The sequence below is a fragment of the Arachis hypogaea genome, chromosome 18 (genome assembly GCF_003086295.3).
Source record: "Arachis hypogaea cultivar Tifrunner chromosome 18, arahy.Tifrunner.gnm2.J5K5, whole genome shotgun sequence".
In the NCBI taxonomy this organism is placed as follows: Eukaryota; Viridiplantae; Streptophyta; class Magnoliopsida; order Fabales; family Fabaceae; genus Arachis; species Arachis hypogaea.
The window spans coordinates 27,982,705-28,054,793 of NC_092053.1; the positions used below are offsets into that span (position 1 = coordinate 27,982,705).

The following is a 72,089-nucleotide window of genomic DNA, read 5'->3' on the forward strand; positions in this document are numbered from 1 at the left end:
ATAATCATCAATGGTCTCACCATCTTCACGTTTCAAAGCCACTAAATCGGTAACTGCTACGTTCATTTCACCACGATAGAACTGAGCGTGAAAGGCAGTTTCTAACTGATTCCATGTTGTAATCAAATTTGGTCTAAGATTCGAGAACCAAGTAAATGCATTCTTCGTCAATGACGAAGGAAAAAATTTTATTTTTAAATTTTCATCATTAGCTAGATTCCCAATCTTGACCAAATAACGAGCAACATGTTCAGTAGTTGATTCTCCAACTTCACCAGCAAATTTTGTGGTTATTTTTGGATTTTTTTACCCCTCTTGGCACTTCTGTCATTTGAACCACTTGGGGAAAGGCGGAAACAAAATGTGGTTGGTTCATAAAACCAACATTCAATCCAACTCGATTCAGTACTTCCTCTACAATTCTGGTGACTTGATAACGTTCACCACCATGTAATCTGGCTAAAAAGTCATCAGCATTTTGACTTCGGGGAACCACGTGAGGTTTTCTCGATTCGGAATATGGTTTTTATTTTGAAAAATATTTTCCATTCCTTCGTTATTTCCCCGGGCATTATGCCTCTCACCTTCATCATAATCAACGATTCGAGCAATCCTCTCGACTTGTCTAGCAAGACGCTCAAATCTCGATTCATGATCAACCATCATGGGATTCAGAATTGTATTCATTTGCTGAGTCAATAAATTGACTAAGTCATGGTGACTTTCCTCCACTTGTTGTCGATATACTGTCATCGAATTCGTGGCATTCGAAGTGGAGCCCACATGATAATCACGAGAATACTTGGAGTATTGTGAGTTTTGAACATTATTCGCTCCATTTACATTCCCAAAACGGACAGGTGGCATAAAACCACCCACTAGTGGGGTATAACCAGGAGGAAGACCATAAGGGGGCTAACCAGCGGTTAATGGAGGTTGATATGGTAGCACAGAACCATGTGGACGAGTATTACGTCCAACATTTCCAGTTTGAATAGTCGTAACGACTGTACTTTCAATTCCAATTGCACCTTCCGAATGTGAAGACATGTCGGCTTGTTGTATGGACATTGGTATGCTATCATTGGTGGATGAACCACCATTCACATTTGATAATTCATCAGCCATGTGAATGATCTTCCCACTTCGTAATCGCATACACTAACAATTACTGGAAAAATATTTATTTGACACACTTCGATTTAAACTGTCCCACTGGGTGTGCCAATTTGTCTTTTCGATTTTTATCAAATCGATGGTGGTTCGATATCTAGTGATCTGGGAGTGAAACCTACTCCTCTGTGCGAGTACCAGTTTTCTAGAAGTGCATCAAAAGCGTCTTCGATTAGACCAAATTTAAAAATTAAAAATAAAGTAAATTTATAAATTAATAAATAGAACTTAGAAATTAAAGTTTTGAAAACCAAATAGATAACAAACGGAAAAGTTTGCGGTGAAATTAAAAGAAAGCAATAAAATGCCTTCGATTGGATCCAAGGACTTCAACATGAAAAGACTTAAAGGCAGAAGGATAAATTGATCAACGAAAGTAAAGAACACTTGATAAGTAAAATTAATTGAAATGATAAGTTTACAGAAAAATAAATTGAAAGAGAGAAGATGGAAGGAACCCTACAGAAAATGTAACTCGATTGCAAACTCAAGAATTCGTTGAGATGTGAGAGTGCTAGAGTGTTTTTTTTTTTTTTTGTGAGTAGAAATTCCAACTCTTATTCACTAATACTTCCTAATATTTATAGGCTAATCTTACATAACTGACAATTAATTTAAAATTAATTACAATTAAATATAACATTTCAATTTTGAAATGCAGTCTTCCTTTGGTAACCGTTCCCGCCGCATAATTATAGATATTTTCCATGATCTCCTCGTGCAATAAAAACCATTAACTTTCCACTTTTACAACTATTCGACCAGCTCTTTCGAAAGCCTCACTCAATTCCTCGAATCGAGTCTTCTACTCGATTTGGCTCACTCGATTCACCAAAACAATCGAAATCCAAATCAGTGTTGATTACCTCTAACTTCATATTTACGCGTGTGCCCTCTCAAAAAACCACACTTAACTCATTTCGATTCAACTCACTTTGATCAAAAATATTTTTCGACCAACACCTATTAACATTTATTATACTCAAAAACTACCAACACTTATTTACACTTGTAGATAAAATCTTAATATCTATAAAGAGAACTCGCCTTATTTTTTACGTTTTGTTTGGCAAATTATACAAGGTCCAAGTCCAACATATTTCTATCCATGCGTGGAATTGTGGAATAATAATATTATGGTACATTTTAGGTAAAGGACGAAGAAAACGAATAAAATAAGAGTTAATGCATAGACTTAAAGTTTGTTGGTGTGAGTGTAATGTATATAATAATTGAAATTGTTGTACCTTGTTGAAAACTCTCATGCTCTTCTTATTGTTTACTATGAATAACCCACGGAATTTGTAACAAATGGATCCGAAATTCATTCATTCATAAATCATGCATATATCCCACTAAAGGCAAGTGGGTAGACAATTCATGTGGCCAATGATAAACCTCACTCGAAAATGTGTACTTGGTTGAACAAAAACATAAAAGGTAGGTTGTGAAACTCGAATTGGTTATTGAACTGTTTTAATTTATTAATTTAAAGATTTAACTGATTTAATTGTGATTTAATTAAAAGAATAGAATTATAATAAAATATTATATAAAATTATAAATAAATACATAAAAATATAAATATATACTAATATAAATTTTAAAAATATATAAATTATAAATATAAAACCAATTAAAATTTTATAATTTCATATAAGTATAAAATAAGAGTCAAATAAAAAAATAGTTAAATTTCAAATTTTATATAATTCATGATATTATATATTTTATAGTATAAAATAATAAAAAATAATCAAGCAACAAAATTATTCATATAGGTATATCTTAATTTATAAATTTTTTTATTTGAAAAATAATTGTATTTAATGTCTTTTGATTTTACTATATATTTAATTTAAATTAAATATATTATGTTTTCGTTATTATTAAATGTAAATGTTATAATATTTAAAAAATAAAAATAATTTACTATATATAAAAAAGCATTTTTTTTCAAGACTTGAATAATCTATTAGAAAAAAAAATATAATTATAAAAAAGTTTTAAAATTCAATCGATTTTCAGTTCGGTTTGATCAAATGGTTCCTAATCGATTTAGTGGTTCGCTGTCATAAAACCACTCTTTTTCAATCAAGAATCTCTTTTGGGTTTGGTTGAGTTTTGTATAGGGTTTTTTTTCTCATTTTATTTGCCTTATACTATTTTTTTTATTTTTGGGATTCACCAATGATCGAACTTAAGACCTTTCAAATATAGAGTTCTGATATCATGTCATGATATCACTAATCTCAAAAGTTTAAACTGATAAAAGGAGGCAACATGAATAGTTTTTTTTATTTGAATTTGAAAGTTGAGTTAAAATTATTGAGACATTTAATTTGTTTTATGTTTGAGTTTGAAAAAGAATGAATCTCTACATTCAAGCAAAATATTTAATCAAGTCTAACCAAGTTGTTATAACTGTTTTTCAAATCACGCACCTTCTTCTCCGTTTCCTTCTCCTTCTCCTTCTCTTTCTCCTTCTCCTTCTCCGTTTTCTCCTCTTCCTCCTCCTCCTTCTCCTCCTCCTCCTTCTTTCAAATTCGTCACGTAGGTTCTTCTTCTTCTTCTTTTTCGTTATCGTTATCATCAACAATACTAATATTTTACTAACATCTTTATTGTTTTGATTTTCTCTGGTATCATCATTAAATAATTTTGGTTCATTTTTTAGTTTATTTTGGTTCATTTGTGTGTTAATTGAGGTTCACTTGATACTGCTGATAAGTATTGACCAAATTTTTTATTTCTTAAGTAATTTTGGTTCATTTCTTAGTTTAATTGAGGTTCATTTGGATCCAGAAATGAATTCGATGTATGCTTTGTTGATAACTGAATTTTTTTATGACTTGTTCAAAACTGAACTAATTTCAGTTCATTTGTGTGTTAATTGAGGTCCACTTGATGATATTGATAAGTATTAACCAAATTTTTTAGCAAAAAAGAATGAAATTATTCATTATCACTTTATTCAATTGCATTATATTCCACTCTATTCTATCCAATTAGTTCAGTTTTGAACAAGCAGTCAAAAAGACTCAATCATCAACAAAAACACATCAAATTTATTTCTGAAACTAAATAAACCTCAAATAAACTAAGAAATGAACTGAAATTACTCAAGAAATAAAAATTGGTCAATACTCAATAGCAATATCAAGTGAACCTCAATTAACACACAAATAAAGCGAAATTAGTTCAATTTTGAACAAGTAGTCAAAAATATTCAATCATCAACAAAAACACATCCAATCCATTTATAAATCCAAATGAATCTCAATTAAACTAAGAAACGAAGCGAAATTACTTAAGGAATAAAAAGCTTGGTAATTAACATACAAATGAACCAAAATTAGTTCAAATTTTGAACAAGTAGTAAAAAAAATTCAATCATCAATAAAAACACATTCAATCTATTTTTGGATCTAAATGAACCTCAATTAAACTAAGAAATGAACCGAAATTACTTAAGGAATAAAAAATTTGGTCAATACTTATCAGCAGTATCAGGTGAACCTCAATTAATACACAAATAAACCGAAATTAGTTCACTTTTGAACAAGCAATAAAAAAGACTTAATAATCAACAAAAACACATCGAATTCATTTCTAAAACTAAATAAACCTCAAATAAGCTAAGAAATGAACTGAAATTACTCAAGAAATAAAAATTGGTCAATACTCAACAGCAGTATCAAGTGAACCTCAATTAACACACAAATAAAGCGAAATTAGTTCAATTTTGAACAAGTAGTCAAAAAAATTCAATCATCAACAAAAACACATCCAATCCATTTATAAATCCAAATAAATCTCAATTAAACTAAGAAATGAAGCGAAATTACTTCAGGAATAAAAAACTTGTTAATTAACACACAAATGAACCAAAATTAGTTCAATTTTGAACAAGTAGTAAAAAAAACTCAATCATCAATAAAAACACATTCAATCTATTTCTGGATCCAAATGAACCTCAATTAAACTAAAAAATGAACCGAAATTACTTAAGGAATAAAAAATTTGGTCAATACTTATCAGCAGCATCAGGTGAACCTCAATTAACACACAAATGAATCGAAATTAGTTCACTTTTGAACAAGCAATAAAAAAGACTCAATAATCAACAAAAACACATCGAATTCATTTCTGAATCTATATGAATCTCAATTAAACTAAGGAGAAAATGAAAAAATGCAGCAACAATATCAGTAATAAAAAAATAATGATCGAGAGAAAATACGTGAAGAAGAAGAAGGAAATGCAACGAAGAAGAAAGATGAATGCGAAGAAGAAGAACGCAAAGAAGAAGAAGGAATGTGAAAACGAGGAAGGAAGAATACGAAGAAGAAGAAAGAATAACGCGAAGACGAAGAAAGATATATTTATGTTAGTGAAGCATGTAAACACGTGTGTACACACTGGTGTAATAAAAGTGGTTTTTGTTGAGTTTGGATCAACTTAATTAGACTTAATTGGCAAAAAAACTTGGATGTATAGCTAAGCTGTTTTAAAAAACTCTAAAACATTTTGAAGAAACACTACTACTTGAGCGTATATTATGGCTACACATCCAAGAGATCTAAGCTATAGAGGGAGAGAAAAAGTGAAAACACATATAAGTTAAAGTACTAGTCATTCATAAATTTCTCTTATGATCACTTAATAATAGATGATAATTGGCATGTCTTGATTTGAAGGGTCACTGGTGTAATGGCTACACCTCAATGAATGGAAGCCTGTCTATGTAAGGGCAACTAAGCGATAGTGCTAATTCCCCTATATATGGGTATGGGTAAGTGATATGCATTAGCAATCATGTCAATGTAACTTAGATATATAAAATATCTAAAAAAATATCGAATAAGATTGAGGTATTCAAAAATTGACGATCTACTTCATCATGTTACTTATTTATTCCAAAATGCTGAACAACTTGATGATTTATGGTTAAGGGTTTGCATATGATATATATATATATATATATATATTTGAAATTAATGCGCCCAACACTTAATCGTATTATTATATTTTTTTGAAAAAGGACAAACTGAAATTGAAAATCTGATGATAGTAGTGGCTTTGTAGTTTGTATAGGGCCCTCAATGCAACACAAGCGCTTATCCCTTACTCTGAGTTCTCAAGCACTGAACTTATTGTACAGCATTAAAGTCAGAACCTTTCACAAATTAAAGTGAGCATGGTCAAATAATTATATAATGCGAGTTTATGCAAAATAAAAAAGTGTTCTCAAACTCGTGCGCTAATTTATAAATTCGTACGAGTTACGAATATATGAATTTAGGTAGTAGAATAAGTTGACTTGGACATTGATATGACTAGTACACGTCGATTACATGATTATAGTTCGCCAATGTAATCGAAGATTTAAACATAGAATCATAACTGACCTTTGTTCCGTATGTTATTATTTGGCTAAAACGGTTATCCCATTTTTTAGACTGACAGACCAGAAAGGTCTTCGAGGTATGTGTAATCTTCTTAAAACTTAACTTCCCTAAAATATTCGTTTACTTGGCGTCGAAGTGCTTTTTGCAGGTTCTCACCCCGCCATTCTGTTTATCACCGACGTATATCGCATGCAGGCTAAGGAGCTCGACGACTTCCATCAGGAGACGAGTTATACATCGGAACATCCAGGCAAGAACATTTGGCGCCCACCGGGGGCCGAAGGTTTTTGAACAACCCTTTTTTAAACGGCCCTAAACACCCCAACGTCTCTCCATGGCGGATGTGTCTCCCCTACTCCATCCGAACTTCTTCGGATGGTAACCGAGTTGCAGCAGGCAAATCAGCGCATGGCAAAGGCAAATCAACGAATGGCTGAAGAAAACCAAAGGATGCAAAATCAAATTGCAGAACTAGTTAATGCCTGGCTAGAACACAATAATGATCGTCAAGAGCATCAGGAGAATGAAGAGCGTCGGTCAGAACCAACGCACGTCTCCGAAACTTCTCGCAATGACGACAATAGAGGACCAAAAAATGAGGAGGATGAACCTGACAATTCTGTTGGACCCTTCACGGCCGATATCATGAACTATCAAATGCCTAAGCAGTTTACCCTGCCGACGACCCTTACCCCTTACGATGGGTTAGGAGATCCAAAGCAACACCTCAAAAAATTCCGATCTATCATGATAGTAAATGGTGCATCTGACCCTATCTTGTGTCGTTGTTTTTCTTCTTTTTTAGATGATCCTGCACTTGATTGGTTTTGCTCTTTGCCTGCAGATTCTATCTCACGATTTCAGGAGTTGGCCAAGCAGTTCGAGGACCACTTCGCAGCATCGGCAATATACTTGCATGATTTCGACTACCTGAATACCATCAAACAAGGCCAATAGGAGAGTCTGAAGGATTATATCACCCGTTTTACCAAGATCGCTATGCGCATTCCAACCTTCATCCCGAGGTACATTTGCATGTTATTAAAAGTGGGCTATGCCCAGGCAAGTTTCAAGAAGCCATCGCCGTGGCAAAGCCAAAAACTTTGGCCGAGTTTCGAGAAAAAGCCAAAGGTCAGATAGATATCGAAGAACTTCACCAGGCGCGAAAAGCAGAAAAAACATCAAACGCCAAAGACGATGATAAACCTCGAGATAACAAAAAGACTTTCAAGCCGGTCCCTCGTTACAACTCATACACCCAGTTTAATACAAAGCGGAACGACATTATAAAAGAAATTCTCAGTGCAAAGCTGATCAAGCCGCCTCGGAAGGCAGGCAACTATCCAAAACCAAAGAACATCGAGAAGTCCAAGTATTGCACCTTCCACCAAAAACATGGACATACAACCGACAAATGTGTCATCACCAAGGATCTTTTAGAGCGGTTGGCAAGACAAGGGCATCTAGACAAGTACATTGCTGGCCATATGCAGAAAAGAGCCGTACCAAGCAACGATACATCCCTGGTAGGCACATCATCCCGTGAGAAAGATAAAGCCCCTGTACCACCACGAGGTGTGATTAATTGCATCTCCGGTGGATACGTCGGTGGAGACCATACAAGCTCGGCCCGAAAATGCACGTATCGGACCATGTTAACAGCCAGACATATCACTAACGAGCAACCAAGGACTGCAACCATACCAGAGATGACTTTTCATCCCTCGAACTTCAATAGCAATTACATCAACTTGGATGACCCAGTTGTCATCTCAATCCAGTTAGGAGATTTGATTGTTCGAAAGGTCCTTCTAAACCCTGGAAACAGCTCTGATGTCTTATTCTTTTCAACGTTCGAGAAAATGAAATTAAGCAACAACATCCTCCAGCCATCCGTAGGAGATTTGGTCGGCTTCTCAGGAGAACAGGTGCCGGTTTTGGGCTCAGTGTGGTTACACACCACACTCGGTGAGCACCCACTATCTAAAACACAAGATATTCAATATCTCGTGGTGGATAACTTGGTGGCCACAATTCATGGCGATCATCGGGAAGTTCGGCTGTGCTACAACACAAGCTTTAAGCCACCAAGAAGCAGAAGAGAAGAAACACAAGTTAATGTTGTTCAGAGCAAACAACCAATCTTATACTGACGATCCAACAAAATTTACTTTTGTAGGTAGATCCGCGAAAGATGAAGAAAGGGAAAAACTAATCATCTTCCTACGCCAAAATACTTATCTCTTCGCCTGGACTCTAGGTGGCATGCCGGGAATTGATCTGTCCATAATTACTCATCGACTCTCAGAAGAAACGCAATCTCGGCACTGAGAAGTGCTTAGCCTCGATGGAGGAAGCTAAGAAGCTCATTGACGCCAACTTCATCCGAGAAATCAAATTTACAACATGGTTGGCCAACGTAGTTATGGTAAAGAAAAGCAACGGTAAATGGCGCATGTGCGTCGATTTTACCGACCTAAATAAAGCTTGCCCCAAAGATGCATACCCCTTACCTTGAATTGACACTTTGGTTGATAACTCTTGTGGTTATGGTACCTTGAGTTTTATGGATGCATATTCTGGTTATAACCAGATCCTTATGCATCCATTAGACCAAGAAAAAACAGCTTTTATAACTGCATATGGTAATTATTGTTATAACGTCATGCCTTTTGGTCTTAAGAATGCAGGGGCCACTTATCAGAGATTAATGAACAGGATCTTTGACAAACAAATAGGTCAGAATATCAAAGTATACGTTGATGATATGGTTGCCAAAACATAGATTGGAAGTTCTCACGTTACCGACCTTAAGGAAATTTTTGCACCGATCCGATCATACAATATGAGATTAAACCCTGAAAAGTGCGCCTTTGGCGTTCGCCGGGGGGGAGTTCCTTGGGTTCATCCTGACCAGCCGAGGTATTGAAGCAAATTCAGAAAAGTGTCAAGTGATACTGGACATGCAAAGCCCGAGGATGATAAAAGAGGTCCAGCGTCTGACTGGGAGACTGGCAGCCTTATCCAGATTTTTACCCTGTTTGGCATCTAAGTCTTCTCATTTTTTTCGATGTTTACGAAAAAATATGAATTTTCAATGGGATGAAAACTGTGAAACTGCATTTACTAGTTTGAAACAAATCCTTTCAACACCACCGGTGTTACAAAAACCTAAGCTCGGCGAGCCACTTTACTTAGACTTATCTATCACTGACTCAACTCTTGGTTCTATTCTTGTTACAGAAAATGACAAAATTCAGCAACCTGTTTATTTTGTAAGCAAGTCACTGCAGAATGTCGAGCTTGGTTATCCAAAACTGGAGAAGCTTGCGTTCGCTTTGGTCTTCTCAGCAAGATGGCTCCGACCCATTTTTCAGAGTCATGTTATTAATGTCCGAACAGGGCAGCCACTTAGGCAGGTGCTCGCCAAACCAGAGCTAGCAGGAAGGTTGATCAAGTGGTCGATTGGACTTTTCGAGTTTGATATTCAATATCAACCTCGGGGATCTATCAAATCACAGTATTTGGCAGATTTTGTTGCCGAACTTACTGCTCAAACGCTAGACGAAGGGAGCTTCGAATGGGTCTTATTCGTCGATGGTGCTTTCAACCCTCATGGATCAGGAGCGGGCATCATCCTTGAAAATCAGGACGGCATAGTACTGGAGCATTCTGTTCGTTTCTCATTCAAAACAAGTAATAATCAGGCCGAATACGAGGCCCTCATTGCTGGGCTCAGGTTAGCCACTGATTTACAGATTAATGCTATAAAGGTTTATTGTGATTTACTATTGGTTGTTCAACAAGTTAATCAATGTTTTCAAACAAAGGATCCCATTTTGTTAAAATATATGGATGTGGTTAAAAACCTTCAAACTAGTTTTTCCAAAATCGAGATTAATCATATCCCTAAGGATTAAAACCACCGCGCAGATATTTTATCAAAACTAGCCACCACACAACCAAATGCTGCAACTCTTTTACAATCAATGTTAGATAAACCGAGCATTGATACAACCACCATTTTCAATATCAATGATGGAAATAGTTGGCAAAAGCCTTATATATAATATCTCCAAGATGGGGTTATTCCAAATGACGTAACCGATCAAAAAAAATTCAAGCGACAGGCCTCTTTCTTTACACTACTAAACAATACTCATATAGGCGAGGATACTGTCGACCTCTTTTAAAATGTTTAGACAGATCGGAATCCGACCTTATTTTAGCTGAGGCTCATGAGGGCATCTACAGGATTCACACTGGAGCCAGAAGCCTGGCGCAAAAGATACTCCGCAAGATTTTACTGGCCTACGTTACGGGATGACTACCGACAAAAAGTGAAAGCTTGCGATAGTTGCTAGAAACATGCTCCAGTCATCAACATACCAGTAGAAAACCTCCACCACTCAGAGGTAAGCTGGCCATTCAATCAGTGGGGGCTTGACATTCTCGGACCTTTCCCCACTATGCCAGGACAGGTAAAATTTTTGGTTGTGGAAATTGATTATTTCTCTAAATAGGTAGAGATCCAGCCTTTAGCAAAAATAACATCCTCTCAAATGATATCATTTGTATAGAAACATATAATTTGTAGATTTGGTATACCTCGTCATATCATCACTGACAATGGTCGCTAGTTTACCGACCATAAATTTAAGACCTTTTTTGCAGAATTTACAAATCAAGCAACACTTTTCATCGGTCGAACACCCACAATCAAATGGTTTAGCTGAAGCTGCCAACAAGGTCCTTTTACAGGCTTTGAGGAAAAAGCTCGACAATGCTAAAGGCCTCTAGGCCGAGCTTATTCCTGAAATCCTCTGGGTAATATAACACCACAATGCATTCAACAACTAAGGAAACACCATTTTGTCTAGTGTACGAATCCGAGGCTATGATACCTATTGAGATTTCACAACACTCCCTGAGGACACAGGCCGGGGATTCTAACCAAGCCTGACTCGCCGAGCTTAACTTGATCGAAGAAATACGAGACACGGCTTCTGTACGCCACAAAGCATTACAACAGCAAATAGCCCGCAGACACAACAAGAAAGTACATTTTCGATCTTTTGATGTGGGGGATTTGGTGTTAAGAAAAACTGAAGACGCCAGAAAATATCCCCTCTTATGGTAAGCTCGCTGCAAGATGGGAAGGGCCTTACAGAGTATATGAGGTTGTCGGTCGAGGAGCTTATCGACTAGAGGCATTGGATGGCACCAAAATGCCTAGCACCTGGAATATTAGTTCTCTAAAGCGCTACTACAGTTAACAACAAGAACATGCTAGTACTCTTTTTCCTACCCCGAGATTTTTTCCTAAAGGGTTTTGCTCGAGGAGGTTTTAACGATGCTAGCTCATCTGAGACCTTTTTTGTAAAGGTACTATAATAAATAAATAAATTTACTATTTTCTTGCATATTATTGCTTACAGTTACTTACGCACAATAGTTATCCTTTAAAAACAACTTATTCAACTAAATCTATGGCTATCAATTACCGACAATTCTTCTTACATAAAACATTATCATTCAGACTATGGTTCATCTTCTATAAAATTATATTAAGCTAACTATTGCTTATAATGATCAGTATATATCCTCAGATCCTCATTAGTCAGGGAATCAATCATTCAATTAGGCATAGATAACGCCTAAATCGATCAAAATAATTGAACACAAAATGTTAAAACCTCTAGGCCACCGAGCTGAGGTACCCTGGGAGCTTGCGGATGAGAAGCCACCAGCCATCGACTGCAAGAAGATCATCCCACATGGCAGAAAGTTCACGGCTTTGGGCTACCGACCACCTTCTCTTCCTGCATCCGCTGATGCAGCCACATCTTCTGCTGCCCCTTCAGTACCTGCTGCACCACCCACATCCACAGCACCCTCACCTGCTTCCCAGCCCATCTACCACCTTGTGCACCACCTATTTGAGCGCCTAGACCAGATGGAGCACCACAACCAGCGGCGATATGAGCGGTCTGAGCGTCGCAGCAAGCAACGCTATGAGCATTTGAAGTTGATGATCCGGTCGGGCCACACTGACATCCCCTCCGAGCCTGACACACCATCAGAGCCATCTGAGGAGGAGGCGGATGAGCAGGAGGACGATGCATGGGCAGAGGATGAGCAGGCAGGACCCGAGCAGGCTGTGTCCCATCATGAGGAGCCCATCAGATACAGCCAGTAGATCCCCAGGTCCCTATATAGATAGAGCCTCTGCTTCAGCAGGCAGATCCTCAGACACCCACACAGACTGCAGCACCTCATGCAGCCACAGAGACACCAGCAGAGCACCCTTCCGGAGATGACGCTTCTTCACACCCAGCCTGATTGAGCATCGGGGACGATGCTATTATTTAAGTGTGGGGAGGTTGCCATCTCTGGCGAATCTTATTTTGGTGAACTACTTTCAGACTCTTTTTCATCCTATTTTATTTCTTTTTCTGTATTTTTATTTTATTTTATTTTATCTTATTTTTCTTCCCAGTACTTGCACATTTTCTTTTGCTGTATTTATGTTTATTTTTACTTTATTGCACTTTGGGTTGTATATATCTTAGATATTTAGCTTGATTTGCACTCTTAGCTTATTTAGTTATGATGTAGAAAATATGGATTATTTAGTTTAGTTTACCCTTTTAGCATATGACAAATTGGTTTAATTGAAAATAAAAGAGTAAACTAGAAATTATTAGTTTTTCATAATCACAACAATCCACTTAGTATGTATACATATAGCACTAAATGTTAGTAAATTGACAACATATTTCAAAGAATATACTTATTTTTATATGAGCCATTCAAAGATTCACATTGAGTTGAATGGAAACTCTTAATTCCTACTTGCATGATATACATAACTGATATATGGTTTTTGAGCCAAAGAACACACAACTCGTGAATTTTTTAGCTTAATTGCATGGTTACATTGTTTAACCATAAATATTTACTTTCTTATGTATTTTCTTCTCTATGCTTGCAGACTTTACTGTGTTCCACTCTATATGTCCAATATAGAATGTATTTACATACTTGCATATGATTGAGGCCATTATTTGTTATTGCTCACTTATCCCAAATAAGCCTACTTTTTTAAGTCACCATTGTTAGCCACCTTGAGCCTTTTACTCCCCATTTATTCTGTTCTATAACCACATCACTAGCCTTAAGCACAAAAATAAATTAAATATCCCAAATTAGATCCTTGGTTAGCTTAAGATAGAGATTGTGCATCCACTAAGTATGGGAAAACTGTGGGAATATGGGATGATAGGAAAGGCATTAAATTGATAAATTATTTGGAATTTGGGTACCTACTCACGTGAAAACAGAAAGATTAAAAATTCATGTGCATTGATAATGTTATGTTTACTTTTATTTTAATTAATAAAAAAATATAATATAATAAAATAAAAATTTTAAGTAAATAAATAAATAAGGGGACAAAATTACCCCAATAATGAGTTTAGTAAAAAAATCAATGCACATAGGATAAAATTAAAAATAATTTGATGCATGAGTATGTGATAAGAAAGTGAGAAAATTATGGGAAGTTAGGCATAATTTTAAAATTGTATAGAGTATGTATATGTTAGGTGAGATTTTAGACTAATCAAGGATTCAATTTATAGCTCACTTAGCCTTATATATATATACCCTCACCTTTACCTTAGCCCCATTACAACCTTGAAAAGACCTCATGATGTTTGCATGTATACATTAAATACTTGTTGATTGGTTAGACGAAGAACAAAGTTTTAGAAAGCATAACTAGAGAAGAGTAGAGTGATTAACCCCAAACACTGAGTGATTAGAGTGCATACACAAATTCAGTGAAGGTTCAATAGCTCAATTCCATATATCCATGCTTGATCATTGCTTGTCTTGCAAGTTTGTGAACTCTTTTAATATAACTCAATTGTGAATGTATTTTAATATGGTTCAACCTTGGTTATGCATATATGATTCCTTGAAAAATTTGACTCAATATAACCACATGTAATCTCTATGTGTATATAAGTGGATAGTAATTAGAATTGCATGATTCATTTAGGTAGCTTGCATTTAGATAGATTGCATTGCATAGATTCCACCATTCTACCTTCACTCTTTTTCAATTTCTCTTGAGCTAAGCATGAGGACATGCTAATGTTTAAGTGTGGGGAGGTTGATAAACCACTATTTTATGATTTATATTGTGCTCAATTGAGTGGTTTTTATCAAGTCTTTGCTCACTTATTCACATTATTTGCATGGTTTTACAAATCCTTCCTAATTCTGTAATATATGTGAAACATGTTTCCTAGGCCTTAAAACTGTTAGTCTTAATTATTCTTTATTACCATTTGATACCGTGATCCGTGTGTTGAGTATTTTCAGGCTTTATAGGGTAGGAATGGCTTAGAGGACAGAAAGCAAACATACAAAAGTGGAAGGAACGTGCGAAAATGGAGTTTTGAAGAAAATGGCAGCGACGCGCACGCATGGACGACGCGGTCGCGTGACTCGCACAGAACACAAGCGACGCATATGCGTAACTGACGCGTACGCGTGGGAAGAAAAATCGCCAAATGACGCCCACGCGTGACAGACGCCACGTGCAGGAAGTTGCAGGAAACGCCCTCGGCGATTTCTGGGCCCCTTTTCGGCCCAGATCCAAGCCCAGAAACACAGAATAGAGGCTGGAAAATGAGGGAATCAAATCATTCATTCATCATTCATTCAACATTCATTATACACAATTTTTTATTTTAGATGTAGTTTTCTAGAGAGAGAGGCTCTCTCCTCTCTCTTAGGTTTTAGAATTAGGATTTCTCTTAGCTTATGGTTATTTCTTCCTTCCAGGTTCAATGTTCCTTTACTTTATGTTCTCTTTTACTTTTATTTATTCTATTACTTTAGTTGATTACTTGATGTTGCCAATTTGGTTTATGGATTCCTATGTTTAATTTGATTTTCTATTTAATATAATTTGAGATATTTCAGATAATTAGATTGTTTTCTTCTATTTATGATATAAATAATTTGGATTTTTTCCCTTTTAGCTTTGGTTGAGTAATTGGTGATACTTGAGTTGTCAAACTCAGCTGTTGATTGAAAATTAGAATTTGCTGATTGATTTGGATCCCTCTAAAGCTAGTCTTTCCATAGGAGTTGACTAGGACTTGAGGAATCAAGTTGATTAGTCCACTTGACTTTCCTTTATTTAGTAAGGGTTAACTAAGTGGGAGCAATAAACAATTTTCATCATACCTGATAAGGATAACTAGGATGGGATTTCCAGTTCTCATACATTGCCAAGAGTTTTTCTAGTTATTAATTTACTTTCCTGCTATTTAATTTCCCTGTTCAACCTTTCAAAAACCCATAAATATACCTTTTTCCATAACCAATAATAAATCATACTGCCTTGCAATTCCTTGAGAAGACGACCCAAGATTTAAATACTTTGGTTATAAATTTTATTGTGTTTGCTTAAGTGACAACCAAAGTTTTTGTACGAAAGGATTCTCTGTTGGTTTAGAAAATATACTTACAACGGGAATTTTATTTGTGAATTTCTTTACTAGCAAGAATCTAATCGTCAAGCCTCATCTTCTTTCTTCCTCAAAGCTTCCACATCTTTCTCATGAATCCCTTTCATCAATTTCAACTCCTCTTCCACAGAGGACAGTTTCTTTTCTATTTCAGACAAAGCTGTTTCCTTTATTTCTAGTTGTCCCTTTAGGCCAATCTCTTCGGTCGTTTTCAACAATAGTTTTCTGTGCCTCTTCTCTTGACACCGGCCTATGCTGGCAAGACGAAAGCCTAAAACCTACAATTACATTCTCGTATAAATAGTGACTAATTTTGATCAATCATATTTCATGTATGGAAATAAATAAACTTACCTATAAAAACTGATCAACCCCTACATCCCCAACCTCTTCAATTCGTGACATATCCGATGCAGCTTGGACAACCTCATCAGCAACAACATTGAATGGAAATTTCTTGTCCCAGACTGACGACCGATCTTCCTCATCATCAAAACTATGCAATCTCTTCTACTTGCTAGTGAAACTCACCAGCTCCCCAAGCTAAATACCTTTTTCTTCTTCGTCTAGGTTAATCATATCTGATTTCCTCTTTTTGAAAACAATTCCCTTCTTCCTGGGTAGTGGTTAGTTAACCTCAGCTCCACCCTCCATCTTGTCAGGATTTGAGGACGATCCCTCAAAGTTTTTGGCTCTGAAACGCGCTCTTAGGCTTGATGCTGACACCCCTGGATATTTACCAGCTACAAATTATAAAACCATCCATCAGATACATAAAAATGACAATACTAACCTAGTTTATCATACAACCCTCTCACTAAAATATTCTAAGATAGACGACTTATCCTCCTCCCATGGTAACAACTCAGATACAGAAATCAGACCACCCTTATCAACCATCTCTGCCAGATATGCTATTATACATTCGTTCCGAGGAGTTATAAGCTCGAGACCTAATATATGCTGGGGCTGACAACACCAGTACATTGGAAACTTCTCTCCCAAGTTCTCATCCAGATAAAATGGAAAATCTTCGTCTACTGACTTCACCTTCAAGAACATCTCTTTAAAATCTTTAAAAGAAGATTTGTAGAGTTTAAAAACAGCAAATCCAAGAGTACTATTCAAGTTAACCCATAGATCTTTCCAGACCCGCTTGGCTTGAAAAAGTGAAAAGAAAAGCTCCAATTCAAGTTCAATTTTGAGAAATTGTGTTGAAACTTGAAAATATTTCAAAAGCACCCAACCATTAGGATGCAGCTGGGAGGGTGCACAGTTCAATTGTTTTAAAACATCACATTCAAAATCTGTGAATGGTAACCTCACATGGAGTTCTTCGAGTACACAACTATACATGAAAAACTTTCAAAATCCTTTTTTCTATGAAAAACACGATCAGACCGGTTGCATGGCAGTAGTTCCAGATGAAAACCAGGCCTCACCACCCTACTTATATTTACTTCACTAACACTCTCTTTATCAACAAAAAGGGAAGCCTGTATTTTCACATCACCATCAACCCAGTCATAGGAGTTATCATCATTGATCTTAGACAAAGTTTTCAACTTTTTCTCACCCATCTTTCAGAAAACTAAAGCACACAATGAAGGATAAAAAACTAAAAGAGTAGGGTATTCACTAACCTCTTTTACTCATTTTTTCATGAGTTTCCAGAACGACGCTAGTTAAAGCAGAAAGCGTGTTTCCAAGTTTTTCAAAATCCGCAATAAACTCTAGCCATTAATTTAAAAACTGTTCAGTTCCATTATTAATCGCAAACCATTCAATGCGCCATATCATCAACGGTTGGGAAACTGCTTTGGAACTTGCACCAATATTAAATTTTTTTTTCAATCTAATTTCAATCTTTAAGTCTTTTCAGGTGCCAACATAAAATAAATGTTGAGCCATATTGACCTGGGGGCTCCCATTGCTGAGCTATAACTCGGTCAAAAGTTTAAAAGCTTAACCTGCCTCATCGAGACTAGGCCAAGCTTGGGGGCTCTGATATGACCAGTACACGTTGGTTACACGATTATAGCTCGACAATGTAACCAAAGATTTAAACACAAAATCATAATTGACCTTTGTTCCATAGCACCGGATAAGCCATTAACTCCTCCTGTAGACGTTATTATTCGGCTAAAACGGTTATCCCCATTTTCCAGACTATAAAGGACAGACCGAAAAGGTCTCCGAGGTATGTATAATCTTCTTAAAACTTAACTTCACTAAAATACTCACTTACTTGGGCGTCGGAGTGCCTTTTATAGGTCCCCACCCCACCGTTCTGTTTATCACCGACGTATATCGCATCCAGGCTAAGGAGCTCGACGACTTCCATTAGGAGACGAGTTATACATCGGAACATCCAGGCAAGAATAGACATAAACTCAATTTTACTTAGTTACGAATTTAAGAATAAGTTGACTTGGACATAAATTCAATTTTGAGCAAAGGCTAAATTCAGGCAAATTCACGAGTCTATGATCGAGTTAGCGAATTTGCGGTCTCTTTTTTTTATCTAAAAGCGGCAGCGTTTTCTTCTGAGATTACAATTACACCACCAGAAAACACTCAAACTCACCCTTTTCTCACTTTTGGTGATTTCTCTCAAGTCTCACTCTCTCATTGTTCTGTGTTTCCCTCGGTAGCCGTCGTGCTGCTGTCATTCACCTGCTTCGCCTATCTTTGTTCTGCTTCGCACCATCGTCTTTGGGTTCTACCTCTATTGTTCCCTGGTTTGTTATTCTTCATGCCTCTACCGTCCGCAACTCAGCCATGTTGCCGCCATCGCCAGTTCGCCTTCTTCCCCCACGGACTCCTACCTTTGCTTTGGTTCGGGCCGTCGTCAACTTTCTAACTTTCTGGCTTCTACACGATGTCCTTGGATCTTCATTGTCAACTCTATTTCGTGCTGCGACTGCTATTATTCTCTGTCGCAACTTCTGTTTCATGCTGCTACTGTTGTCATTCTCCGTCGTAGCTAGTTGCCAGGTTGTCGTTTTCCTCACTTTTGGCACTGTATTCAGGTAATTTTATTTCTTGAACCTTTTCCAAATTAGAATTTAGTCATTTAGATTTTACTAATTACAATGTTAACTGGTTTGTTGGGATGTGCCAAAGTTGCTTTACCTGTCAAGTACTTAGGAATTTCTCTAGGTGCAAATCCTCGATTGGTAAAGACTTGGAAACTGATCATAGACAAGGTGGAAGATAAGCTTAGCTTATGGAAAGCGAAGTATCTCAACAAAACTGGTAAGCTGGTTCTCATAAAGTCTATTCTTAATAGCTTGCCGGTTTATTACTTAAGCTTGTATAATATACCGAATGCGGTTGCAGAAAAGATAATTAGGTTATAGAGAAGTTTTTGTGGAGTAAAGAAGATGGGAATAACGGTATACCCTTGTGAAATGGGAGATGGTGCAAGCTCCGAAGAAGCTAGGTGGTTTGGGGTGGGGGATGCATTGATCAGAAATGCGTCGCATCTATTCAAGTAGTGGTGGCACTTTTCGAATGAGGATTGCCCGTTGTGGAAGAAGGTTGTATGCTCTTGTAATCATTTGAACCCAACTGTAATGTTGTCAAAACAACCATTACCGTCAAGAGGTGGTCCATGGAAAGATATTTGCCAGCTTAATATTAAAGAGCAACAGGTAAGAAATATGATGATCGGTGATTTGTTTATGGAGGTGGGAAATGGCTGACGTATTCGATTTTGGAAGGATGATTGGTTACAAAGTGGCTCTTTGAAGGATAGTTTTTCGAGACTCTTATTTGTTTCAAATCAACAAGGATCTGTCATAAGGGACTGTGGGTTTTGGGATGTGTTAGAGTAGGTATGAAACTTTCAGTGGAGGAGAGAATTATTCCCATGGGAGTTAGATTTGCTCAATCAACTTCATGACCGGTTACGGCTAGTAAGATTAACGTCTGATAGAGAGGATACAATTATATGAAAATTTGACAGAACAAGTATTTTTTCTACTAATTCATTTGTGCAGGTGTTGCAGAAAGAGACTCTCTCAAAGGATATCACAAGCTACAGCATCATTAGTACCATATGGAGAGGATTGATTCCTCCAAGAGTTAAACTATTTGCATGGTTTGTCTCAGTAGGCAGGGTCAATACTAAAGAGAGACTGAGTAGGCTAGGAATTATTCATCATAGTGATAATATTTGTGTTTTGTGTAAAAAGAAAATAGAATTTGTGCATTATTTGTTTCTTGGCTGTGAGTTTACATGGTAGGTGTGGTGCGCTTGGTTGACATGTGATGATAGAATTTGGGCTATTCCAGGGACTGTCAAAGAGCTTTTTGAAAGTTAGATTGGAGTGCTTGGTTGTAACTCTGAGCAAAAGAAGTGTCTATAGGGTTTTTTGCGGTTTGGGACATTTGGTTGGAACAAAATAACAGTATTTTAGAGCTCAGAGACAGGTGTTGATGGAATCAAGAATATGTCGTTTTTTAGTTATAGGGAATGGTGTGGTGTTGATCCATTTGGTTGTTGATGACAATGCCGGAAATGACAATGGATTATACCCTATTTTACTGTGTTTATTGTCTTGTATTCGTAGTTGTATTTTTTTTAGTTCCTACCTACTCTACTTTAGTGTGTTGAGTTCTCTTTGTTCAAACAAATATTTATAATTTTGATTTTATAATTTATAGAATTATGATTAATGGTTATACACTTATTGGTAATTTGATTATTTGATATTGTTGACATAGGATAAAAATACAAAATATCCGATAATATTGATTCACAGGCAGGGTCATCAATTCCTAGTCTTCCTCCAATTTCTAGGAGAAAAAATACAAGTGGAAATAAAAGTGATATAGGATTGATGTCCAAGGGAATAATAAAAAAGTGAAGGATTTGAATTATGTGTGTTCTATGTTCGATGTACTAATTGCATAAGTATAATTGTGAAGAATTTAAATGTGTGTTTTAAACTCTAAGGTACTTATTATAATAATGTGTGCTATACTATTTTAGTTTATTATGTATATGTTAAAAAAATTCATAACAAATTTGTACGAGTCTATCAGTTAACTCATGAGTTGAGTCACAAATTTATTTAGACTTCTGAATTTGACAACCTTAATAAAATTATGGAAATTAATTAGAGATTAAGCACATAATTAACAATTAACTAGTTTTCCTTGTCCAAATTGAAATTTTAGTATTTTATTTGATTTTTCTGTAGATATTGATAAAATTCTTTTTATTTTTAATATACTTATGTCTTTTCTTCTTAAATTAATAGTATAATGTGCATATTCACTTTATTAATAGATCTCTAACCTATGTCATCTCAAATGATACTACAAAAATTACACGGTTCACGACAGTTTTAAACCGTCACCAGAAATAGATCTAAAAAGTCCTAAAGAAAAAAACTGTGCATATTCACTTGAAACTTCACTAATGCAGGCACCGACGTGGATGCCCCCCTTTTTCCCTTCTTTAATTTGCTACATGTCAATAATAACTAAAGAAAGAATAAAAAATATTAAATTAAATTAAATTAAATTAAACTAAACTTACCAGTTGTATATAGTAGTATTTCTATGACTATTTCTTCATCTTTGCTTCTTTGAATAAAATATTTATATTTAAATTGGTAATGAACATAAATATTTTTTTCATAAAGATATTATTTTCTTATTTTTTAAAATTTGTTTGGTAGTCAAAATTTTGAATGAGATCAAAGTTTCACTCTGTATCCTTTCCTCCCTAGTGTGGCACTAGCTGTAAGTTAGTTTTTGAAATGGTATGTAGCTTGGGATCGGATTATGGAGTCCATCATAGGAGAACATGACTGTTCGTCACTGGCATCTTTGTTTGTTCATCGACGTCTTTGTAAAGGAAACGGTCAGGAGTAGTGAAAGTGGAAGGGAGGATCCAAGTTGAAGGAACTTCTTCAACACGATGGAGAAGCAAGGGAAGGAGATAGAGAAACAAAATAGAGGAAATGACGATGAAGATGAAGATTGAATGAGGTTAGAGTTGAGTTGAGTTAGCAGAGATAATTTGAAAAATTTTAATAGTTTTTTAGGGTTTGGATAGTTTTCTCAAAAAAAAAAAAAAACCCCATTATTCATGAGTATAAGATTACACTATAAGAAAGGCTCTGAATACCGTCGGATTTAGCGGCAGTTTTATCAGCGGATTTATCGGGAATTTTAGTGTCGAATTCGTCAGGTCAAAGTATTACCAGCAGAGTTTCAATTCCGACAGTAAATTCGCCGGTAATAAATGGCAGGAAGATGAGAAAGATAGGCACAAATTTTAGCATCGAATTTTTTCGACAGTAAACACGCTTAGTGGAATGCTGCGTTTTGGTGACCTGCAACGCATTATCATTGGATTTATCTGCCAGTAAATTCAATAGTAATCGTGTCCTAAATTCAAACTGCGAACCTTCTTTCCTTTTATTTTGAATTTCTCTCTCTCTCTCTCTAACCTCTTGACTCCCGGTCTCTCTAACTCTCTCATCTCTTCTCGTCGTCAATATCTCACCGTCAGCCCCCTCCTCTCTAACAGCTCCCTCCGACGGCACCCTTTCACTGTTCTGCTACCGCTGTTGCTGCAAATGCTTCTACCGTTGCTTCTACTCTTCTTCTTCTCCTGCTACTCGTCTTCTTGGCGTCGGCGTGAGGAGGAAGGTCAGAAGCTCCTGCTCAGTCGTTCTCTTCCTCTGTAAAAGCTCATTTCAGGTAATGCTTCTGAACTTCTAAAATAAGATTAAGGTCTAAACTTACTTTTTATTATAAAATAGGATTTGTGATGATTATTGTTGATTTGTGTTAATTATTGTTAATTTGTGTTAATTATTCAGGTTACTTAGTGACGTTTTTATTATATATTTTTTATTATTGTTAATTCAATTTGTTCTTAATTTAAAATCAGTTAGAGAATTTATAAAAATTAGTTCAACATGATATTATGTTTCTTGAATTTAATTTTAATTTGTTTGGACTAGATTGATTGACATTTTGTTAAATTTCTGCAATGTGCTACTGATTGTTGTGCCATTGATGCTGATTTGTGTGAATTGATGTTGAAGGAATACTTGGTTGTACTATTTCTTATTGTTTGATGCTTTTGCACGCCAAGTGCTCGATTATATGCCTCTATATTTAATTTGTGTTATAGTTGATAATTAATATTATCCTCGACTTAGATTTAATTTTTTGTTTTAGCTAGAATATTTAAGTTGTTAAGATAGGTTAAAATTTAAAGTATTATGTTGTACTCATTTACTATGACAATGTAAGTACATTATTTTTAGGATTATTCTAATTTATATGTATAGTTATTGAAGAAATCATGTATTTTAAGGCAACAATTAACCATCTTCTTTTAAATCTTGGTAAAATTTAACTTAATTCTCTATATTTTTAAATAAATGTATAATGATTAACATTACATAGTGACATTCGTTGATATTTAAATATCAATATATATGATGCCTTTATAAATGTATACAATAATATAAACAAGTTAATATATTCTGCTAGAAATGTTGTGAATTTAATTGAATTTTGACTGATGTTGTAGATTAAGGATGGTTAGATTTGTGGGAACTGTAAAGATGAATATATATCAAATTTTAGGGGAGGTTATGTTAAATTTTTTTGAAATAATATAAATGTTGAAAGATTTGTGTTGTATATATGTTGATTAGTATTAATTGGTGTTCTCTTTCTAGACATGACGACAGGTAGCAGAGGTGTCATGAGTCGGTCTCGTGGTTGTGGTAGAGGGAGGGTTTCCACCGGTATCACAGGCTCTTCTCAGTCCTCGCCCTTTACCGTGACTACTTTGTCGACCCCTGTGATGTAACAGGCGGGTCCACCGGACCAGCAATTCATCATGGTCCTGAACCCTAACTAAGTCACTCCTTCTGCTATGCCCCCTTCGCCCTCTATAACTCCAGCGACAAATATCGCGGTGGGTGATTCCTCTAATGCGTCCCAACCAGATGCCCCTCCACCACTGCCCGTCATACGGATGAGAATTTGGCCTGATGGGCATGCAGGCGTGAGTATTATATTAACGTATTTTATCTGCAATCTATTTTAGATTTGTTAAGTTTTATGTGTTTTTATGTGTTTGCTAATCTTAAGTTTTTCATTGATAGGTTTACATCAAACAAAAATACATGTACACAGGAGATCTCCAATGTAATTAAGTCCATGTGTGACCATCCATGGCCGAGCTACATGAAGATCCCTGTTGAGACCAGAGAGCGATAGTTTCAAAAGCAGGCGGTAAGAACCCAATGTTGTTGAAGTAACTGTATTTTAACTGTACTTTATTTCGACTAACTAATATTGTTGAATTACTTTGTGCAGGAGAACTTTATATGGGATAGGGAACATGATATCTTTATCAGGAAGATCTACTACCACCGGATAGCTAGGCGACTTTAGCAGATGATGCAGGACATTCGTCGGGGGTACGACCACCTCACGATTTGGCTCCGTCCAGATATTAAGAAGGAATTGGACATCCATTTTAGTACTGATAAGGTGTTCAAGTATCGCCATCTGACGAACAGAACTAATTGGACTTTGCCGAGGTCGTCGAAGTATACTGATGGGTTGGCGACTTTCATGAAGACGAAGAGCAGGGTGGTATGTAGTTTGCTAATCTTTGTTAACTTTTACTTGAATTAATTGTTATTTGATTTATTTTATTAGTTAGTTTTAATATGTGTAGTCTAAGTCGTTAGAGCGTGAGGCGACATCGGCGGAGACCTTTAAGTATACCCATATGTTGAAGGCCAACAAGGAGAGATTTGCTGATGAGCGGTCTGCGGCTCATTATGTGAGTTTCAATTAATTCTAAGTTTGAAATGTATTCAGTTTAAAGTCAATTAATCATCATCCTAATTACAATGTGTGTTACACAGGAGGACTATACGTAGAGATTGGAGGCCGCGACCCAGCAATCTCAGCCTAGTAGGGACGACCTTGGCTCCAATGCCTCAATCGTTGATCCTGATTGGGTTTGTCGTGAGACTGCCTCTAAGCCCTACAAGAATCGCATCTACTGGTTGGGGTTGTTCTTCACCAGTGGCCTCCGCACCTCTACATTGGCAGCTTCATCTGCCTCTGCCTCTACCACTAGTCCTGCCGATCTCGAGGAAGTTGTCGATTTGAGGCAGAAGCTCACACAGGAGCTTCACCAACAAGCTTAGCAGTTTGAGGAGAGGTACAACGAGCTTCTTGCACGCATGGGAGACACCATTGCCATCAAGTCAGAGCTGATAGAGAAGCTGGAGTGGCTAGAGTGCTTGCGAGATCAGATGGCAGTGTATGAGATGCGTGCTGGAGGCAGCGACGCTGCTGGTAGGGCACCAACATCAGCTCCTAGTCCGCCGCCTCAGCAGGGAAAAGACGACGACAACAACGATTACCTGGATCTGTAGAGTTTAAGGATTTAATTTATTTTATGTCTATTTCATTATATTTTACTTTTTTTACTTTTTATTATATTCAGACCTTTGATATTTAATAAAATCATTAGTCGATTTCTGGTATTTAGAATTTATGTACTAATCTTGTAAAAAAATTAATTTGACTACTAATTGTGCGCTAATTGTGAAAAAAAAAAGAAAAACTGCATACCATTGAATTTATTGGCGTAATAATCCGACGGTAAATGGGCGCCACAAACTTAACATGGCGCCAAAATTACCGTCGAAAAAATCTGCCGGTAACCAACTGCTTATTTTCGTCATATTAATTGCAAAATCTGACGCAAAATTCGCCAGTAATTAACATCAGACGACATAATCCGTAGATAAATATTTTTCGACGCCGTTTATACCGTCAAATTCATTCTGATGATATTCAACAATTTTCTTATAATATTAGTTCTATTTTTTATGGATAAATTTATCAACATTTTAAACACTCATAGTAAAAATGATATTTATCCTTTTCAAATTCATCAACAAAACCTATATAAAGCCTTTCAACTATCTTCCTCTCAGTATAAAGTAAGAGATAATATTAAGAAATTCAATTTTTTTCTATCTTGTTTTTAATGATTTTTTCATAATAATGTTCATAGTTGAAATTTGAAAAATCTCATAATTGTAGTAATTGAAATAATGAGAGTCAATACCAAACAAATTAAACGATCAATAAAAAAATATAATACATATTTTCATATTTCCATTCATCCTTGGCATAACTCATTATTAGAAATAATCCATTCAATATATATAATTGGTTTTTTGTTGCAACACTTGACAAAAATCGTGACTAACTTCTAATATATTCTTGTTAAATATAAAATAAAGACAAATTCATAGAGTGTAATAGTATTAGAAATAATACTAATATTCCCGTGGATCCAGAAATTACTTTTTTTGTTTTTTAAGTATTTCACAAATAACGTCAAGCATACATAGCAAAATACATACAAAATTTAAATGATGACCCTATCTAGCTAGTGTCTCTGCCAGCTCTATGCAAAGTACATATCTGGTTAAGCCTTTCAATTTCATCATTAGCAATTAAGTTTGTAACATGAGTTTCTTGAACAACTCAAGCGATCGTGACCCTTAATTGAACAACTAATGTAAGTTTAGAAAAAATTGAGGAACACAACAAATTTCTGTAGCTGTTAAAACAAGTATTAACTGCACTCTCTGAGTAAATTAAACAACAAATACAATAGGCACAAACAATCCAATTTGTTCATAAATTAATATCACAAGCATTTTTTTTACACCTTTCTAACTTTATAAATAATTATGCAAAATTTAGAATTATCAATTTTTTTTCGAATAACTGCTCATAATTTTTAAGCAAAAATATACCATATATTTTTTTAACACTAAAAGAGGTATATTGAGCATTTTCTAGAACATTTTTAAGGACAAAATTGACATAAGCTAAAAACTCAATTAACTCGAAAATATTTTCTCTATTCAAAGGTTGAATACTTCATCACAACCTCTAAAGACACATACTTGAAATGTAAACCATCAAATGGATGTCTTCATCAGTAAACTGATATTTTCAATAGTTTGCTTTTTAAGTACTTTGTCTTTATGTATATGACAAGATTGAGCCATTAAATCATTATAATATTTCACACATACAACATGTGGGGAGGTAAGAACAAAGCTTTCATAAGATAGAAATGCGCACTTATCTCCACTATTATTAGCTTCTTCCATCTTGTAGACCTAACTATGAAAATGTACTTTTTCATTATTGCAAGCGCCATCATATTTGCTAAATAAGTAACAAGCCAAACGATAACCACTACAAAACGAGTAATTTTATCCAAAACGGTGCAATTTCTTATATAAGTGCTTTTAAAAAAAATTACGGCCGTCTAGAGCCATGGCAATTTAATGTGCTATAAAATTATATAATTTAATTCGAATGCATTGTTTATGTAAGTTAGTTTATACATACATCAAATTATATAATTTTATATTAATAAAAATAATTTTTTATATTAATTTTGTGATTTTAAAAAAATAAATGTAATTAAATAATTGAGTACTGTCACTGCAGTAAAATTGAATTCAAAAGAATAAAATTGTCTATATATGTATAATCAATTTCACTTGCTAGGATAAGTCTTAGTTGCATTGGTTATTATTACTATTATTTCTCCACTCTTCCACTTGTATTAAAGATAAGATTGTCATTTGATTTGATGTGATTACATTCTTATTTTTATTGGTTTTCTTTTCAGTTATAGTGTTATACAATACTTAAATGCGCTTTTTGATGATTGATCTTTTTATTTTGCATTTCATTTTCCCCATTATTTTCTTTTCATCAACTAATCTATGGATGCATGCATTGGGAAATTGCAATATAGGAGCCATGACGATGATGAGCATATCATTATATTATTGATGTTGCATCATCTATCATCTTCTGATTACCTACCTTGGCACCATTCGTTGATCTGCTAGAATATTATATAATAAGAAGAATTTTAGGTATTTCTGAAATATCAGTATTTTAATAGTTATTGTTATTGAATTTTTTTTTAAGTTAGAAGTGAAATTTGAATTTATGATCTGTTGTTAATTTTATTAATTATAAAAAATATATAATATATATTAATTAAAATTAACAATTCAAATTATTAAAACACTAATATTTTAAAATTTTAATCATATGTATAATCTTTTTTCATTCACATTTTTATGATATCCTTTTTTATTGTTTCATTCTCAAAAGAGTTAGCAATGCTTTTAAAATATATGATGCAACATGGAACGAAATATATATGATTAGTGATTCTCAATGCAATTATTTCTCAACATCACGAATCTCCATTCAATCTCGTGAAGCTCCAACTGATGAATAAATTGAAGTCATGCTTGGACTTATTTTTTTCGATCTGTGGTTACTGACTCGATTCCAAAGAGGAGAAAAAGCACACAATGCTTATAAGTCAACAAAAAACAATTGACAAACAAATTCATAAAAAATTATTAAAATAAACACGATAGACAACAAACTCACATAAGAATAAACACCCAATCTCAATATATTTTTTTTCGATAAATCAAACATCCTCAATCCCAATGGTAAGACAAAGATTCAAAAAATAAGAATTAACCAAAAGAGAGACGCAAGGAACTTGCAAATTTCACACTCGAGTTTTGTATGATGGGCTTCAAATTCATGGTTTTATTTCTCAAAAATATTTGTTCCCAACACACCACCTCTTTCCCTTTTAGCAAATTTACTATGCGAATGATTACCATGTGTTCATAACACGCAGCAGAAGAAAAGAAAATAATCCTAAATATCTATTTTGTACTTAAACTTTATTTGAATAATATATAGATCAGATCTACAACTATCTTTGAACGCTTTAGTAAAATTTTTATTTTTCGATTATACGAAGACTTTATGCGTATCCACATCGAAACCAATCTTTGCTGTTAACTCATTGACTAACGCAGCGAAAGAAAAGAAAGTAATCCTAAAGATCTATTTTGTGTTTAAACTTTATTTGAATAATATATAGATCAAATCTAAATATCTTTGGACATTTTAGTAAAAACTTTATTCTTCAATTGTACGAAGACTCTATGCGTATCCACATTGAGACAAATCTTTGCTGTCAACTCCTTGACCAATGGATATCTGATCTAAATTGAGAAACATCTTTGCAACTCTCTTTGCACACCATAAATTCTTCTCCAAGAATTAAGCTCACATACGTTTATGTGTGTAGAGGTAAAGGAATAAAACTCTTGTTATTAGTCTCTGATTTCCTCTACTCTTGTCATACATATATATATAGTATGAGATTTGTTATTGATTTCAAATTTGAATCTCAATTCAAATTTAAATCATATCTTTTTATTTTAAACTTAAATATTTTAAATTTATGAATCATATCATAATTCAATTTGAAACAGAATCAGTTAGGATCTCATCCAAATTTAGAATTCAAATTTAGAAATAGATCGAATAACTAATTATTCTCAAATCTCATTTAATATTCTCAATTATCATATTATTATTATATTCTTGGTGCTAGCAAAGAATACAATAATATTCTATTTGAATTAATATAATTATTTATTTGAGAGTAAAGTATTGTTTTTGTCCCCAACGTTTGGGGTAAGTCCTATAATTGTCCCTAACGTTTCATTCGTCCTATTTATGTCCCCAACGTTCCAAAACTGATTCAATGTTACCCTCCCGTTAACTCGACTGACGGAACACTAACGGAGATGCCTATGTCGACGCGACACGTTGGTAACCCCAAACGTGTGTAGTGACAAAAGTTTCCCTTCGCGCGTAATATTTTCTTTAACCATACGAAACTCTTGCATTCAGAGCAGAGCAACAAAAACGTAACACTTCACGTTCTACCCACACTCCCTGAACCCTGTCGATCTTTTCACCTCTGTTCTTCGCGCTCGATTACTAAGGAAGAAGACAGATTGAAGCAAGTTTGTGTGGTGTATATTCCCTACACAGGAGAGCATTGCCTGGTCTTGGTGGTACCAAATACGTTGAAACGGCACAGACTAAAAAGGTATGTGCAATCTATGTTTGATTTTCATTTAAAGTGAATATATCATGCAAGTAAAGATGTTACTGCAAAGGGTTTCTTTGATTGCAATGTTGTTGCTGTTAGGGTTTGGGGTTATTGATTTAAGTACAATGTTTTAATTTACACTTTCTGCCCTGCACAATGATTACCGTTGTTTTATGATGTTTAAAACTTGTAATAGGGTTTAAGTAGCGGAAGAGATGAGTCACTTTAGTATAAAAATTTATCACCAGGGGAGGTTTTGGCTTGAAGGAGGTGTTGTTAGGTATTTGGGTGGGGAGACGTCCATTGTAGACTACTGTGATGAGGATGAATGGAGTTTGATTGAGGTGTATGAAATAGTGAGTAGACAGGGATATTTGAAGAAGGATATCGCTGCGATGTGGTATAAAGCTGTGAATGCTGGGTTAGAGGAAGGATTGACATGCTTAAAAATGACAAAGATGCAATGGATATGGCGAGAATTGGGGTGAAAGATGATATGGTTGAGGTTTATGTTGTTCACAAGACAAGTGAAGTGGGAGAGGATGTGTAATCTGGGAAAATTACTGCTCCTGCTGAAAGAGGTGATGAGGCTGGGCCTGGCCCAATTGTTGTGTATGAAGGCCTTAGTGTTGGGCTTGGGTCAAACGCAGCCACTGATGGGCCTACTGAAGTGGAAGAGGTTGGGTCCATGAGTGATGGATCATGTGAGGTTGTTAGGAGTTCTGATGATGTTGAAGAAGAGGAGGAGGGGAGTGAGACCTATGATGATGATGACTATAAACCTAGGGGGAGTGAAAGTTCATGGAATTCTGATTCAATTGCTGGGAATGTATCAGATCATAGTCTTGATAGTCTTGATTTTGGTGACAGTGAGGATGACAGGGTGGGAGCTGAAGGGTTAGTTGATGTGAACATCACGGAAGAGGGGGAAAAAGAGTCTATACCTAGTCAGTCCCAGGGTCAATCTTCACAACTAGCTGCTAGAAATGTTGGAAAGGAAAAAAATGTACGGGGATTTGGTGATGAGGATGCAGGTTACAACAGTGAGGATTTCCTAGATATTCTATTTAGTGATGATGAAGATGACATGGGAAAGAGGTATCCAATTTATAGGCCATTGAAGAACATGAATGAATACAAGTGGGAAGTAGAGACCTTGTATGTGTCAAGAGAGGAGTTCAAAGACTGTGCCACTGCATATGCTGTCAGTAGTGGGAGGGGTCTTAGATTCTCTAAGGTGGATTTGAAGAGGGTTAAAGTGGAGTGTGTGGATGGTTGTGAGTGGTACGCATATTGTGGAAAGATGAAGCATGAGCGAAGTTGGCAGTTGAAGTTATGCAACAACAAGCACAAGTGCTCTAGGGAGTTAAAGATTGGAATCATGCATGCAAAGTGGCTGAGTAAAGTTTCTTTTTTTGAACAAAATTGCTGAGAACCCGAAGATTAAGTTAACCACACTAATGAGGAAAGCATACACCAAGTGGAATGTGGAGTTGACTAAATCTAAGGCCTCCAGGGTCAGACAGTTTGCTCTGAATGAGTTGCAGGAGACATACATAGAGCAGTATAGAAGGTTGTATGACTACTGCCATGATTTGTTGAAGACTAACCTTGGGTCATCAGTGCATTTGAAAGTCCAGAGGCCACCTAAGTTTGCTTCTGAAAGACCAATTCCAGGGGTAGATTTAAGACCCAGGTTTGAGATGATCTATGTCATGTTAGATGCATGTAGAAGGAGCTTCATGGCTTGTAGGCCGATGATTGGGTTGGACAACTATTTTCTGAAAACACCCTATGGAGGTTGGCTCTTGACTGCAATGGGTTGGAACCCAAACAATTGAATCCTGCCGATAGCATACGCAGTTGTCAAAGCTGAAACCAAGGACTCATGGACATGGTTTCTCCAGCATCTATGTGATGACCTGGGAGTTGACAAAATCAAGACCTGCACCTTCATGTCTGACCAACAGAAGGTACATGTGTTTTTCTCTGCACCTTACTGTACAAGTGCTGCAGTTAGCACTGAATAATGTATACTTATAGGGTTTAGTGTCTACTTTTGAGGAGCTTCTGCCTGGGGTTGACCATAGATTTTGTGTCAGACATCTGTATGCAAATTTCAAGAAGAGATATCCAGGGATCCAATTGAAGATAATGATGTGGAATGCTGCCAAGACTACTTATCTTCAAGAATGGGAAAGGAGGATGAGTGAGATACAGAAGGTGGATCAAGGAGCATACAACTGTCTAATGGAGATACCGACAAAGTACTGGTGTCATCACAGGTTTGTGTGTAGGCCTAAGTGTGACACTTTAGTAAATAATATGTATGAAGTGTTTAATTCTGTTCTGGTTGAGGCTAGGGAGAAGCCAATAGTCACTATGCTAGAGGATATCCGGGTTTACATAATGAAACATTGTGCTGAAAATAGGGATAGGATAGTACCTTACAATAGAGATGTGTTACCACAGATTAGAATTAAGGTAGAAAAACAGGCAGAAGTAAGTGGGAATTGAGTGAGTGTGTATGCTGGACGTGATAGATATGAGGTGGTTAGCATCCAGGGGGGAGGAAAAATTTGTGGTGGATCTTAGGAATCAAGAGTGCTCATCTAGGAAGTTCCAACTGTCTGGAATTCTTTGTGCACATGCGATGACTTGTATAAGAAAAATGTGTTTCAACGTGGATAACTATGTTGCTGACTACTATAAGAAGGCTGCATACATCTCCTGCTACCAACATATTGTCTTTCCTGTTAATGGACCCAACTTTTGGGACAAAACTCAATTCGAGGATGTGTTGCCTCCCATTTATAGAAAACCTATTGGGAGGCCAAAGAAGAAGAGGGCACGAGCTGCTGATGAGCAACCAAATAGGACTGGACTGTCTCGTGAAGGACAACAACAAAAATGTTCTTATTGTTTCTGCTCTGGTCATAACAAAAAGAGTTGTCCAACGAAGCGCAAAATCACTCCAAACCCTGCTGTAAGACTATGTCATTAATTATTGGTTGTTGTGCTTACTTGTGTCTTCATTCATTTTGGTCATTCAATTATTTGCTGCTCTGTTTTGTGCGCAGGTTAACAATGCTGCTAATTCTACTACAAAGCGGAGGTCACGGAGAGGGGTCAGAAAAAGTGCCAGACTCTCTACCAAGACAGCTTCTAGTAAGGCTACTGAGGCTGGAAATAGGAAGCAAAAGGGAACCAACAACAAACCACCATCATACCCAAAGAGAAAGTCAGCTGTCAGCTTCTAGCAATCACAAGCTGCTTCGAAAAGGGCTAAAGTTGATCATTCACAAACTGCTTCTGCACCAGCCCCAACAACTCCAATGGTTCTTCCAAGCCCAGTGAAGAGGGTGACCCAGTCCCAGCTCAGGTTCATGGCCAGGACTCCACCAAGAGCATGGAAGAACATGGAGTGATTTACTGTCACTTGTAAATTTCTGTGACTAGTGATGCCTTTTGTATTTTGCATTTTGTAACCGGTTAAAAACTATGGTTGTTGGTTTCACTTTTTGTATTTGGTGGTGCTACTACTTCAAAGACACCATTTAGCATCTATGTTGATTTATATTTCCAGTTCTTGGACATCTACATGACATCTATGTTGGTTAAGTTCTGAACTATGGCCTATATAGGCCTAATGTTAAGGTTAATACTTTATGTTATTCCTGTGTCACTGTTTCATTTAATCATATCTGCAGATAGTTACTTCAACAATGTACCATGAGAATGTAAATTGAACACATAACATTGGGTAACAATGAAGTTTCATTCCAAATCATTCAATCAACAGCTTACATCCAACCCAATCCCTATAGCCACACCCAAAAATACAGACAACAAATTCTCAAGACATTACACTAGCGAATGTGTTCTGCAGCCTTATTGCAGAAAAAACCTCCCATTTCTTATCAATGACATTTTTTTCACATAGTAATAGTATAGCACATGTCCATCCAACCAGAGCAACTGCTACTGCCATTGTCAACATCCTCTCTGTTGTTGTCACTTTACCCTTCAAGCCTGTGATTTTTCTTTTCAATCATGCAACTTCTGTCTCTTGTTCTGACTCTGCCCACACAAAGTACCCACACTCTTCTCCAATCTATGCCAAAACCAAAAAAGAAAATTCCAATCAGATAATCAAACAACATGCATACCCAGCATTTACATTTTCTATTTACCCCATACTTAACACAGCCCCAGAATCTCCGTCCCGGATTCTCTGCCATTGATGAAGTCGTAAGCACTGGCCTCTCCCCACAGTAACATGTTGTTCTCCATCAACGGCCTTGGCTGCAGTTTCGACCCGAAGCGCTGCTACTACGTGCCGCCTGGGAGCCCTGCGAAGCCATGGAGTCCGCCACGACTGCAACAGAGACGGCGATGGTGAGAAGAAGAAGCTACAAGAGGGGCAATCTCAAATTAGGGTTCACCCTTTTAAATTAATATTTCTTTTTTTTTTTTAATATCTCAGTAACGGTCACCAGGAAAAAGGTTTGCCACAATGGACAAAGTTAGCCACGTAGGCATCTCCGTTAGTGTTCCGTCAGTCGAGTTAATAGGAGGGTAACATTGAATTAGTTTTGGAACGTTGGGGACATAAATAGGACGAATGAAATGTTAGGAACAATTATAGGACTTACCCCAAACGTTGGGGACAAAAACAATACTTTACTCTTTATTTGATCAAATTAAAATAATAATTAAATAATTCTACAGCAAAGATTAGAACACTCGTTAGTGTGTGACCCCATAGGTTCAATACTAAGCGGGTAGTAAATTAGTCTTACTAAATTTACTAATTAAGATTGGCGTCTAGCAACATTCCTTAACGATCCGATAATATGAAGTAATATATTTTTACTAAGAACCCGAGAAGAATAAAATATAATTCCTTCCATCTTTCCAGCTCTTGATTAACTCTTAGAGTATGGTTTAATTGTCAAACTCTAACTTGTTACGATTATTATAATGAACTGTGAATGACTTAAGAAACTCATTTCTTTATTCATTTAATCTTCTTGGCCAAGGTTTTATTTAGCTCAGTCATTATAATCATAGAGTTCAAACTCTTTATCGAGAGTTGACAGATTCCTTATTAATTAATCATTAATTCTACAAGTATTTAAATCATACCCAATATCCATTCAACTAGCACCCTAGGGTATTAGCTGTCCGGAATCAAAGTATAATAAATACATTATTAATTACTATGACAGTCGCAGGTCAAAGAAAACTCTATTACCATGTTCATCTTGAGAATATTCTATTGACAAATATGCGATAATTATAACCATTAGAAATTCTCAAATTGAGTCAGTTCAATGGTCATATCTCTATATGCATGATAAACCACTATTTTATGGTTTATCTTGTGCTCAATTGAGTGGATTTTATCAATCTTTCATACACTTATTCATACAAAATGCATGGTCTTACAATTTTCTTCCTAATTTTATGCTATGATTGAAAACATGTTTCTTTGGTTTTAATTTTGCTAACATTAATCCTCTCTTATTACCATTCAATGCCGTGATATGTGCGTTAAGTGATTTCAGGGATTACAGGGCAGGAATAGCTTAGAGGATGGAAAGAAAGCATGCAAAAGTGGAAGGAATACAAGAAGTTGAAGGAATTGCTAAGCTGTCCAGCCTGACCTCATGGCACTCAAACGGTCATAACTTGAGCTACAGAGATCCAAATGAGGCGGTTCTAGTTGCGTTAGAAAGCTAACATCTGGGGCTTCAAAATGATATATAATATGCCATAGTTTTCCTAATGATAAGTGACGCCCACGCGTGAATTCACGCGCATGCGTGGTTCTGCAGAAAATCAGCGACCTGTACGGACCAGAATTCACATCCAGCGATTTTTGGGCTGTTTTTGGCCCAGTTCTCGGTCCAGAAAACACATATTAGAGGCTATAAAGTGGAGGAATCAATCCATTCAATGACATAACATTCTATTATTCACAATTTTAGGTTTTAGATGTAGTTTTAGAGATAGAGAGGCTCTCTCCTTTCTCTTAGGTTTTAGGATTTAGGATTTCTCTTAGTTTTAGGATTACTTCTTCTCAATTCCAGGTTCAATGTTCCTTTAATTTAACTTCTCTTCTACTTTTATTTGTTCTAGCTTACTAGTTTATTCTATTTTTCTTGTTGATTCTCTTTTTATCCAATTTGGTTTATGAACCTTCCAATGTTAGATTTGATTTTATATTTAATGCAATTTGAGGTATTTCAGATTTGTGATTTTAATTTAGCTTTTTACATTCTTAGCTTTAATTGATGAATTGATTAAGAGGAGACACTTGAGTTGGAATGCTCAAGTGGATAGTTAAATTAGAAGTTGTTGGCTAATTCTGTATTTACTAACGCTAGACCTTCCCAAGGGAGAGGACTAGGATTTGCGAATAAGAGTTAGCTCAATCACTTGACTTTCCTTTATTTAGTAAGGGTTAACTAAGTGAAAACAACAACCTCTTTATACTACACTTGAGAGAATTTCAATAAGGATAGAACTTCCAATTAATCATTCTTCCATTCAAGGCTTTTTATTTTAATTACATAAAACTCATAACCAATAATAAATACACCTCCCTGCAATTCTTTGAGAGACGATCCAAGGTTTAGATACTTCGGTTATAAATTTTATTGGATTTTGTTACTTGTGACAACCAAAACTTTTGTACGAAAGGATTCTTTGTTGGTTTAGAAACTATACTTACAACGTGATTATTTTTATAAAATTCTTTACTGGCAAAAGCCCTCTCGTCAATGCACCATTTATATATATAATTTAATAAATGAGATCTATTAATCATCATCCAATGAAGATCATTATATATATATATATATATATATATATATATATATATATATTGATCTTTTTGGATTATTAATGTCCTTTTTTAATAATCCTATGACCAAGAATAATTTAGATTAAATTATAAAAAATTTATCTCTTAATATTATGATCATTATCACCACTACAAGAAACATTGTTAAAATCAATGGCAAAATCGACGGCTAAGCTGTCGATAATATTAAAAATCGACGGCGGAGGTGGTCGCTATTAAGCTTGTTGATTTTTCAGAATTCGAATAAAATCGACGGCTTGCCTAGCCGTCGATAATAATTTAATAAAATCGACATCATTTCCGTCTATAATATAAGTTTGAAAATTTTACCTTCTTACTAAAATCGACAACGTTGCCGTCAATATTATTATATAAAATCGACACCATTTCTGTTGATATTTGATTCAATAAAATCGACATAACTGCCGTCGATTTAATTATTTAGATACCGACATAAAAAGCGACAACGCTACCGTTGATTTTAATAGCTATATTTTTTTAATTATTTTTTCTATTTGAAAAATAATAAACAATTAATGGAAATAAACTTTTAAATATAGAAATAAAATTTATATAGAATATTAGATAACAAGACAAATAAACTTTTAAATATAAAAATAAAATTATATTAAATATTAGATAATGAGTTTACAAACTTATCAAAATAATAAATAATCCTCTAACATAAAAACTTAAGACAAGATAAATAACTAAACTTAGACTTATATTGTCAGGTCCATTAAAGCGGATTTTAAACTCAGAATTGTCACCCAAGGACTCTGCATAAGGAGGTTGACCAACAGCTACAATTGCAAATGAGAACTCACTACTGTTTATGGTGTCTTTCGATGGGACCTTCTCGTAAATAACTTTAGTTTCAGCTCCCACTGTTGCCTTGATAGCATCCAAGATTCTCGTCCGTAAAATGGTCGGTGTAAGACATTTGTAACATAAGAACGTAATCATATGTATAAATCAATCTTAACTGCCATAAGCTATATAGGAAAATGGTAATTAATGCTACTGACATTAGATTTGTATCTTCTACAAATAAAACAAAATCTCATATTGAAACAAAGATTAAGTCAGAAGCATTGACTACTTTGCATCAGTTAAAATTCTCTAAGTTCCTCATCATCTCCAAGTTCACCAAAAGCTTCTAGTGCTTTGTTCAACATTTCATACTTTGTGAAATCAAGGATATGTTTCTGTTAATTATACGATCAAATTATTAGGGAAAAGGCCAAATATAACTTGAAAGACAAGACTTCTGAAGGTATATCCTTATATCAGAGTGGAGATATTGTTTCACAAGTAAGATAGAAATTGAAGCATTAAGGCACCATTTAATGTATGAGATAATAGAATGTTTTATCCCTTAGAGCAAGAAGATAAGCTAAACTTAGAAGATCTGGAATGCTGACCTTTTCAGCTATTAATTTGTCCATGTCAAGGTAGTGTAAAGCGAACTGTGTTGTCGAACCATTCACTATAAGTGTTAAAAACACAATACCACCAGTGAAGAAAACAAACTGCACAAGCAAAAGGTATTTGAGTGATTAATCTAATGTCTTTGTACAGTCATAATTAAATCCTAAACCCAGAACATACCAGTGTTCCTGTCTTTGGAGTCAATTCAAGTGATTGGCCACTCGAACGCTGAACAAACCCAAAATTTAATAATTAAAAGATTAAACTAATAATAAGATAGTATGTGCATAAAGAAATTCAGAAAATTAGCAATAAAGGAGATGAAGTGTTTGGCTAAAAAGTGCAGCTTTCATTAGTCATTGAATACTTGCCTTGACTGATAATGAAAGTGACAAGGCAACTGCCCCTTGCAATCCTGATGACCAGATTAGAATACTAGCTTCTTTCCAATCCAAGCCATATCCAAAATACCTTAGCAAGGGAAATAATGCACCAACTACGATGCATCTTGACACTTGAACATAAACATAGAGAAGCAAGAGGTAGGTCCATGATGTTCCTTCAACAGAACCAAGAATTTGCAGCGAGTCTTTTAAACTCAACAAACATACATTTTTATCAAGAGCAACTAAATGGAAAAGTGAGAGTATAATCAATGGCCTATTGAGCAAAGAAGATAATTTAAAAGGTAAATACTACCATGATGGAAGACATTGTCATCACCAAGTACTCCTTCAGCTATAACAACTCCACTACAAAAAGAAGATAACATAAAAAATAATAATAAAAAAGGGTATGAAAAGCTTGATTCACAAGTTATATCAATTGATTGTTATGATTTCAGAATCCATTTATGATCTTACCTCAAGATGAAAATTGATGTATTAGCAATATATGCAACCATTTCCTCTAGAGAAAATAAAGTCAGTCAGTAAATAAGGAATGTTGTTGAAAATAAGGAAAATCAAAACGATGTCCTATAAGTATAATTTATATAAACAAGTAGAAGCAAGAAGTATACCAAAAGATATGTAAACTTTGTCGACTTTCACCCTTAAAAGCTGTCCTTGCAAATGCAAAATAGAACCTGTAGAAAAATTTCAATAACTAGATTCCAAATATTAAGAGATAAATGCTAAAGATCGACTTACATTCCCAATGACATGACAAATAACAGATTTTGAATTCTTTGGACAACAAAAGACAACTAAGAGTGCAAATTAAAACCTGCAACATCTTGGCTATCATAGGTGCCCTTATAGACAGTGCCATAAGTCCCATTCGCCACAACATGTTGCAAACTGGATTCTCTTAACAGCATCCAAAGTTCTTTGAGAACCCCACTGTTAAAAATATTAAGCATAAACGGAACACAGATCCATCAATACACTTCATTGAGCAGAGACAAAAATAGTTAAATCATCTAACTTAGTTGATCATTCACTGAAATTAAAAACAAGAAAAACCCAAAATGACATAAAGGTAGAAGCTTACTTCAAAATGACATAAAGTGTTCAGCAAATGAGACCATCTTCCATCGACTTTTGATCCCTTTTCTTAAATAAAGTGTTCCAAAAGTGACTCCTAGAAGGATTACTAACGACCCTAAACAGAGTAGCAGAATACGGGTAAGCCTCCATGTTCCTTTGCTCCCCAATATTCCAGCTGAACCAGGACATGGTTGAAGCGGTGCTCCACAAAGTTTCAGAATTCCCAACAAATGCACTGCTACCCATCAATTTGAATGACTTCCCTGTTGGAATTGAACCCACGATATTGTTGAAGGACACATTGAAACTTGAAGAACTACCAAACTTTTTAGGTATGGGGCCATTGATCTTATTATTTTATAGGTCTATAACACTAAGAATAGGGATACTGGCTAGTTCTTCTGGTATATGACCTATCATATTGTTGTTCGACAAGTTCAGTTTTTCAAGAGCTTGACATTTGGAAAAGCTGTTTGGTATAGTTTCAGATAAGTTGTTCCTATCTAGATCAATAATTGAAATTGACTTACAGGACTCAAACTGAGGAAGATCACCTGAAGTTTTGGCTCCACTTCCCATTGCAAACTTGTTTTCTGCTAGCACAGAACTTAGACACATATTAGCTCTTAAAATAAAATAGAACAAAAAAAAAAACATGACCAGGATTTAACTATTGTTAGTTTATGGCAACAAATTAGTCATTGTAAAATCTTGCAATAAATCTAATAAGTGCAAACAACTAGTCAACCTGTTCAGAATATAGGCAATGAAATAGAGAGATTTGAGTCCTACACAAAATGCAAAAAGCAACAACACCTATATTTGGTTTAGATTTCAGATGACTTAGCCACCACAAACATGATTAATTCTAGGCATAAATTAAAACTTTCTGAATAATTCTTTCCTCTTAGTAGAGTTCATGACTTCAGAGAGTCACGATTAGGACCAGAAAAAATATGACCAGGATTTCTGGATTTAGAAAATAGGAGATTACGATTAGGTCATAGTTTACACCTGAAATAGGGGATTTTCAAATGAGACTGAAGTTGGATTTGAAAAGAGTTCAGTAACAAATTATAGATTTAAGATTCAATCTAAAACAAAAGAAAATAAATTAAAGTCGCTCAATACAAACAAAATCATTGAAAAAAGTAGTGAATAAAAAAACCTGAGTTTATGCTACAGAATAATTGAAGTGAATATGAGAAATTAGGGATTGAAGAAATTAGATACTAGGTTCTTCTGTGCTTTTTAAGTTGCTTCAGGATCCAAATTAGATTAATGATTAGTACCAAATTAATCTTTGAAGACCTATTCTGTAGTAATGCTGAGCAATTTTTTTATCCAAAAATTGATGAAAAATCAATGAAGAAAAGAGAGAGAGTAAGTGAAAAACTAATTTTGATTGAGCAGCAACAACAACGGTGCAGAGAGACGAAGCGACGGCAGCAGCGCTGCAACAGCAGCAGCAATGCGATGGAAGCAGTGGAGCGACAACCGCACGGAAGCAGCGGAGCGACGGCGGCGCGGCGGCGATGGAGAAGGAGGGTTGAAGTATGCAAGGTGAATTCAGGGGTAAAATAAGGGTTGGTGAAAATTGAAATGGTGAATTTAGGAAAATGAAGGAAACGCGGGGAGTGAGTGGGGGAAAAGTTATTTTATTGATAAAAATCGATAGGATACTCGTTGATTTTAATTTGAAAAAAATGTCTTAGTTGTCGATTTTATATATTAAATCGATACCCTCCATTTAATTTTAAAAAGTGATCAAGACCGTTTAAATTTATTGACGACAAAATGTGTCAATATTTTAAATAGTAAAATAGACGCTTTTCGTCGATTTTAAAATAAAAGTATTTTTCACTCACGGTCCGTCGACAATATGTCGATAATAAAAGGACGATTAATGGATTACCAAAAAAATCGACGACCTTGCTGTCGATTTTAATATTTTATTTTTAATTATCATTTTTAATAATGTCGACAGCAAGCCGTCGAAAAATATCGATGGGAGAGATAACCGTCGATTTTTAGTGTCAAAAAATACACTTTTTTTATAGTGTACAATGATAAATTTTTAAATTTAATTAAAAACCTTATTATATTAATATTTTTAATATAATAACAACGACAAATTATTTGACATATAATTAATTAAATTATAGTCATATTATTTATTCCCAACACTATATTTTTGTTATCCGCTAGCTATTCCCATTATAATTCATCCTTAATGCTCGCCTCCTCAAGCATCTATTGAATGGCAATTTGGATATCACTCAATATTAATAATGCTACACCATTTGAACCTTCTCCAATTATTTCACCTTTGTAGCACAACACTTCTCCTATTCTTACCAAGTACATCCCCCCTCCCCCCACCATATACATAATTAAATCAACCCTATATAAGATACATAACTACCACCCCTAACCCCTATATAAGATATATAAGATACGAATTCACCATATTATGGCAAAAAATATATTATCAATTTCTTCCTTGGCATATTACAAACGTCTTGTTCCCCCCATGTTTCAAACCAAATTCTAACATCCTGTGGTCCAACTCAACACACATTATCATAATATAAGACTAACCCCCATAATTTACATACAAATTTACAATTTTCCGGCGCCTCATTGTACAATACACAAGCTCTATCTCTTTGATCAACCATATTTCTGTTTATTAGCTTATCCTTTGTACTCAATTCATTTGTGACCTTTCCAAATATCATTCAACACATTTTAATATTGGGATGTCATGTAGTTTTTCAATTCTTACGTTTGTAAATGACGTCACATTGTATTTTTCATCAGAGCTAAATGTCCGTTGTATTAGAAATTAAATTTTAATGCGATTTTTTAAAAACATGATTAAAAAAATGATATATTTTTATCCTTAAAATTTGTTGATTTTTTACTAAGTATATACCTTTTGTGATTTTTTTGTCAACAACCAATAATACTTTTAAAATATCACAAAAAAATATATAGTTAGTGAAAAATAACCAAATTTTAAGAATAAAAATATCTTAATTTTCTAATCATGCTTGCAAAAAGTCGCATCAAAATTCAAGTTCTAAAGTATTTTTTGAGAAATACATATTTAATATTGAATATTTTTGTCGCGTTTTTAAATTATTTGAGGGTATTTTTGTCGATAACAAAAATTGAATGTATTTTTGTCAACGACAAAATTATTCAAATACATTTTTAGTAGTTTATTTTTTTTTTCTTTTTTTTTCAAATCCCTTTCTGTACTCACACAACAAAACTGAATCTCATAGTCGTTGTAATACATTTTATCAACTTATCTCTCCGGGGTTGAACTTGACTATATCTCTATCTCATGTGCCTATATCATTATTATAGTTTGATTCCATCTAATCCACTTCATGGTTTCAGTCACCCCTTAAGTCCAATTGAGTTTCTTTTATCATCTCTTCAAAATTTTTGTCGTCAAATATGCATTTGGTTGAGTTTAAAAATTCACTGTTGTTTATAAATTTTATTTCTTGAATGTCTAGGAATTTTTTCCCTCCATCACGAGTGTCCACTTTGCAAGACGAGATAAGTTGTACGTCATTGATTTCGTCCTTCTTTATCACCTTTTTTTTTTTTTCGGAATACTAACTTTACCATAAATCTAGTTTTTGGTGTTAATGTATTTCATAGGTACTTCTTTTAACAAAAATTTTAAAACTGTCACCATTTATATCTAGTTGAACAATATCATAGATCAGAGACAGTCACGTCGGGTCAACAACCGCTTTGATAGAGCTATAATTTGCTTGGACTCAAATTAGATTTGATTTATAATCTTTTAGCTTGGAGTGGATAACAAAGATAAAACAAAGACAACTCATAGTTTTGTCCTCCATAGTTTTTTTAACCTCTTTGTATACATGTGCATAGAGTTGGCATTTTATGTTTGTGGAACATGTGCATAGGCTTGGAATTATATATATTATTATGTAGGGAATGTCACATGCCCCCTGCCTAGCCCTGTTCATATTATTGAGACAACTACAATTCAAAATTTTATAAGGCCTTGGTTGATTGCAGTTAATATTTGGTGAATTCTGCGGTGTTTTAATTCTATTGTAATGTTTAAATTGTTTAACTTATTTTTAAAAATAAAATAAAATATTTAAAGTAAAAATAAAATATTAAAATTTATTAAATATTATATATTTGTCTTTTTTTTAATAAGTTAGGCACAATGTGATAGGCACGATAAGATTTACCTTAATATTATTAGGTGACACTTTATTTGATTATAGTACTTTTAGATCATCTCCAGTAGGGAACTCATCTCAGTTCCTATTTATGCCCTACATGTCATAAAAGTAACTCCACATCAGCTTTTGCGTCATAAACAGTAAATAGGAACTCAAAGCATCTTTCCCTTCTCCAATAGGAGGAACTAACTTTAATCTCTATTGTAGTCCCACTTAATTAATTAATTAAAATACTTAAAATTAATGTAATTATTTTTTCAATAATATTATTTAAATTTATAAATTTAAAAATAATTCACTATTAAAAGATATTAATTATTAAAAAATTCATATATAACAATAAATACACAATATATAATTCGAAATTACACTAATTTATAAAATTATTTAATAAAAAAATAAATAATTAATATAAAATATTAATTAAATAAAAATTTAATTATTTAATCTAATTAATTATTATAATTATTAATAAATTAATTATGATTTAATTATTTAAATTATTAATTAAATAAAAATTTAATTATTTAATCTAATTAATTATTATAATTATTAATACATTAATTATAATTTAATTATTATTTAATTATTTATTATAATTATTTAATTATTTAAAATTTTATATAATTATTTATTTTTATAATAACTTGCCAAGTGGCAAGTTATTATTGGTGAAAATGAGTCCCCATTCCAAGAGACTCTTCCTTCTCAAAAGGTGTGCGAGAACGCATTCCTTCATCTCTCCAACGGTAAATTTCTGTGTTTGTAGAAATAGGGCTTCAACTTGTTGTCCATTGGAGTTGCTCTTAAGAAATGAGGAGTGCTAGACGGTCAGTATATTTTGTGATTTATACTCATTAATTAGCTATTATTAGTGTTTTAATGGTGTGAGATTACTCATTTTTCTTTTATTAATTAAGTACTGACCATATTTTAATAAAAGTGTTGGTCCTAGACTTTCTCTTAAAATACCTAAGCATAAATCCTTTAGGCTGTTTTTGTTTATAGAGACAGGACACTGAGACACAGGTATATAGAGACATAAAATCGTGTTTGACAGAAGAGACATAAACAGAGACAATATGTTCAGAGACACTGAATTAGTGTATTTTGTGTCCATCCTGACAGGAAGGACACGAAGACACTAACAAAGGACACAACTTATTTTTTATTTTTTTTATTATTCTTATTAAATTTTTATAATTATATTTTTTATAATTATATTTTTCGTCTCAAATTTTTTGAATGAAAAAAAATGAAAATAAAAATTGAATTTTTATAATTTGTTTTAGTTTATCACTAAACAAAATATAAAACACAAAATTTTGTATTTTTGTTTCTTTATATCTTATTCTCAATGTTTTGTCTTATCTAGTTCTAAAAAATAAATGCAACCTTAAAAAATTACAAAAATCACCATTGCATTGACACTTGGGGTAGATAGCTTATCAGAGGGATGAAAATTTTTTTCTAAAATAAAAAAGTTAGTGAAATAAGAAAACTATTATCATTAAATGATTATGTGAGTTTTATTATCTTATTCAAAAAATTTATTTTCTTATTTTATCAATATATCTATTATATTTATTATATATTACTAATTTTAAGGTCAAAATGTGTCACATGCCACTCTCTCATTCTAATTAAAATCAAATCTTTTCCTTTAAAATTAAAAAATTCTCCCCTTTTATCTCTTCTTTTTTCTATCTCTCTCGTTTCTTTACTCATTCTATCTCTCTTATATATCATTATCAATGACTAATTACGAATTTTACAATCAAAATATACAACATAACATTCTCTAATTGTATTTAAATTAAATTAAAATTAAAATTAAAATACTAAAATCGAAATATAGCTATATTATATATTATATTTATATATTACTAACTAATTTAATAACTAAAATGTATCACATGATACTCTTATTAAAATTTAGAGAAAATATTTTCCTCTAAGATTAGTAAACATCCTTCTTATATTTTCGTATCTACCTCTCTTTTTTTCTATTTCTCTCCATCCTTCTCACTCTATATATAATTTATAATTCATATTTTATATTACTGATTTGACAAATCAAAATGTGTCACCAGATATTTTCATTATAATTAAAATAAAAATTTTTCTTAGCTTCCAAAATTAACAAACTTCCTCTCTCGTTCTTCTTCTTTATCTTTCTCTCTCTTTTCTCTCATTCTCTATTTTTCTCTACCTTTATGTTCTACAAAAAATAAAATTAACAACATAATATAATTTAAATAAAAATATTATCATATACATATTTTTTTATTTAATTTTAAATTTTTATTGCTTATCTTTTTAATATATATCTTCTTTTCTTTTAAATATTTATTACATATAATTTAAAAAAAATACTAATATTGTGATTAGAAGTTAGAATCAAGATTCAATTGTTTTAAAAAAATGAGTTAATTTTATAACTATCAATAGAAATTTTTTATGTTAATATCTAATTATATTTTTATATATCTAGAAAAAAATATTATTTTTAAATAGCAAGTATAAAAATTAATTATCTCTATTTGTGCAATAAATTTAATACCTAATTAAATATACAAATATACACGTTAAATTCTTTCAATTTTAGATAACGAATGTTAAAATAAAATAAAAAATTAAACTCTTTTATTTGAAAATAATAACTAAAAATTTTATTATTTAATTTTGTTTAAGACTCTGATCTTCTTAGTCAACGAAGAATTTTGTCCCTTATAACTATTTTATAAAATTAAAGTAGTTTAATGCTATAAATTTTTCGTATCATAATCTATAATACCATAATTGACATAATTTTAAAAGATTTATACTCCCGTAATAGTATTATGAATAAAATACTAAGTTCTCACTAAATGTAAAATAAAGATAAATTCAACAAACATAATAACATCACAAACGGCACTGATACCGACACGAGTGAAAATATGATCTTAATGTTTAAAATTAGTTTTATTTCTAATCCTACATTTTAACTATGTCTATTAATATAATTTAAAATTGTTCTCAATTTAAAAATTTATAATCGTTTTCACCTGTAATATTTGATTTATATTTCAAAATTATCCTTATCGATCAAACTATCATTAATAGAATGAACTAATAGATAGGTGGAATTAAAAAGTATTACAAAATTTAAGATTATAATTTATACAAATTAAATATTAAAGATACTTTTAAAGAAAAGAAAAACATATTTTGCTTTTAGCAAGACATGTTTGTGAGTTATTTGGTTTAAATGAAGTAAGAGGGGAATAAGGTGCTTGTTCCCATATATATTGCAAACAAAAATATAAAGAGAGAGAAATTAGTATGTGAGTTTTTGTTTTTTTTTTTTTTTTTTTTTTTTTGGCAATGAATATCCTCGAGCATGTTCTATGCACAATTTTAATATGTAAATATTTTTCGGGAAAAAAAAAAGGGATTTTTTGGTGACTTAAATAAACTAAATAAAAAACAAGTAAAATAAAGAAATTGCTTAAATAGAAGGATAATTCGTTTAAGTCTTTAAGACTATTTTTAAACTCCTCCTAAGGAAAGGAAGCTCTACATGATGAAGTTATAATTTCATCGCCATTTCTGCCATGATATCTGCTACTGTGTTTGCATCTTTCATAATTAAACAAAAGTCAACATGAATTCCAATGCATGATATCCTTTATTTTTTAACACCAACGGATCAATAAACCCAAAATTATCTTGGTGATTAGTAACAAAATTAAACTCTTTCACACAATTCATCTCACAAATAACATCTAGTTGACCCACATCTCAGACTAAAAGATATCATCTCCAAATAGCAAATAATTCCCCTTAAAAAATATTATTACTCTCAATTATTTTCAAACATCTTTTTTGTCAACTCCCATTACAATTTCTAATAACGCGAGCAAAATTAATACTATCACCCGAATTAGGATAACTAGTAACACAATTAATCTTAAAAATATTAATAAATGGAAAATTTTAAAAATTATGTAGAATAGAAGAAAGGAATGTACGTTATAATTAAGAAATATTCCTAAGTTCAGAAAAAAAGGGTTTAAAACATAATTATGAATTTCCCCTATAAAAGCCTAATACTGTAATACACAAACATACAGAGGCGCTAGAATCTTTGTCCTATTCTTTTCTGTTGAGGGTGATCTTCGCATATCCATGTAAATGAAGTAATATGCAGTTCCTAATTTGTCTTACATTGCCGAGGAAATAAACGGGTTTAATAATTAATATGCCTTATAAAGAGAATGTTAATAATGTGCTTTGAAAGTCAACAAAAAAAAAATAATGTGCTTTGAAAAAATATGAAATGTAGTGTTTTTTTATTTAAATTTTAAATTCTAAATTTAAATTTTTTATATAAAATATAATAAATAAATAATTAAAATTTATTTAATTAATAATAAATACAATATTCTTTGCTTAATAAAAACGTTTAACGATAAGAAAATTTTAGTATTTATATTCATGCTTTAATAATAAATACAATATTCATGCTTTATTATAAAAAAAAATTTATAGTTAGTAATATTTAGTATTTTTTCTAGATAAACAACAGAAATTATGAACAATGTGAACAATAAATTATATCCTAAACCCATTAAATATAAATAAATCTAATTAATTCAACATTTAAATTTTAAAATTAAAATTAAGGTTTTTTTAACTTATTGTTTACGTTGTTTAAAAAAAACGTTGTTTCTTTATATTTTTTTTAGTATTTTTGTTATCATTTAATTATTACAAACATTAAATTATTTTTAATAAATTTTAAAAAATGTGAGTACAAACTATATTAATTCATATGTATAAAATTCTGATAAATATAAGTATAAATTATACGTTGATTGGATGCAAAACTCCTATAATATAAATACAAATTATTGTTGGCCAAAAAAATAATATTTATTGGCTATATAGTATTGTTCTTTTATTATTTATATTATATATTATATTGCTTATTATCTAGTACTATTAAACGTGACTGTGCTATGCCTTTTTCCTTTTAAACTCTTCCACTTACTAATCATTTTCATTTCACACATAAACACCATTTGGTTTCACACACAGACCAAAAATAGATGGAAGTTTTGAATAAAAGTTTGCTAAAACATCTAACTTTTCCTCTCATTAGCGAATCTTATATTTTCTTGTGTTAAGGACAAGAGGTGTGTGAAGCCAAATTGTGAACTAGTTTGAGCTCTATTTGTTGTTATTAACAAGTTGAGTTCATAAGTTTTTGGGATGAGTTTTAATCCAAATTAGAGATATATTAAATAAGTTGTGTAACACCCTAATATTCAACTTCTTATACTTGAGTCATAAGTCAATGATATTATGGTGGTATGACTCTCAGGTGGATTGTTAATATATAGTTTATAAATATAATTGAAAGGCGTATCAATCGAGAAGTCTGAAAAGAGTAAAAATAAAATCGCGAAGTCGTATTGCTCACGTATTGATAACTTAAAGATAAAGCGTGAAGTCGAAAGCGTTATAAGGATAAAGGTATGAAGGAGAGTAAGAAAAGGACAGTATATAGATATATAACATAAGTAAATAGCCACTAGTCGCGACCTGCGAAGTTTAGGCCGGCTAGGATACAGTATGAAAGTAGTTGACAACAATATCTCCTAATTTCTCCCAAAAGAAATATAAGAGCCTCTAAAGGCAAGTTCAAAAGAATTCAATACATAATATAAGATTTTCAAAGTAAGGGTGGAGAGATTCTAAGCAAAATATAAAGTAGATAATATAAAGATCTTCGCCATCTCTCAGATGAACCACAGCTCACTTCTGAGCACCAGAACCTGTATCTGAAAAACAAGAGATATATACGGAATGAGAACCCCCGACCCATAGGTTCCCAATACGGTAAAAGTGCCAAATAAATACAATGCATTGTAATGAAAACTCACTAAGCATCCTAAACTTTCTTTCACCAAATATTCATCCTATATTCTCACTAATCCATAAACAGGCAACTGTCATAAGGGAATGCTAAATCTAATTCATATTCCTCATGCTTCCCAACTTTCCAACTCTCCGACAAATCAGAATCAGAATCATAAGCCAAACCATCACCAGTTATTTTTGTCTCATCAATTCTATATCAATACTTCATACTCTCACCTGGAGCAAGTGAAATCACTTCACTGCGTCTACCCAGGGAACTCATATGATCTCATTATCAACCTGGAGCAAGTGAAATCACTTCACTGCATCTACCCAGGGAACTCAAATTCATCTCATTCAATATCATTATTCTATTTGAACAAGAACAGCCCTCAGCGTCAACCGACACCAGCATGAGGGACCTCTCAGTTGTACAAATACAATCAATGCGGACAAGTAATACACAATTAAGGTACAAGTAGAACAGATAGCATATAGTCAGGTAACATAGCATATATGATATAGCAATCCAAACAAATAGGCAAACCCAAACAATTCAAACATATGCAAATGATGTATCCCTGCCCTATGGCTGATGATATCATATGTCGGTTATATAGCCAACCCGACACGTCCTAGTAGCTAACCATGGACAGAAACACCCATCGCAGAGCAAGTAGGTTTGAGCTACAACCCCCCTTGCTACTACCCGCTTAACCCAGAGCCAGTGGAATAACCACTACTGTGGCTACTACCTAGGCAGGTATTTAAAAGCTCAACCTGGAGCGAGTGGAATCACCACTACTGCCCCTACTACCCAGGCGTCACAATCTCTGACCTGGAGCAAGCGGGACGAACCACCAAACTTGCTACTACCTAGGTACCTCAAGCATTGACCCGGAGCAAGCGGGACGAACCACAATTCTTGTTACTACCCAGGTATCACAGTCTCTGATCTGGAGCAAGTGGGACGAACCACAACCCTTGCTACTGCCCAGGATCTCAAAACATACATTCATTCAGTTTAAAATCAATCATCATTGTTATCAAATCTCAAACATTAACCTGGAGCAAGCGGAACAAACCACAACCCTTACTACTACCCAGGCATCACAAATACACATTCATTCATAATCACTCTTCATTGTTACCAATTCTCAAACAATGACCCGGAGCAAGTGAGACGAACCACGACCCTTGCTACTACCCAGGCATCACAGACATACCTTCATTCAAAACTCCATAATTAAGCTCATTCATCATAATTCTCTTTCCCCATCTCATACCCGGAGCAAGTGGACAATACCACTGCCTACTACCCGGGGTCACATGTCACATTCAACATTTTTCATCATTATTCATTTACCACATTCATTTATTAATCATATATGCATCACCGGCATACTCGCCACATGTTCAAGCCTCCCCCATCAATCGTAATCATTTAATCATTAATCATAAATATATACATACTCAACCATAATTCAATGCTTATCACAGCTATCCGGCTCATACTATACACAGCACTTTCACCATCATCCTCAGTAACTCATACAACCATCATTTCTCATCATTCATCATTGATTCTCACTTTACTTTATCCACAAGTTACCACATGTCCTAACTTCTTTTCATTACTAGGTATACAGTACCCGCGTAACTCTCTAGATTTTCTACGGGACATTCGTATTAGTGCAGCGACGCGTACGCGCCAGCCAGGCGCATGCATGAGAGAGTAAAAATCGTGAGTGACGCGTGCACGTCGGCCATACGTGCGTATCGGGGTACATTTTACCAAAAGTTTTACTAAGTTAAAAGCTGCAGAATAACATTTTTAAACCTCAAACTTCCAACACACATAAATTCTTTTACAAAATTCTTTTTTCAACCATTTTTGAACCGTTGGAAATATCGTTGAACAAACTTTCATAAAAATCCAATTTTGAAGAATTCCAAATTCCGTGGATTAAGTTACGGACCTCCAAAGTTGGTCAAAAATAAGTTTTTATCCGAAAATAGAAATCACCAATTTTTTCAATGTTCACAAGCCACATTCATTTCCACTCATCCAAATGACCACAACCCAACCACATTCATAAAATTACACTCAACAAAAACCAAACCTACCTCATCTACACAATTTTACCAAAAACTATCAAATTCCACACCTCAATTCCTCAAACCTTATTATTCAATAACCAAACCAATTATTCACACATTCAATATCTAAAATCCATCCAATCTCTTATATCATCACACAATACACACATCAACTTACCTTCCTTACCTCTTTCTGACCTCCGGCCCAAGATTCACGGCCTCCGACCCAAATTCACAATTTAAATGCATATTCCACAAACCAATATTCATTATCCAATTCATCAAATCCGCAACACACCAAACATACAATTTCACACAATTCTCAACCCAATCATTAATTTACATTACATATCAATGATGAGCGGATATTTTATATGCTTTTTGGGGATAATTTCATATAGTTTAGAGTATGTTTTAGTTAGTTTTTAGTCTATTCCTAGTAGTTTTTAGGAAAAATTCATATTTCTGGACTTTACTATGAGTTGTGTGTTTTTCTGTAATTTCAGGTATTTTTCTGGCTAAAATTGAAGGAGCTGAGCAAAATCCTGATTTAGGCTGAAAAAGGACTGCTGATGCTGTTGGATTCTGACCTCCCTGCACTCAAAATGGATTTTCTGGAGCTACAGAACTCGAAATGGCATACTTCCAATTGCGTTGGAAAGTAGACATCCAGGGCTTTCCAGCAATATATAATAGTCCATACTTTGCACAAGGATAGATGACGTAAACTGGCGTTCAACGCCAGTTCTCTGCCCAATTCTGGCGTCCAGCGCCAGAAAAGGATCAAAAACTGGAGTTGAACGCCCAAACTGGCATAAAAACTGGCGTTCAACTCCTCAAATGGCCTCTGCACGTGAATTGCTTAAAGTCTCAGCCCCAGCACACTAAGTGGGCCCCAGCACACCAAGTGGGCCCCAGAAGTGGATCTTTGCATCATCCATCATAGTCCACTCATATTTTGTAACCCTAGGCTACTAGTTTAGTATTTAAACAACTTTTAGAGACTTATTTTTGTATCTCATGACATTTCAGATCTAAACTTTGTATTCTCTGACGGCATGAGTCTCTAAACCCCATTGTTGGGGGTAAGGAGCTCTGCTGTGTCTCGATGAATTAAAGCAAGTATTTCTGTTTTCCATTCAAACACGCTTGTTACTATCTAAGATGTTCATTCGCGCTTAACTGTGATGAAGGTGATGACCAGTGACATTCATCACCTTCCTCAACCATGAACGTGTGCCTGACAACCACCTCCGTTCTATATCCGATTGAATGAGTATCTCTGAGATCTCTTAATCAGAATCTCCGTGGTATAAGCTAGAACTGATGGCAGCATTCATGAGAATCCGGAAAGTCTAAACCTTGTCTGTGGTATTCCGAGTAGGATTCAAGGATTGAATGACTGTGACGAGCTTCAGACTCTTGAAGGCTGGGCGTTAGTGACAGACGCAAAAGGATAGTAAATCCTATTCCAACCGGATCGAGAACCAACCGGTGATTAGCCGTGCTATGACAGAGCGCGTGAGCGTAGTTTTCACTGGGAGGACGGAAGGTAGCCATTGACAACGGTGATCCACCAACACACAGCTTGCCATAGGGGGACGTGCGTGCGTGAACAAGAAGACAGAGGAAAGCAGAGATTCAGAAGACAAAGCATCTCCAAAACTCCAACATATTCTCCATTACTGCACAACAAGTAATTTTTAATTTATGCTCTACTGGTTACTCACAATTCAATTGATAAACAGAATTGACTTCCTGACTAAGATCTACAAGATAACCATAGATTGCTTCAAACCAACAATCTCCGTGGGATTCGACCCTTACTCACGTAAGGTATTACTTGGACGACCCAGTGCACTTGCTGGTTAGTGGTACGCGTTGTGAAAAGTGTGATTCGCAATTCGTGCACCAAGTTTTTGGCACCGTTGCCGGGGATTGTTCGAGTTTGAACAACTGACGGATTATTTTGTTGCTTAGATTAGGAAAAATCTTTCTTTCTTTTTTTTTTTTGTGGTTTAGAGTCTTTTATTATTTATCCCTTGTTAAAATACTTTAAACTTATAGCTCAGTTATTTAGAACGTGGTGTTTATGTTCATGATAATTGGCTATCATATTTTTAAAAACCTTTTTCAAAAATAATTTTTCTATTAAATCCTGTGCCAAACTTTAAGTTTGGTGTTTTCAAAAATAATCTTTCTTAAAATTTTTGAAGGTCCCATAACTCATTTGGCTAGAGCGTTAATCTGTGTTCTTGGTAATTGGGTTAGAATCTTTTATACTCTTTTCAAAACCTTCCTTTTCAAAAATATTTTTTCTATTAAATCTTGTGCCAAACTTTAAGTTTGGTGTTTTCTTGTTGATTTCCCTTTGATTTTCGAAAATTTTGGTTTGGTTTTCTAAAAATTTTAAGTTTGGTGTTCTTCCTTCATGTTCTTGTGTTCTTGTGAGTCTTCAAAGTGTTCTTGAGTTTCCTTGTGTCTTGATCTTAAAATTTTTAAGTTTGGTGTTCCTTGGTGTTTTCCCTCCAAAATTTTCAAAAACAAGGAGCATTAGATCTAAAAATTTTAAATCTTGTACTATCTTATTGTTTTTCTCTCTCCTCACTAAATTCAAAAATATCTTTTCAAAATATCTCTTCTAACTTCCTAACTTCTTATCTTTTAAAAATTTGTTTCAACTAACTAACTAACTTTTTGTTTGTTTCTTAACTTTTTCAAAACTACCTAACTAACTCTCTCTCTCTAATTTTCGAAAATATCTTCCCTCTTTTTCAAAAATTTCCTTTTTTTTTTTAACTAATTATTTTTAATTTTTTTTACGAAAAAAAAAACTTTTTAATTTCAAAATTCAAATTCTTTTTAGTTATTTTATTTTATTTAAGTATTTACTTCTTATAAAATAAAATAAATAAAAAGACAAATCAGTCCAAGTTATATCCATAGATCCATCATGGACATAAGTGGAAATGAACAGTCCAGGAGGACTCTGGGGTCATATTCTAACCCCTCTACTGCTTCATATGGGAGTAGCATATGCATACCCTCCATTGGAGTTAGTAGCTTTGAGTTGAATCCTCAGCTCATTATCATGGTGCAGCAAAGTTGCCAGTATTCCGGTCTTCCACAGGAAGAACCTACAGAGTTTCTGGCACAATTTTTATAAATTGCTGACACAGTACATGATAAGGAAATAGATCAGGATGTCTACAGACTATTACTGTTTCCATTTGCTGTAAAAGATCAAGCCAAGAGGTGGTTAAATAACCAACCTAAGGCCAGCATAAGAACATAGAAACAGCTGACAGAAAAATTCCTGAATCAATATTTCCCTCCAAAAAGGATGACACAGCTAAGGCTGGACATCCAAGGCTTTAAACAAGGAGATAATGAATCTCTTTATGATGCCTGGGAGAGATACAGAGAGATGCTACGAAAATGCCCCTCTGAAATATTTTCAGAGTGGGTTCAGTTAGACATCTTCTACTATGGGCTTGCAGAAGGAGCTCAGATGTCTTTAGATTACTCAGCTGGTGGATCTATCCATATGAGAAAGACAATTGAAGAGGCTCAAGAGCTCATTGATACAGTTGCCAGGAATCAGCATCTGTATCTAAGCAGCAACCCTTCCATGAATGAAGAGGTTAAAACAGTAACTGCTGAATTCAGTACTGTAAAACAAGCTGCTGAATTCAATCAGCAATTAGATTTTCTAACAAAACAGCTAGCTGAATTCAAAGACTGGTTACAGGAGACAAGGATAGCTAATATACATATGGACGAACAGTTTAAGCAAACAAAGCAGCAGCTATCAAAGCAAATAGCAGAAGAATGCCAAGCAGTTCAATTAAGAAGTGGGAAAACATTAAATACCCCACCTCAAGGCATCAAAAATTCAAGAAATGAGCGACCCACCAAAGATTCCCCTGAGGACAGTAAGAGCCCAGGGAAAAATAATTCTAGCACTAAAACGCCAGAAAATGGGTGGAAGGCTGGCGCTGAACGCCTAGACCATGCCCAAAACTGGCGTTCAGCGCCAGAAATAAGGCAGGATTGGCGTTCAACGCCAGAAATGGGTAAGAATCTGGCGTTGGACGCCCAAAGGGGGGCATAATCCAGCGTTGAACGCCCAAAATGGGCACATTTCTGGCGTTCAGGCGCCAAGAACAGACAGTGAGTTGGCGTCTAACGTCACTCCAGCTTCTGACTCTGGTACTCAATTGCCAGTGAGGGATCAGACACACACAAGTGCTGATAATAACCCCTCTAAAAAGGCTTCCTTAACCACTAAGGTTGAGGAATATAAAGCCAAGATACCTTATCCTCAAAAACTCCGGAAAGAGGAGCAGGATAAGCAATTTGCTCGCTTTGCAGATTATCTAAGGACTCTTGAAATAAAGATTCCTTTTGCAGAGGCACTTGAGCAAATACCTTCTTATGCCAAGTTCATGAAAGAGATCTTGAGTCATAAAAAGGAGTGGAGAGAAACAGAAAGAGTTCTCCTCACTGAAGAATGCAGTGCAGTCATTCTGAAAAGCTTTCCTGAAAAGCTTAAAGACCCTGGGAGTTTTCTGATACCATGCATATTGGAAGGTGATTGCACCAAGACAGCCTTATGCGATCTTGGGGCAAGCATCAACCTGATACCTGCATCCACAATCAGAAAGCTTGGCTTAACTGAAGAAGTTAAACCAACCCGGATATGTCTCCAACTTGCTGATGGTTCCACTAAATACCCATCAGGCGTGATTGAGGACATGATTGTCAGAGTTGGGCCATTCGCCTTTCCCACTGACTTTGTTGTGCTGGAAATGGAGGAGCACAAGAGTGCTACTCTCATTCTAGGAAGACCCTTCCTAGCAACTGGACGATCCCTCATTGACGTCCAACAGGGGGAAATAACCCTGAGAGTCAACGATGACGAGTTCAAGTTGAACGCTGTCAAAGCCATGCAGCATCCAGACACATCAACAGACCGCATGAAAGTTGACATTATTGACTCTTTGGTAGAAGAGATCAACATGGCTGAGAGTCTCGAATCAGAGTTGGAAGATATCTTTAAAGATGTTCAGCCTGATTTGGAGGATTCAGGGGACATGAAAGAGCCTCTGAACTTTCTTCTGAAAGAGGAAAAACCTCCTAAACCAGAGCTCAAGCCACTGCCACCATCCTTGAAATATGCATTTCTAGGAGAAGGTGACACCTTTCCAGTGATCATAAGCTCTGCTTTAAATTCACAGGAAGAGGAAGCACTTATTCAAGTGCTAAGGACACACAAGACAGCTCTTGGGTAGTCCATAGGTGACCTTAAGGGCATAAGCCCAGCTAGATGCATGCACAAAATCCTATTGGAGGATAATGCCAAACCAGTGGTTCAACCACAGAGGCGGCTAAATCCAGCCATGAAGGAAGTGGTGCAGAAAGAGGTCACCAAATTACTAGAGGCTGGGATTATTTATCCCATTTCTGATAGCCCCTGGGTGAGCCCTGTTCAAGTCGTCCCAAAAAAGGGAGGCATGACAGTGATTCATAATGAAAAAAATGAACTGGTTCCTACAAGAACAGTTACAGGGTGGCGCATGTGTATTGACTACAGAAGGCTCAATACAGCCACCAGAAAGGATCATTTTCCTTTACCATTCATAGACCAGATGCTAGAGAGACTAGCAGGTCATGATTATTACTGCTTTTTGGATGGCTATTCAGGCTATAACCAGATTGCAGTGGATCCCCAGGATCAAGAGAAAACAGCATTCACATGTCCATCGGGAGTGTTTGCTTATAGAAGGATGCCATTTGGGCTATGTAATGCGCCTGCAACCTTCCAGAGATGCATGCTCTCTATTTTCTCTGACATGGTGGAAAAATTTCTGGAAGTCTTCATGGATGACTTCTCAGTATATGGAGACTCCTTCAGCTCCTGTCTTGATCACCTGAAACTTGTTCTGAAAAGATGCCAAGAAACCAACCTAGTTTTAAACTGGGAGAAGTGTCACTTCATGGTGACTGAAGGAATTGTTCTTGGGCATAAAATCTCAAACAAGGGAATAGAGGTGGATCAAGCAAAAATAGAGGTAATTGAAAAATTACCACCACCTGCCAATGTTAAGGCAATCAGAAGCTTTCTGGGGCATGCAGGATTCTATAGGAGGTTTATAAAGGATTTTTCAAAAATCGCAAAACCTCTAAGCAATCTGCTAGCTGCTGACACGCCATTGTGTTTGACACAGCATGCCTGCAGGCGTTTGAAACGCTGAAAGCTAAGCTGGTCACAGCACCAGTCATTTCTGCACCAGACTGGACATTGCCATTTGAGTTAATGTGTGATGCCAGTGATCATGCCATTGGTGCAGTATTGGGACAGAGGCATGACAAGCTTCTGCATGTCATTTATTATGCCAGTCGCGTTCTAAATGATGCCCAGAAAAATTACACAACCACAGAAAAAGAACTACTTGCAGTGGTTTACGCCATTGACAAGTTCAGATCATACTTAGTAGGATCAAAAGTGATTGTGTATACTGACCATGCTGCTCTTAAATATCTACTCACAAAGCAGGATTCAAAACCCAGGCTCATCAGATGGGTATTGCTTCTGTAAGAGTTTGATATAGAAATAAGAGACAGAAAAGGGACAGAGAACCAAGTAGCTGATCATCTGTCCCGGATAGAGCCAGTGGAAGGGACGTCCCTCCCCTTCCTTGAGATCTCTGAGACGTTCCCTGATGAGCATCTATTTGCCATTCAGGAAGCACCATGGTTTGCTAATATTGCAAACTATAAAGCTGCAAGGTTCATACCCAAGGAGTACAATAGAATACAAAAAAAGAAACTAATTACTGATGCAAAGTACTACTTGTGGGATGAGCCCTATCTCTTTAAGAGATGTGCAGACGGAATTATCCGTAGGTGTGTCCCCAGAGAGGAAGCACAGAAAATCCTATGGCATTGCCATGGATCTCAATATGGAGGCCATTTCGGAGGTGAGCAAACAGCCACCAAGGTTCTCCAATGTGGCTTCTATTGGCCCACACTCTATAAAGATTCCCGAGAGTTTGTACGTAATTGTGACAGTTGCCAAAGAGCTGGTAATCTGCCTCATGGTTACGCCATGCCTCAACAAGAAATCTTGGAAATAGAGTTGTTTGATGTATGGGGAATTGACTTCATGGGACCTTTCCCACCATCATACTCAAACACTTATATTCTGGTGGCAGTTGACTATGTATCAAAATGGGTTGAGGCTATTGCCACACCCACCAATGATACTAAAACAGTGCTGAAGTTCCTCCAGAAACATATCTTTAGCAGGTTTGGTGTCCCTAGAGTGTTAATCAGTGATGGGGGCACTCACTTCTGCAATAAACAGCTTTACTCTGCCATGGTTCGGTATGGAATTCGCCACAAAGTGGCCACTCCATATCTTCCACAAACCAACGGGCAAGCTGAAGTCTCTAACAGAGAATTAAAGAGAATCCTGGAACGGACAGTAAATACCCGTAGAAAGGATTGGGCAAGGAGCTTGGATGATGCTCTGTGGGCTTACAGAACAGCATTCAAGACCCCTATAGGGACCTCTCCATACCAACTCGTGTATGGTAAGGCATGCCACTTGCCCGTGAAACTGGAACATAAGGCCTACTGGGCAACCAGATTCCTAAACTTAGATGCCAAATTAGCAGGAGAAAAACGATTGCTCCAGCTAAATGAGCTAGAGGAATTCAGATTCACAGCTTTCGAAAATGCCAAGCTTTATAAAGAAAAATAAAAAAAATGGCATGACAGAAAGCTGTCATCTAGAATCTTTGAACCAGGACAGAAGGTCTTGTTGTTTAACTCTAGACTCAGACTATTCCCCGGGAAACTGAAATCCCGGTGGAGGGGACCATACGTGATTACAAGTGTGTCACCATATGGTTATGTGGAGCTTCAAGATATTGATTCTGATAAGAAGTTCATTGTCAATGGACAGAGAATCAAGCATTATCTTGAAGGCAACACTGAGCAAGAATGCTCAAGGCTGAAGCTAGATTAAAAGCTCAGCAAGGTCCAGCTAAAGACAATAAAGAAGCGCTTGCTGGGAGGCAACCCAGCCATGGGGCAACAATCCTCTGAGCATTTTTGCCCTATTTTTATTTTTATTTGTTTATATAAAGTTCACTGACACTAAGGTACAAAATCATTTGTATAAGTTTACAGGGTTACAGAAGGAATCAGCACAAAAAACAGAGTAAAAGAGCTCAATGGCAAGAAAACGCCAGTAATGGCAACATTTGGGCGTTCAACGCCAGAAATGGCCACCCACTGGGCGTTGAACGCCAGGAATGGCAGCAACTGGGCGCTGAACGCCCAGGAGATCAGCATTTGGGCGCTGAACGCCCAAAACAGGCAGTGTTTGGGCGTTCAAACGCCAGGAGGACATGGAGGAGCCAAATCCAGTAATCCCACACGTATTTCCATTCTAATTTATAATTTTATGATTCAATACATGATTTTATTTACATAAACATGTCAAGAACCCTGATTTCTAAAAATCCTACCCTCAAAATATCAAATGTATCTTAATTCATAAGCACACACCCTCTTTGCAAAATCAATCCAACTCTTTTCAAATCTTTTCCAAAAACAAATCTATCTTTTTCACCCTATAATCTTTTCAATATCTTTTTCATATTATCTTTTTCAAAAACCCAGATTTATCTTTTTCAAAAATCTATCCTATCTTTTCAAAATCAAACTATATTTTCTATCTTATCTTTTTCAACTCAATCTTTTTATCTTATCTCTTCCAATTTTTCGAAAATCCACCCCCCCCACCCCTTTAAATTGGGTTCGGCCTCCCCCTCCTCCATCAACAAGTGCACCTCGATCTCCTTCTATCCCTCTCCTTTCTTTTCTTTTGCTTGAGGACAAGCAAACCTCTAAGTTTGGTGTGTTTATCCGAAATCACTAAGATCATGGCTCCCAAAGGGAAACAATACACTCCTAGAGGCAAGAAAGAGAGCGTTCCAAAACCACTTTGGAATCAAGGGAAGTTCTTATCTAAAGAACATTCAGACCATTATCTTAAAGTAATGGGTCTGAGATCAGTGATCCCGGAAGTGAGATTCGATCTGAAAGAAGATGAATATCCGGAGATCCAGGAGCAAATTCGAATCAGGAACTGGGAAGTCCTAGCTAATCCTGAAACGAAAGTAGGAAGGAACATGGTCCAGGAGTTCTATGCTAATATGTGGCAGACTGACAAGCAAAGACTATCTGGAACTGCCTGCTACGAATTTCGGACCATGGTCAGGGGAAAAATTGTTCATACCACCCCTGACAAGATCAGAGAAATACTAAAGCTACCTCAGCTAAAGGATGATGAGAGCAGACATTGGCCTGGATAAGATTCTAGAGGACATCTGTATCCCTGAAGCCAGGTGGACCACCAACACAAAGGGCGTCCCAAATCAACTCAAGAGGGAGGATCTCAAACCAGTTGCCAGAGGATGGCTGGACTTCATTGGGCGTTCTCTGTTGCCCACCAGCAACCGTTCTGAAGTCACAGTTAAAAGAGCAGTGATGATTCATTGCATCATGACTGGGAAGGAAGTGGAGGTTCATCAGCTGATTTCCACTGAACTCTACAAGATAGCTAATAAAAATTCAAGAGAGGCAAGGTTGGCTTATCCAAGCGTGATTTCTCTGCTCTGCAAGGACGCTGGAGTCAAGATGGGAATAACTGAATATATCCTAATTGAAAAGTCAATCACCAAAGCATCAATGGAGAGACAACAAGCACAGGAGGAACATATCAAGAAGAGAGCACAGGAATTCCTCCCAGAGATTCCTCAAGCGGAATATTGGGAATATCTTGAGACGTCTGTCACCAAGATACAGGAAGCTATGGAGCAAATAATAAAACAACAGAAGGAACACAGTCAAATGCTGACCCATATGCTTAAAGAACAAGAGGAGCAGGGACGTGACTTAAGGGAACTGAAGCGCCAAAAATCTTCTATGATACCAAGTCTCCCAAGGATCAGAGGAACCCCCATACCCCCAGAATAAAGGTTGTTAATTTCCAACTTCTGCCTTAACTCTGTGACAGTGTCCTTATAAAAGTACCTTAGAAGTCATATAGTAGTAATTAGTATCTATTTGATTTTATCTCCAATTAAGCTATAGTTTATTTTTCTCATCATCATTAAACATGAATAAAATAGTAGATCTTTTGAATAAGAAGCAATAAAATTTCGAGTTTAAATAAAACAAATTCTAATTGGTTAAATGTGGTGGCAATGCTTTCTGTCTTCTGAATGAATGCTTAAACAGTGCATATGTCTTTTGAATTTGTTGTTTAAGACTGTTAAATATGTTGGCTCTTGAAAGAATAATGAACATGAGACATGTTATTGATAATCTGAAAAATCATAAAAATGATTCTTGAAGCAAGAAAAAGCAGCAAAGAACAAAGCTTGCAGAAAAAAAAAAAGCAGAAAAAGCCAATAACCCTTAAAACCAAAAGGCAAGGGCAATTAAAAAGGATCCCAAGGCTTTGAGCATCAGTGGATAGGAGGGCCTAAAGGAATAAAATCCTGGTCTAAGCGGCTAAACCAAGCTGTCCCTAACCATGTGCTTGTGGCGTGAAGGTGTCAAGTGAAAACTTGAGACTGAGCGGTTAAAGTCAAGGTCCAAAGCAAAAAGAAGAGTGTGCTTAAGAACTCTGGACACCTCTAATTGGGGACTTTAGCAAAGCTGAGTCACAATCTGAAAAGGTTCACCCAATTATGTGTCTGTGGCATTTATGTATCCGGTGGTAATACTGGAAAACAAAGTGCTTAGGGCCACGGCCAAGACTCATAAAGAAGCTGTGTTCAAGAATCATCACACTGAACTAAGAGAATCAATAACACTATCTGAATTCTGAGTTCCTATAGATGCCAATCACTCTGAGCTTCAATGGATAAAGTGAGATGCCAAAACTGTTCAGAAGCAAAAAGCTACTAGTCCCGCTCATTTAATTAGAATCTGAGCTTCAATCAAAAACTCTGAGATATTATTGCTTCTCAACCTATTAGTCTTCTATTTTATTTGTCTAGTTTCTTGAGGACAAGCAACAGTTTAAGTTTTGTGTTGTGATGAGCGGATATTTTATACGCTTTTTGGGGATAATTTCATATAGTTTAGAGTATGTTTTAGTTAGTTTTTAGTCTATTCCTAGTAGTTTTTAGGAAAAATTCATATTTCTGGACTTTACTATGAGTTGTGTGTTTTTCTGTAATTTCAGGTATTTTTCTGGCTAAAATTGAAGGAGCTGAGCAAAATCCTGATTTAGGCTGAAAAAGGACTGCTGATGCTGTTGGATTCTGACCTCCTTGCACTCAAAATGGATTTTCTGGAGCTACAGAACTCTAAATGGCATGCTTCCACTTGCGTTGGAAAGTAGACATCCAGGGCTTTCCAGCAATATATAATAGTCCATACTTTGCACAAGGATAGATGACGTAAACTGGCGTTCAACGCCAATTCTCTGCCCAATTCTGGCGTCCAGCGCCAGAAAAGGATCAAAAACTGGAGTTGAACGCCCAAACTGGCATAAAAACTGGCGTTCAACTCCACAAATGGCCTCTGTACGTGAATTGCTTAAAGTCTCAGCCCCAGCACACACCAAGTGGGCCCCAGCACACCAAGTGGGCCCCAGAAGTGGATCTCTGCATCATTCATCATAGTCCACTCATATTTTGTAACCCTAGGCTACTAGTTTAGTATTTAAACAACTTTTAGAGACTTATTTTTGTATCTCATGACATTTCAGATCTAAACTTTGTATTCTCTGACGGCATGAGTCTCTAAACCCCATTGTTGGGGGTGAGGAGCTCTGCTGTGTCTCGATGAATTAATTCAAGTATTTCTGTTTTCCATTCAAACACGCTTGTTCCTATCTAAGATGTTCATTCGCGCTTAACTGTGATGAAGGTGATGACCAGTGACATTCATCACCTTCCTCAACCATGAACGTGTGCTTGACAACCACCTCCGTTCTATATCCGATTGAATGAGTATCTCTGAGATCTCTTAATCAGAATCTCCGTGGTATAAGCTAGAACTGATGGCAGCATTCATGAGAATCCGGAAAGTCTAAACCTTGTCTGTGGTATTCCGAGTAGGATTCAAGGATTGAATGACTGTGACGAGCTTCAGACTCTTGAAGGCTGGGCGTTAGTGACAGACGCAAAAGGATAGTAAATCCTATTCCAACCGGATCGAGAACCAACCGGTGATTAGCCGTGCTGTGACAGAGCGCGTGAGCGTAGTTTTCACTGGGAGGACGGAAGGTAGCCATTGACAACGGTGATCCACCAACACACAGCTTGCCATAGGGGGACGTGCGTGCGTGAACAAGAAGACAGAGGAAAGCAGAGATTCAGAAGACAAAGCATCTCCAAAACTCCAACATATTCTCCATTACTGCACAACAAGTAATTTTTAATTTATGCTCTACTGGTTACTCACAATTCAATTGATAAACAGAATTGACTTCCTGACTAAGATCTACAAGATAACCATAGATTGCTTCAAACCAACAATCTCCGTGGGATTCGACCCTTACTCACGTAAGGTATTACTTGGACGACCCAGTGCACTTGCTGGTTAGTGGTACGCGTTGTGAAAAGTGTGATTCGCAATTCGTGCACCAATCAACTATGCATATTAGTACCAATCATTTACACAATCCAAACTTAATCCTAGGGGCATCTAGCCTAGGAATTCTCATCACACCACACGGTACTTAAATGAAACTTAAACCGTACCTCTTGTAGCCAAAATAATTGAGCTTTTTCTTGAGAATTTTCACCAACCCTTAGCTCCAAGCCTCACCAAAGCTCTTCAAGTAATACCAACCTCCCAATTGTACACCAAAATCAACTAATACTCTAACAAAATCAATTTTCACACTTATAATCAACCTAGGGTTCATGAAATTGATAAATCACAAGGGTTAGAGGGTTTCTTACCTTAACCCACGAAGTTGGTTGATGGAACTCACCAATGGCTCATACTAGAGCACTCCTAAACAACCAAAATCACAAGATTTTCTCAAAACCAAATCAAATTCGAATTTAAAGAGAAAAACAAAAATTGGGTAGAGAACAATGGAATACTCACCACAAAATCTAAATAGAATTGTAGAGGATAAGAAAAGCGACGCGTGACCGCAAACAGCTCGTCAATCGGAGTTCCAGAGAGAAAGTTACGATGATTTGAAGTTTGATGAAGTTGGAATTTTCTCTCTTCTTCCTCTCTTCTCTATTTCAGCGTCCCTACCCTCTTTCTTTAGGGTAAAATGAGCTGAAATACTCATAACTAATATTTATATATGTTGGGTCTTGGGCCCACTTGGGCCTGGTTCACTTGATTTAGTTCGTTGGCCTAATTTTGGGTCAAAACCTCTAAGATTAGAGTTTTAAATCGTATTTTAAATATTTCTATCTTCCCAAATTATAAATTCTTATTTCTTAAAATTATTCACTTCTAATTAATTTTCTCAGCCACAGTACCGAACAGATCGCAGCCGGTACTGCCAGTCAAATTTTCACTGTGCGTTTTTACGCAGAAAACTATGTTTTTCAACTCAGAAAAATCCACTGAGTCCAAATATTATATTTAAATTATCAAATTTCGATTGCTAAATTTTCTAACCATATTCGCTCCTATTTAATTTATTATTTAATTAATTACAGTTTGATCAGGTTTTACAAGTTGAATTTGAATTTATTTGATAAATTCAGTTAAGTTGACTCAATTATATATGTTATTTATTATAATTATTTATATTAATATATATTATATATTTACATTTTATAAATTTTTTAATAATAATAATAATAATAATAATAATAATAATAATAATAATAATATACACACATAATTGCAATATTTATAGTTGTTAGGGTGTATTATTTTTTATTTATGTCATATCTAAATTTTAATATCTTTATTTATTTTATTATAGATTAAATAGATAACAAGTCTAACTAAATTATTTATGATAGAAAAAAACAACACATTTATATATTAATGTTTTTATATAAAATTTGTATAGTCAATTTTAAATATGATTTTAATAAAAAATATAGACTATAATTAATAGTTTTATATATGAATTATAATTTATTTTTATAGAATTATAGATAACGTTCATGTTAATGTCAACCAATGAAATAGTCAATAAAATTTGAGCTTATAAATAGGCGGATCGCTAACTAATCGAGCCATGTGCCAAGTGTAAAATCCGGTTAACTAATGACTAATTAACTCAGAAATTAAAATTTATTCTAGAAAATTAGAAATGTGATTTGTATGGCTTAATATGATAGAGAAAATTAAAACGAGAATTTTGATACAAATTTTAAAGAAATTGGCTCAAAATTGGACCGAACGGGTCAAACCGGACCAACCGGACCCATATTGGGCCCTTGACCCAACCAAGCTCAACCTAAAACCCTTATTCAGTACTCTCTCTCCTCTCTTAAATCCCAAAAAGCTGAAATTGCAAGGAAACGGGGAAGAACACTCTTCCAAAGTTCTCACCCTTACTTGATCTTCAAATCACCATAACTTTTGAATCGAAGCTCCAATTGCCGCAGCGTTTATGACTATGTGTAACAACCGCCCCTTCTAGAAACAAAATTTAAATTTCAAAGTTTGAAAATCGGTTAGGAGATAAGATTAGAATTTTGAAATTTTGGATAGGAACCTAGTAATCGCCCTCAGTTCGAAATTTAAAATATCCCAACCACCCCATCCCCAGACGTATATAAATAGGGGAGCACCCATAGGTAGAAAATCACTTCTCTCAAACACTTATCCTCTCCCTTCTCTCTCTACAAAGAAATAACATTCTGTGGGCAAACACAAGAGGCAAGCTCAAAGAAGCGTTAGAAAAGAAGGTAGGGAATTATGCCTTTCTTACTTATGTTGGCATGTAGTATGCTTTATCTTGTTTTCTTCCATCCATGCATGGCTATCACCTTTCATGTATTTTATGGCATGAATTATTCTTTGCTTATCTCTCATTTACATTGAGCATGATTATCTATTTTGTCAATTATACCCTCTTGAAATCCATTAATATGTATCCCATATCTTTTCTATGTGCATTTACATGACCCTTTAATTATTATTCCTTTTATGTTGAGAGTACATGCCCCTTTATAACATTTTATTAAATTATTTAACATTCCCTAATTTTTACTATGTGCCCTTACATGACCTTTGCTACCGTTACATTATTATTATTCCTTTAATCTTGAGGGTACATGCTCCTTTTTATATCTTGTTCAAAGAACCCTATTTTATTATATGCAACTAAATGACCCCTTATATCATTATTGCTCCTTTATTTTAAAGATCAAGGGTACATACTTCTTATAATATCTAATCCAAGTATTTCAAATACTCACCTTCTTACTATATGCACTTAGATTGTACTTTTTACATTATATCATTAATATCTTCTTAGGGTCAAGAGTACATGTTTTCTTATAATTGTTTTATTCAACTAATTAATATCCTATTTTTTTATAATGTACATTTATTTTATACCCCTCTAGGGACGAGAGTACCTACTTTCGTATAAAATCTTATTCAAACATGCTTATTTTATCATGATATATGCCTCTCCTCTCGCATGATTCATTCTTGTATATGCCTAAATAACCGTACTTGTTAAAGAACTGAGGGAATGATCCTTCGGTAAGGGAAGGTGACCCCCAAAGACAAGATATCGATATGATCCTTCGGTAAGGGAAGGTGATCGATCGAGATGATCCTTCGGTAAGGGAAGGTGATCGAAAAACATTTGGGATAAGAACCTTCGGTAAGGGAAGGGGACTATCCCATCAATTTTATATAATAATATATCTTTTTATATGACTCTCTTCTTGTGTATGTCTAAATAACCTTGAGTGTAAATTAAACTGAGAGAATGATCCTTTGGTAAGGGAAGGTGACCCCCAAAGACAAGATATCGATATGATCCTTCGGTAAGGGAAGGTGATCGATCGAGATGATCCTTCGGTAAGGGAAGGTGATCGCCAAAACGTTTGGGATAAGAACCTTCGGTAAGGGAAGGGGACTCCCACTTATACCGGTTTGAGCTCAATACCCTCCATATAAGTTATAAATTAAGAAAGAAAGAAGGCATGAATGAAAGCTTGAGTTCTATGTTTTCCTTAGATTTAATTATGATTATGTTGATGTTATCCTTCTATTTTCCTATATGTTTTCCCTTTCTTTTACACACATGTTTTACAAAAAAGAAGATGCATATTACATGCCATGTTATACGCTTGTTTTTAAAATCCCGCACGTGGGCTGGAGATGGATATGGAGGTGTTACATAGCACTCCTACTGAGACGTTAGGTTCTCACTCCCTTTCTTTTCCCATACTATCTCCAGAGGAACATGGCACAGCGGATAGAGACGACGCAGTGCCCCCCGAGGGTAACTTCTGAGTATGACCCCTCAAAGCACGCGTGGGTAGTTGCGACCACTACTACCGTGCTCCAGACTATCCACTTAGGTCGAGAACCCGTGGAAGAAGAACCCAAGCTGCCCGTCATAACCTTCCTAGATAGGAATGCTTCAACATCTAGAAAGCGGTCACCTAAGGTGGTACACCTCGAGTCCGACTCCGAGGCCGAGGAAGAGGAATCCGACGACCCTGGCCAGAAGGAAGACACCATGGAGGCGGATCCAGAGGAGAAGTTGAACCCTTGCGGAAGTCCAAAGGTGGAATACGTACCCTATTCCCCCACTTCGGCACCCCGTCGAGTTTTGGTTCATCCCACACAACGGAACCGGGTCTTCACTGCGCGAAAGGGTGTTGGAGGGAGACCCCTGGTACCTCGATTCGTGAATAACTAAAGACTCCTGATCAAGGATAGGATAGGATGCAAGTAGGGGAGCCTCTTCGACGAGATTAGTTTAGGACGTAGTTAGCTTCTTGTCCTGTTTTAGTTTCCTATAAGTATTTTGAAACGTACTCATGGTTAAGATGTTTATTTCACTTTAATTCAAATCCCAACATTTTAGCGCTACTCGTTTTCCGCTCTACACGTATTTACTCCTTCCTTGCGTAACGATTTAGTCATTTCTTTGCTTAATCAAGTGTGGCACCTTATTTTAGAAACCTCCACGATAGTATAAGAACTTAGGGTGTTACACTATGCGTTCACCGCGTTGAGCTCTACAAAACCCACAACTTTATTTTTGAGGTAAGCCATGATTTCCTCTCTGAAATCCCAGCCTTAATTTCAAAATTTTGGGTGAAAATGTTGAGATTTGTGAGCTTTTGATGTTATAGGATCCAACTAGTTTGAAGGAGAGGCTTAATCTTGTCTCCTTGATCTTTAGGTGTGATAAGATTCTCAACCCTAGTAGAATTTATTGGTTTATAATGTTTGGGTATTGAGTGAATATGTTTAAATGTGGTATTGTGATTTAGGAAGCGTATATGTGTGTGTTGGAGCTTGATTGAAGTCTTGGAAAGCTTAGATAAAGGGCTTTTGTGTGTTGAAAATCTGTTCTTGGAGGTGTTGGAGCCTTGAGAGCTTGTGAAAAAGTGATTTGGAGGTGTTCCAGGTTGAGCGGGGGATCGGCCAAGGTATGGTTTCGAATTTCGATTTTCTGTATCTAAAATGTAATGTGGTGTGAAAACTTAGGCTAGAGGCCCTAAGATAGGATTTGAACTATTGATGTTGTTGATTGGTTGAGATAACATGTGTGGTTATGTATGTGATTAATGAATTTTGATGTTTTGATGGTATAATGCATGAGAGATATGCATGTTGTGATATATGCTTAATGATTGGTTGAGATTGAATTGTGGGTGAAACTATGTTGATGGTGAGGTTGATATTGATTGTATATATTGGTGGTTGATGGAAATGGTATTGTTGAAAATTGGAATGAGAAAAGATATATGACATGATATTGTGTTTGAAATTGAGCTATTTGATTGAGATTGGCTAAAATGGTGGATTGGTGGATTGCGAATTTAATTAAAATGTTAACATATGAGTTGAGGATGCTTGAAATTGATTTTTGGTAAGTTTTGGTTGGTTTTGAAAAAGGTTGAAATTGATTTGCTTTGAAAATGGAACTTTGTGGGTTTGTATGAAAATGTGGGTTTTGGGTCTATTTTGACGGAGCATAACTTGATCTCCGGATCTCTGATTTGTGTTAAACTTATTTAAAAATAAAATTGGATCTAAGATGTTTATTCCTTTTGAAGAACGGATGGAAAATAATTTGAAACGAAAAAGTTATGCCCGTCGGAAGTTTGGGGTTTGAAACTGGAATTCTGCAGCTTTTTAACTTAGTAAAATTTTTGGCAAGTCGTGCTCCAACGCACACGCGTCAATCTCAGATTTTTACTCCCACGCATGTGCCTGGGCGACACGTACATGTCACTGCATTGATGCAAGTTCCCAGTAGAAAATCCAGAGAGTTGCGTTGGTATTGTGCTGGTTTTGTGCGAGGAGCACAAAACGCACCCACGCATACGCGTGACTAACTCGCACGCGTCACTTGATCTCTCTGCTTCCCATGCATGCGTATGAACGACGCTCACGCGTCACTCTACTTTTTCATCCTTCCACGCGTGCGCATGGACGACGCGCACGCCTGACCCCAATTTCACCAAAAACTGATTTTTGAATTTTCAAAACCGAATTTCAGACTTCTAAATCTCCGTTCTCACCCTTTATGTCCTAAACCCTTATAATATGCCTAGCAATGGGAAGAAGCTAGGAAATGTGATGATTTGTGGGTGAAGTAAAGGGAGAATTAATGATGAATGATGATCAAAGATAATTGTATGAGATACGGAGGACGATAGTGAAAGCGCTTTATATGCCGTGAGTCGAAGGGCTGTAATTGTTAACAAATTGGCTGGTTATAGATTGTATTATGAGCCGAATAGCTGAGTTATTGCTGAATTATGGCTGACCTATTATTGAATTATGGCTGAGTATGATTGCATATATGCTTATTAAATGAAATGTGAATGTTGCACTTCCACTATCTGAGATACGAGTTTCCCTGGGTAAAAACAGTAGCTAGCCACCATGTGCTCTAGGTGGAGACTCGATACTCTGCTGACCCTATGTCGTAAGTGTGGCCGGACACTGTGAAAGTTTCGGATGAGCTTGCCCCCATGGATAAACACCAGTGTGGGTGTTGTGAATATGTATTGATGATTATGATTAAGAATAACTCGAGTTGGGGATGCACGACAGAGGGACAGTCCAATGGTTAGCTACCGGACTTGTCGGGTTGGCTTTATAACCAATAGATGAGACTCATCAGCCACTAGGACAGGCATACATCATATGCATTATATGTGAATTGTTTGGAATGCCTAATTGACTGCATAATACTTGTTAATTGTCTAATTGTCGTATCTGCTTCCTATTCGTGCATTCCCTTGTTGATATTTTGTGTTTGCGATATCATTACTGCTGGCGGTTGGGAGGTTCGAAGGATTTGGAAAGGAGAGTGTTAGTTAGACTGAAGATCTTTATCTAGTTGCTTGTTCCTTTTATGGTTTAGTCTGTTTATAAGATTTGATTATCTGTTGAAAGTTCTAGGATTGCCTTCGCCTTTCCCAGGACATTACATGTTAGATATGTGGGCACTGTTACCATACTGAGAACCTTCGGTTCTCACCCATGCGGATTTTGTGGTTTTCAGATGCAGGTCGTGAGGCTCCTCGCTGAGGCATGCTGGAGACTTCTGGATTAGCGAAGATCCTTAGTTCTCGGGACTTTATTTTGGTTATATGTACTTACTAAGATA

The 72,089-nt window shown here is 35.4% G+C and overlaps 3 protein-coding genes across 13 annotated transcripts; 2 read left to right on the top strand and 1 right to left on the bottom strand.

Moving 5' to 3' along the window:
- Positions 1–6,959: 6,959 nt before the first annotated feature.
- On the top strand, positions 6,960–8,737 carry LOC112769837 (uncharacterized). The gene is made up of 2 exons (XM_025814300.1): positions 6,960–7,533; positions 7,647–8,737. Exons 1-2 carry the CDS (start codon positions 6,960–6,962, stop codon positions 8,735–8,737), a joined length of 1,665 nt encoding a protein of 554 aa, XP_025670085.1.
- Positions 8,738–31,651: 22,914 nt separating this feature from the next.
- Positions 31,652–32,708, top strand: LOC140181333 (uncharacterized). Its single transcript, XM_072224872.1, has 3 exons — positions 31,652–31,940; positions 32,046–32,164; positions 32,235–32,708. Exons 1-3 carry the CDS (start codon positions 31,652–31,654, stop codon positions 32,706–32,708), a joined length of 882 nt encoding a protein of 293 aa, XP_072080973.1.
- Positions 32,709–37,665: 4,957 nt separating this feature from the next.
- LOC112772431 (sodium/hydrogen exchanger 7) lies at positions 37,666–41,649 on the bottom strand. Of its 11 annotated transcripts, XM_072225530.1 has the most exons (11): positions 41,380–41,615; positions 40,514–40,576; positions 39,988–40,246; positions 39,721–39,836; positions 39,515–39,580; positions 39,357–39,402; positions 39,193–39,245; positions 38,865–39,121; positions 38,674–38,721; positions 38,487–38,594; positions 37,666–38,270 (listed from the first exon to the last, which is right to left on the bottom strand). In XM_072225530.1, exons 4-11 carry the CDS (start codon positions 39,812–39,814, stop codon positions 38,175–38,177), a joined length of 768 nt encoding a protein of 255 aa, XP_072081631.1. In that variant the 5' UTR covers positions 39,815–39,836; positions 39,988–40,246; positions 40,514–40,576; positions 41,380–41,615; the 3' UTR covers positions 37,666–38,174. The 11 variants fall into 11 exon arrangements, with proteins under 11 accessions (XP_072081631.1, XP_025673159.1, XP_025673158.1 ...); XM_025817374.3 differs by having other exon boundaries at positions 38,865–39,052; positions 40,538–41,649; XM_025817373.3 differs by having other exon boundaries at positions 38,865–39,052; positions 40,514–41,649.
- Positions 41,650–72,089: the final 30,440 nt, after the last annotated feature.

Coding starts and splice junctions, on each gene's coding strand:
- LOC112772431 (XM_072225526.1), bottom strand. CDS start 39,786: ATGTTGTGGCGAATGGGACTTATGGCACTGTCTATAAGGGCACCTATG. Junction 38,722..38,864: donor CACTTTCATTATCAGTCAAG/GCAAGTATTCAA, acceptor GGGTTTGTTCAG/CGTTCGAGTGGCCAATCACT. Junction 38,595..38,673: donor CTCCAAAGACAGGAACACTG/GTATGTTCTGGG, acceptor TTGCTTGTGCAG/TTTGTTTTCTTCACTGGTGG.
- LOC112769837 (XM_025814300.1), top strand. CDS start 6,960: ATGGTAACCGAGTTGCAGCAGGCAAATCAGCGCATGGCAAAGGCAAAT. Junction 7,534..7,646: donor CCTGAATACCATCAAACAAG/GCCAATAGGAGA, acceptor GGCTATGCCCAG/GCAAGTTTCAAGAAGCCATC.
- LOC140181333 (XM_072224872.1), top strand. CDS start 31,652: ATGAGGAAAGCATACACCAAGTGGAATGTGGAGTTGACTAAATCTAAG. Junction 31,941..32,045: donor TAGAAGGAGCTTCATGGCTT/GTAGGCCGATGA, acceptor TCCTGCCGATAG/CATACGCAGTTGTCAAAGCT. Junction 32,165..32,234: donor TCATGTCTGACCAACAGAAG/GTACATGTGTTT, acceptor GTATACTTATAG/GGTTTAGTGTCTACTTTTGA.